The following is a 72,089-nucleotide window of genomic DNA, read 5'->3' as shown; positions in this document are numbered from 1 at the left end:
GCTTTCTTTTGCGCTTGTCACAGAATTGTTCATGTGCTGCATCATAAACAAATGCTCATTTCTGTCATCACCCTGTCTACTAGAAGATGCATAATTCCCTTGTTGCAGTTTTCCATTCATGATGTCATTCTGCTTTTTATAGCAGTCTTTAGCCATATGACCCATTTTACCACAGTAGTAGCATTCAACATTACTGTTTGCATTTTGGCCTCTTTGCCATCCATCATGACCTCTTTGGCTCCCCCTGCCTCTAGACTTACCACGTCCTCCTCCATAGGACTAGTTTTCTTGAGTTTGCTGCATATTCTGATTTCTACCATGGCCACTAGATCGGCCTCCTCTACCTCTGCCTCTACCTCTTCCAGCATTTGAGTAGAAGACAGCTTCTTTTGAAGTTCCTCCTCAAGAAGATGCACCACCATTTCTCTGCTCCTCAGAAATTAGAAGAGCAATCAACTCCTCAAAATCAGGAAATCTTTCACGGACAGAAATGGATGTTCGGAACTGTGCATAATCCTTTCCTAGACCATTCAAGGTCACGGAAACTAAATCATCATCTTCCACTGGCGACCCAATGGAAGCAAGTGCATCTGCGATCTTCTTCACCTTCATGTGGTAGTTATTGATGCTCATACTTTCTCTTTGCACATTGTGCAACTCTTGCTTAAGCTGCATTTTCGTGGCTTGTGTATTTGCGCTATACATTTTTGACAGAGTATCCCATGCCTCCTTTGGCATACTTGCATCCTGAATATGCACAATCATAGAGTCTGAAATACTAATAGACAGCCAGTACATAACTTTTCTGGATCTCTCATGCCATGCTTTAAATGCCTGCATTTGCTGGTTGATTGGGAACATTAGAAAGAACTGGTTCTTCTTCATTTCCTGCAACAAATTCCCAATATCCTTTTTCCATAAGGAAATTTGTCATTCTAAACTTCCATGCTTGGAAGTTGTTCTTGTCAAGCTTTTCAATGACAATCTGTGAAAGAGAATTAGACGCCATTACAGAACACTGCAAAAAATTCTGTCACTGCAAAAAACACAGCTTCAGCCTCACAAGGACAAATCTGCAAAACTGACGAAAGTGGTACTTGACCACACAGTCACTTCCTAGTGACGATTTTGCATCAACAGGAAATAAGGATGATTCTATAACTCCCAATGTATCTGCGCACAGGCATACGATGCAATTTTTACAGTAACTTTTCACCGACCTGTAGAACAGTGGTCGCATAGCATAAAACTGGGCCTTTTCTTGAGTGTGTGCAGAAAACTTCCGCCTCCAAAACAGGCCCTGAAATGGCCTCAAATAAAAAAAACAGGGATACCAAGGGCTAAAGCCCTTTCCGCAGCATATACTACCCTCTTGCCACACCACGAAGGGCGTCTCAATCTGAGACAATGCACTCCTGCACTTTCCAACTATGCTACCTACAGAGACTTGTTCCCAAACCAGAAAAATGAAAGCAATAGTGGTCCTCTTACCAGAACACCGCGAACTTGGCTTGCTTTCTTGAGCTCCTTACCATGAACAAGGCTCTGATACCATGTCAAGATTGTGGGAGAGAAGGAAGGAGTCTCACTTGTAGCTTTCTTGCTTGCACAATGGGAGAATACACACAAAGGTGGAGGCTGAAAACAATTTTCCTCTTCTTAGTTTTTGTGTAAGCCAAAAAAACTCAAGTACATAGAAATAGAAGAACCCTATATATGGGTCTCAAAACAAACTCAACTAACTAAGGTGGCATACTAACTGAGCCACGAACTAGAGTAGATAAGGATAGCTATCATCTAGCTATTATTCATGGACGGTGTACCAACCGCATCTGCAACTAACACGTCGGTGACATAAATGCACAATGGTCACCCTGGCATATCACAAGTGGAGCTCGATATCTCAACAATCATTTCTATAAGAAAAAAGGGGGTGCAAATAGGTCTGCGTCCATGCACATGATGGGGGGGACTCGCCCCCCCCCCCCCCCCATTTTTCCCCTTGGTTATTTTGGATGTCCTTTTCACCCCTCCCCTTTCCCTCCTCATGTTAGCAGACCATTCTTGGGAATTAGAACCACTGCGCTATCAAATTATTGTATTCACAAGGCTAGCATGACTGCTTGTGCATTTTTCCTTATTACACAACTAGCAAATGCACAAATCAGTGTGTTCACCACAAGAAGATCAAGATCAAGTCAAGCAAACTATATCAATAACATCCAAAATAACCCCCTCATGTCACATTTGCATGTATAATTTTAAGGCTTTTCCCCCCTGGCCTTGGTCAATACATGCAATTCACACATTATTCAATCAAACAACCCATCAAATATAGTATATGCTTCCACAATACTTCCACATTTGCCAAAAATGGAAACAAGGCTGCTACCAACAAGTGAATTGGATGACAAACTCTTCTATTGAGCATCAAGATGCAAGCCCCTTACAATATCCAAAGACATGCTTGTGGTCAATTGTCTATTGTTATAAGTAGTAGGAAGAGCAACTACAAGCCTAAAGAGCAACTACAAGTGTCTGGTGATTTGGATTGCCCCCCTCTTCTTGCATCTGTTGATGATACAACTATAGTGCCTTACGTCCATGGACTTGCTCAACATAAGCTAAGAGCATTAGACACCAAGTCACAATATCAATCTTTGGCAATGTATCAAACACATCTTTCATTTCCAAAATGCTTCCACACTTCCAATACATGGTCAAAAGGACATTAAAATAAAAATAGTATGTGTCATGAGATTTTTTAGCTCCAAATGTGTGTGTAATGCTTTTAAAAATTTCAAAGACACTACTCTTATCACTCTCCTTTGTTCAAATGAAACTACTTCTTTCTTCCTTGTCTGCAAGGGAACCACATGCTCAAATAATAATTGCATAAGTCTATTGCCTCAGACTCACTAATTCACATTGGGTTTGTGTATACATTTGCTATGCCTTACATCCTTGACCTTGATCAACATAAGCCGATAGTATTGCATTTCATGACACCAAATCATGATCCAAAAACCCATCAAATATATGCTCTACTTCCAAAATACTTCCATACTTCCTGTATAGACTTATGAGAGTGTTTTTCACAAACATGTCTTTAACAAAGCCCTTCCTTATACAATCAGCATGCAATTCTCTCCCTATATGTAAAATTGACAATTTGACTCATTGCCCCTTCGTATACACAGCTTCCTCATTGTCCAAAACAATGCCACATGCTTGAAGTGAGATGAGAAGTGTCTACTGATTTGAACTCGCCCCTTCCTCTTGAATTTGTCTATACAACTATAGTGCCTACTCTCCCTACACTTGCTCCAAATAAACAACTAGCATTGCATTCCATAGGATCACATTGCCCATCAACAGGTCCCTCAAAGACACTCTTTGCTTCAATAAGGCTTCCATTCTTCCCATACATGCCCAAAACTATTAGAAAACCAAGTCTCCCAGCATTATCATGTAAATCTTTCTTAATATTTAGAAACTCCAATTTTCTTGATTGTCCTTGTACAAGACCATTTTCCTTCTCTATTCAAACAATGACTAAAGAACTGAAAGTAATTGTAAGTGTCTCTTGAGTTATGATCATTCATTTCTCTTGTATTTGTCTATAAAATTGCAAAGCCTTTTCTTATTGCCCTTGCTCAGAATATGGAGAGAGCATTATACTCAATGGCACAACATTGCATTCTAACAATCTATCAAACATATTCTCTACTTCTAGAATGTTTTTGCACTTGCTATACATGTTTAAAAATGCAGTATAAACAAAGACATATGAAGTAAATTCCCTCTTTTGGGCATCACTATGTAAAGCCTTTCCAATTTCAACACACACGACACATTCAATTGGTCCTCACAGATGGAACTTTGAGCCTTCTTTGCAAGAGTACCATATGCTTGAATTGTCATCGAAAAGGTTTGTTGATCAAATCCATCACCTCGCCACACATTTATCTAAATAATAAAAAATCCTTCACTTGTTCATCATCCTCGACATATGCTAATATCCTTGCATTCCATGATAACACATTCTATTCCACTAAATAGTCACAAACACTACCTCAGCTTCCACAAGGCTTCCACATTTGGCATAAACAATCACTTAGTTGCTTCCAATAAAAACATTACCAGAAAGGTTCTTCATCTCTACATCAGCAAATAGATGCTAGGCTTCTTGCAAGTACAAAAGAGTTGAACATGATTTGAACATACTAACATAAGTATATTTGTCTGGCACAACACCATGAACCATAGAGTGATACACTTCTACTGCTTCTCAACCTTGACTATAATATCTCAAGCCAGATATCATGGCTACCCATGAAAAAACTATTCGGCTAGATACGCAATGCCAGGTAGAGAAATCCCTAGCTGACTCCGTAGAGGAAAACACATGCAACACTATGATCAAATATCTTGTATCACATAGTTCCCTCACTTGCTCCACTGGCATGACTGGTGTCATTGCTATAATTGCCTTAGTCCCATTGATCCTATGAAGCAAGAAGCTAAACTATCAGATTCAACTCCTCATGAATTGCATCTCTCCTAAGGATGCTTGGGATATCCTGGTCAAGTACTATGGCACAACTACAAGTGCCAGAAAGATATAGTTGAAGCAAAAGTTCAACAACATGGAGAGAAAGAGCAGATCCATACAGGATTATGTCAGGGAGATCAAGACCATTGCAGATCAGCTGGGATCTGTTGGTTCACATGTTGAAGATGAAGACATGGTTGCTGTGACTTTGAATGGCTTGGGGCCTAAGTATAAGTCTTTTGACACTTCTGTGTCTGTGCGGGCTGAAATTTGCCTGATTTCAATGAGCTAGTTGCATTGCTTATCCATGAGGAGGTTAAACTTGGCTTCATGGCTACAGGGTCAAGCCGTTCTAAAAACAAGAATGCACTTTTTTATTCCAATCAACGTAGCCATGCCAGCCGTGGTAGAGGCTATAGGTCTAGCAAAGGAGGCCTGCAGAATGCATCCAATGGAGGTAACAACCAGCAAGTATCGAATGCAAGAGGTGGTGGAAACTTTAGAAGCAAGGGGAGATCTAGCCCTAGAGACAGAGGCTCCTGGTAGTAGCACCACCCATTTGACAATCCGAATAAGGATAAGGATTATCATTACTATGGGAAATATGGGCATATTGCCAAGGACTACTGGAAGAAGCAGGGCAATCAGAAGGGCAAACAGCATGGATATTTTGCTACATCTAGTCATGCAGATGACACTTCAGGTGATAGATTGTTTGTCATGTAGTATGTAAAAGATAGGGCTGCTAAAAAATCCACTAATGATGTAGTTTGGTATATTGATTCAGGGGCATCAAACCACATGACCCCTCACGGTGATTGGTTCATTGACATGGTGGCTGAAAAACATGGCTATGTATGTACAGGTGATTATATGCAGCATAACATTGAGCATAAAGGCAAAGTGCCTCTTGTGGTTCATGATGGTAGAAAGAAAAATTTACATGATGTACTACATGTTCCATCGATTACGAAGAACTTACTGTCTGTCTGTCGTATGATGGAGTAGAACTTGCAGGTTAGATTCAATAAGCATGGCTGCTTTTTTGAAGAGTTTGGCAATGGATGCAAGTTAATAGCTCGCGGTCACAGGAATGGCAGAATGTTTACTCTTGATGCTACTTTGCCAAAGCTGAATTCAGCTATGTTTGCCCATGGTTCTCGCACTATCAGAGATTTGGAAATTTGGCACAAGAGAGTGGGGCATGTGAACTTGCAAAGGCTGCAAATTACACAGAAAAAATAGCTTGTTACATGTTTACCCAAGTTCCAATACTCAGATATTGGTCATGTATGCGATGCTTGCTAGTTTGATAAGCAGTCAAGGTTGCCATTTGTCAAGAATGTAAGGCAGAGTACACATCCGTTGTAGTTAGTGCACTCTGATGTTTGGGGGCCAGCCCATAATGCATCTATGGGAGGCTCAAAGTATTATGTGATATTTATTGATGAGTACAATGGCTATACTTGGGTTTACATTCTGACAACAAAGGATGAAGTATTTGTTTTTTTTCAACAGTTTAAAAAGAAGGTTGAAAAGGAATTTGAGTGTTATATCTCTTGCTTGAGATCAGATAGCGGTGGGGAGTATGTGTCAAATGAGTTTGAAAATTTTCTAGCTGAAAATGGCATACGCAGGAAGCTTACCTGCAGCTACACTCCTCAGCAGAATGGGGTAGTTGAAAGAAAGAACAGGGTCTTGATGGAAGCTGCTCGTGCCATGATGAATGAGAAGAAAATGCCACTCTATTATTGGGCTGAGGTTGTTATGACATCCATGTATATCTTGAATCGGACTCCCACTGTAGGTATTCATGAGATGACACCATTTGAGAAGCTGTATGGTTATAAGCCGGATGTAAGTCACATGAAAGTCTTTGGCTGTCTTGCTTATGTGCACATTCTAGATGAGAAAAGAAAGAAGCTAGATCCAAAAGCGCATAAGTGTGTTTTCATTGGATATTCATAGGAGAAGAAGGCATACAAATGCTATGATCCCTCTACCAGGGAGACTTTGGTGAGCAGGGATGTTATCTTTGATGAGATGGGCTCTTGATATGTATCACCAGCTACAGTGCCATTGCATATGCCTTCCACTCATGTATCTACAGTTGATTCGCAACAGAGCACTACTATGATAGGTCCTAGTGGTCAGACAGTATCCCCATGGACAGGGAGATTGAGGAGTTCATCATCCACTGACACTAGTATGTCAGTGAGGGGGAGATATGATGTCTTGGACAACAAAGGAAAAGAGAAAGCTACTAAGGATGCATCTAGTATGATGACACCTGGTAGAATGACTTTTGGATATGAGTCTGTTGACACTTTAGACAATGAACTTGGTATTCCGACTGTCTACACACCTAGCACGAGGCAGAGCAGGTACATTCCGCCTCATGAGAGAGGGGAATCGAGCAGTGCACCATAACCTAGATGATCGCAGAGAGTCAGATATCCTATTGATAGGTTAACGTACAGTGGCTACTCTGCAAAGCATTATGCCTACATGATAAAAGTGATTGAGATCAAAGAACCAGATACATATGCTGAAGCAGTGAAAGATGAGCCAATGTCGGAGAGGAACAAGAGTAGTGTGTGTTGAATCTGCAGAAAAGAGTGAGTGAGAGTGACCAAGAGAGGGCTGCTATAAATAGCCCTCTCCTAAATTTGGCCAACCAACTGACAGCCTGCCAAAATTGGCCGACTGCCCTAAAATGGGCCAACTGAAAATGCAACCTAAAAATGGGCCAATGGCCACTCAAAAATGAAATGCACTAACACATAAATGCTGAACAAACTGACAGAGCTCCTTTGTCTTCTGCCATGATCTAACAAGAGCTCACAATTAGGAGATGACAGACTGACATACAAAATAGGGCAGGCTAACAGATAAACATGCAGAATCATCTCATCACTTCCGTTGTTGTTCTGAGTGTCTTGGATTTGGTTTTGCATCTCTTAAAGCACAGGGCCTAGATGCATAGGGTGTTCTATTTGATGTTGTACTTGTCGTTCATTCAAGTCTTGAATTTGTTGTTGGAGGTTTTGAAGGGAGGCCATGATTCTTTCAAGGGTTGCGTCCATGGTGCTCAATAGGGCTAGAAAGTAGTCTTGCCAAACTATTATGCGAGTACTAGACTGTGCTCGAGAGACTAGACTAGATGCAAGATTTGTTACAAGAATTCTTATTACAAGATAATCCCACGTAGGGGCACAAGATACAATGATAACAAGATACAAAAAATCCCATAACTTGAGACTGTAGGTATAGACAACAGGACTCAATAGGATATGAAGGATCCCACAACCCGTGACCATAGGTATGGATACAAGATATCAGAATTACAAAATCTCCTTCAACAGGGATAAACAAGATACAAGACAGTGATAGACAAGATCTCATACTATGAGATTACAAGGTGACTAGACAATGGGAGTATAATGAAAGATAAGTCAAGACTAGATACCAAGACATGGCATATCTTCTAGAAGGTTCTATGATGATGTGGAAAGGGTGGGTTCATATGGTTGGCTTGAGGATATCCTATTAAGGGTGTGTTTGTATGGGGTGTGGATTCATATGGCATAAGCAAGAACTAATCCATACACTTGATCATGGCATGTCCTTGACAGCTTATTCACATGCTCCCACATAGAAGATGACTTGTTAGGGTCACATCCATCTGCACCTTCAAAGACACCCATTTCAAAGTGATCATTTGGTTGTACAATTGATTGAGCTCCAACCATATATCCTCAACCATTGTCAAGTGCTCAATATGGACAATCGTGATGTAGTACATGAGAAGAAGAGAAATGAGCTAACGAGGGCATTCAGTTTGTCCCAATGCGCTTGAGCCTTTGCCAAATTTGCATGATTGTCTGCAAAAAGTTTGGACTTGTCTCTCAATGTAGGACGGTCAATGGCCTCTGTAACAAGCTCTGCCGAATCATAGGACTCCCAAGGTGGCAAGCATCATAATGTGCCAAGTGCGATAGTTCTCGCCATGGAGTTTTTGATTTGATGGAAGAGCCAGTCGGACCGGGCATCTTCCAATCCATAATCTACCTAAACTCTATATCGGCCTTAGAATACATCTTCACCTACTATGCTTGTAAAAAACACAAGCAAGCCCCTTTGACTATAGCTCATCCCACACCTTCTTCACCCACCGAAGGTGATGAAAGGTAAAATTTGCACTTGAAGACTCAAAAAAATAGCCATCCTCCTTTTGAACAGCAAAAATTTGTAGTAGAATCAGCAACATTGCTCCTTTCCTGCATGCCCATGCTAGCCTCAGCCTTGTTCTGATGTGCAACCTTCTTGCTTGCCCTCAAATGCTGAAAACGCAATCTTATGTCATGTTGAAAACTTGTCTTTAGGTCTGCCCATGATCAATTAGTCTTTGTGCTGCCCTCATAGCATGTCACAGTGCAGCGGTGAGAGGCTTATGACTGAGATTGAGAGATAAAGTGAACACGGAGACGAAAGAGAGAGAGAGAAAGAGATAGAAGAACATATATTTGCAATATGAAGAATGCTAAATAAGGAATATAGATATGTACATGGGTGTAGTGCGTATATCAACGTATCTCCACTTCAATGATGCCATCCTATTGTACACCTCGAAGTTTGTGAAGTTACCATGATCTGTGCATGGTCTCAGCCCTGTAATATGTGATCAGATGTATTTGAATGTGTGCTGAACATCTACTACTTATAGCACAAAATATAGGCCAGCCAAAATAGTAGTTGGCCTACCAAATCTCGCCAACCTATGCCAGATTTAGCTAATTGCATAAAAACCTACCAAAAAAGGCAAAAAATTACCATCTTATCACTGTCGAAAATGGCAAGCTACCACATCATCACTGTGATCTAGTCTGCAATAAACGCCAATATCATAATTTTGTAAATTGATGTCCTTGTAAATGAGCAAAGCCAAGTGCTCTTATTTTACGACATGTGACTACTGATGTGGCCTGTCTGACTGCTGTATGTGCAAAACTGTCCTGCATTGCCATGTGGCACTCAGCACACAATCTGTGACAAACTGCTCTTGAATGTCCAGGGGATGACCAGATAATCAAACTATGGTGAATTGAATGCACTTTGATTTAAGTTTCCAAATAACCTGGAGGAAAGAGAAATAGTTGGAAGGTAAAAGGTGACATGCCAAATCTTGTGAGTGAATGAATGGTGCATGGATCTCGCATGACTTGGGTGATAATAATACCAACATGCTGGATCTGGCATGACTGAATGAACGACACATGCATTTGGCCTGACTTGGGTGGTAATAATACTAGCACACTGGAACCTTCAACTATATGGTCTGCATCTAAACTAATACCTTATTATGTTTGACCTTGTGAATAGATTTTGTTCATCTGCTATAATTATGGATCCGGAGTGACTTGGGTGGTAATAATACAACACTGACACCTTCTACTATGTGGTGTGCATCTAATGCCTTATTATATTTGACTTTACGAATAGATTTTGTTCATCTAATTATAATTATAGCAAAAACATAGATTTTATGACTTTAGTGGTTTGAATTTGGATTCTAAGCTGTCATAACTAACACCTACTATTGAATGGCATCAAGAGAGATCTGGTCATCAAGAAACATTTCGATTCAACAAATGGTCTTTGTGCAAGTTATTGTGTGTACTATGCATGATAAATTGAAGCTTTTTGTTGTTAAGGAGTATATGTGCTTCTTATAGAGGCCTTTTGTGTTCTATCTAGACATTCTATCATGCAGAATAACCATTATTATATATTGCTATGTGTTTGATGTAGGGGGTCTAATACATCTACGAGTTCCTCTTTGATGAACTTAGATAATGTTTTGGTATTCCAGGATGATATGAACTGTGGAGAAGATTGTGTGAGGTTTTTATGCAAGTGGCTGCTTGACCATTGCTTAGATTATATGGAGTTCATGGCAAAGATGTTTGATAAGATAGCAATTGACCGACTTTGACTTGTTGCGATTACACCTTTTGTAAGAATTACGTACACTAATGCAATTGAGATCCTTGAAAAGGTGGAATACTGCTACGTTTGTGTGGAGAGATCCACAAATATCTTTTTATGTGGATGCCCATGACTGCTTGTCAAGTGTATGTGACCCTACCTTTGCTTGTTGATAGGTGACGGGTAAGAAGTTTGAAAACAAAGTGAAATGGGGAATGGATCTAGCCTTTGAGCATGAAAGGTACCCATTTCTTGCTACTATAGAATAGCTATTTTTATTATTGGTCATGTTTAATTTCCTAAAGGCAGGATTGTATTTTGCCAGCCTAGTATTTTTTTGTATTTGTGCGTGGTTTATAAGTGCTGTCTATGGAATGGTGTTATGGCTTGGACAATATGATTAATAGTAAGACAGGAGGTAAATATATATGTAAACCTTTTCTACCAAACAATCCTGTTGGAAGCTCCTAGATGCATGCACACACACTTACATATAAGAAAAGGGGAAAAAGGCTAGTGTTTTATTACAAAGACACACTCACACTGGGCACACAAATGTAGAGACATAAATGAAAAAAGTGAATCAAGCCTAATGCTCTTAAACATGGTTTGAAAATTTCTTCTACTGTGCAGCATGAAGATACCAATTTGAAACACCTTGCCTGATCCATGAAAGTGACCAACCATCAACAATATACCAACTTACAAAAAATAATAAGGGTTTTAAGGGCTGAGGCCTCAGTCCTTAGAAGCCTTATAGTGTGGTCTGTCATTAGGAACTTTGAAGAGGTGTTTCAAGACTACAACTATTGTTATCTTGTGGTTGGTGCACCTGTAACGTATGGGTTGTCATACTCGATGGTCCTATTAAGTTCATTTGACTATTGTGTGCCTTTAACATATTTATTTGTAGGTATTTGACTAAGGAAATATACAAGAAACTTGTTATAGTATACAATTATCTCAAGGAGATAAAGCATTTTACATGCATCTCAATGATGATGGATGAACAATGGCTGTAATGGATGTTCTCCTGCCAAAGGTATGTGGTGTAACAATTGTTTAACTCAAAAGAAATAGTGATAGAGAGTGATGAACTAGAAGAACAAATTGGGATGAATTATGATGATCTTATTTCTCGATGGGATTGCATAAAGTGTCTTCATAGATATGGATTCTAGACAGAGGCTATGTACAGTTAACAGGCACTGCAGTGAAGAAGTAATTTCACTATTTATCCTTGAAAGACAAGTCTTCGAACTTGAGCACCTTCTGTGTTTTATAGGTTGAAGATTTAGTTGGTGGCAATCAAAGGGAGGAGAGGCTAGAAGTTCTGGAAAAAAGGTATCCTAAGATTATACATTGCTTGTTTTTCAAAAACTATAGATGTGAATATCATAAAGGACACACAAATGAATGTAGGTACATGCTTTGTGTAAAAAGTTTGAGATAATTGAAAGCTTCCTAGGGTTTCATGACCTTTTGAAGATCTCAAATATCTGAAACTACCACGTGTGCATCTAGATGGTCAATTGAGTTGTGTGGATGCTGCTTGCAAGTTGTCATAATTGGGGCTTCCCAAAGAACCTTATGATTAGTACCTTGATTTGCGCAAGTACAACACTGTGAAGCATGCTGAATTTGGACTTGGTTTTGAGAGGATGATTCTCTTTGCAACAAGGATTGAGAATATCGGAGATTGTATTCTTTTCCCAAAATATCCCAGCAAGGTTGAATTTTAGTTATGATGTCAAAAAGCAAAAGGATTTTCTCTCTTTATTCCACCAAAACGCAGAGTACAGAGTTCTCATGGGAGATATAATCATACAGCCTCCTGGAAAATTAATGGTTAAGTGGTGTGCTCTGATGTCCATGTGACAAGTGGCTTTGCTAAGGGAGTCCACTTCTGAGACATTAGGAATTCCAACACTCGTTTTTAGCTACCTCCTCTTCCTATGACATGGGTTGATTACTCCACCTCCTCTTCCTCCTCCCCAAAGGTTGATTACTTGGGTAATTTCTATATCCAAGAAATTTTATTCTTAAAAGTGTAGCAACACTAACAAGGCCCTAAACGGTATTACAAAATGATAATCAGCTTATTCCAGGCTATGGAATCTGTCCATAAGGAACATCAAAATGTTGAGATATTATGTAGATGATCCATTTATAACCTAGAGATGCGCAAAGGACTAGGTAGCTTTTGTTATTGTTGTGTGCTCCTTGGATTGCTTATAGTACTAGCTATTGATCATTGCCTCTTGTTTGGGTCTATTTTTTATTGTACCTAATGCATATGTCTACTCTTTTTTTGTCTTCTATGGGTATGGGCTTTTGGTCTGTTAGTCTTATGTCCAGACTATAGAACAAAATATCTATGGAGGGACATTTAGACCTTTTCATTTACTATGGGTTTTTAGTCAGTTAGTGTGCAAAGGAATATGTAGCCCAATGGTTTACATCTGAATCTTCTATCCTAACTTTCCCATGATATAAAACTCTTGCTTAGATGCTTATTCTTAGAATGTTTTCCCTTAAACACCCTTGCCAAGCTCCCAAAAATTTAAGCTGAATTTTTTCACAAAGGAATGTTTCAAATGTTGGCATTAGATACACATCTAGGTTTTCAAGGGAGGCCTATCATAGCAACTTGGCTTGACTTAATCACGATTGTGTGCTATAATTGATTGTCTAATAAAAGTTAATGCTCCACTATACCCTGTTAAACTACTAAAGTCCACATAAGGTCAAAGCTCTCTCTCATATTTTCATAAAACTAGTTTGTTGCATTTCATATGAAATGAAGCAGAAACAATCAAAGTACAAATAAAAGAATCTTGAATCTAAAGATAAAATGGAAAGATCAAAGCTTTATACGCATTTGCCTTGGTATGTGAAAGTCTTACAAAAGATGTTGGCATTGACTATGAACACCTCCTCTTCATCTCCTTTGTGCATTTGGTGAAGGACTTAGTACCCCCATTGATAGGCATATGCACATCAAATACATGAAGAGAGTAGTGTACATATTAATTAGGAGGACGATATCGACATGGTTATTCAGTTGGGAATAACCTAGCTTTTCTTAGCCTTCAACACCATGACATACTTGAAAACTTTTTCCGAAACATATCTATACTTGTACAACAGAATGAAAGATTCATATAGATCAAACGGACCTTCGAAGTTGATATATCACACTTTTGTTATGTACCCCTAATAAGATAGGAACAAATGAGTTTACAATACTTCACATCATAATTACGTAGCTCATCAACAACAAGCCAAATTTGAGGTTGCTCAATGGACTACTTTTTGCTATTCTAATTAGCAAATATGGTTAGAATTCATATTGGAATCCATTGCACATACCACAAAAAGGGTGGTACCATTGGATTACAACATCCATGCTTGGATATCTATATGTCGATGGCTTGAGCTAACACATGTTTGAGCTGCTTCAAAAATATAACAAGGCATCTTCTTAAAGCCATGATATTTGTTCATGGCTACCCAATTGTAAAATGTCCCATGTTTTGAATGTGATTCATTTCTCAAGTTGTTAGCCACAACTTTCAAATTGGTTTTTTTGGGTATGTTACCTCTAGCCACATATGATTGACCTTCCTCTTTGAGAAAATGCCTCTCCGTTGAGGTAGTTCTTACTTGGATCTCGGTTACATCCTTTTAACAAAGTAGTTTGTTTTCATCATGTTTAGAGGTGATATAAATCTAATGTTAGTCTTGCCCAAATATATTGTTATGGATCAACATGTAAAAAAGGGGAGGGATTCTACTTACTTAAATGTCTAAGTTTATATTGTTTGTTGACCCCATTTGATCCTTGTTGTATATGAAAATTTGTAGAACTAGTCCATGTACTATCTCCATCTAACATTGTTTCATATGGTAATAGAAAACATGATTACAAGCACCATGATATCTACATTGATCATTAATCATACATTTAGTTTGATCTGGTCACACTTGCTTTCCCACAATGAGATAGGTTTATTGATAGTACCCTATTGTATACATTCTTGCTTGTTACAACTAATAAGTATAACAAAGGGTTCACCACATTCTCAATATCCTCGTTTGTTTCTATTTGCATATGTCAATGAAAGTTTTCATGCAAGCACCATGATATCTAGATCTATGTCATCGCTCTCCCTTGTATGCACCCATCATGACATGATGAACAATGCAACTAATGGTGAGCAAGATACTACAACATTGATCATTAATGATATATTTAGTGTGATCTAGTCACACTTGCTTTCCCACAATGAGACAGAAGGTTTATTAATACTACAATATTGTATACATTCTTACTTGCTACAATTCACAAGCATAACAAAGGGTTCACCACATTGTCAATATCATTTTCTGTTACTATCCGCATATGCCAATAAAAGTTTTCATGTAACTTACATTTCTTACGAGTCATAGCAATCTATGGGTTCATTAGAACTCTCTTCCATGGCTATAAATGCTAGGGTCTTCTGTAGATCCTAGATTACAATTGTAGAGAAATGCTAATCTTGCATTAAGATTTCTAGCTTGAGATATGATAACCTAGTGTTTGCATTAGCTAAGCATGCATATGTATGAGAACATAAGGTTTTGGAATGATATGAAAAGTAATAGTTGGTAACCAAGTTGATTATAACCGTAGATACGATGATATAACTCTTACAACTTAAGGTCCCCCTAGTTGAGATATCTAAGCTTCCTAGTGTTGCAATGTTCATGAGCCAAGAAAAATGGAGGTCTTGCAAATCAAGTCCCAACCATGTGTTGCATCACATACAAGGTTCACACCCAGATGATAAAGCCTCATATGGATATTGTTACCATTGTTTTGTAAGGTCAACATATCCAATTTGAGGTTGGTTTAAGTTGAATTTGGAGTCACCAATGTTGAAAATTGAAGTCTATCGAAGGAATCCTTGGGCCTCAAAGTTGTTGGAGAAGGCCTTTACGAGTGGCAATGCAAAATAAAACCGAGGTGAAGGTTCAATCTTCAAGATTGGAAGATTCACTTAATGATATTATTTTTCTTGAAGACCTACCTTAGCCAAAAGCCTTGCTAAAGTAAATAGGGGTTTTCCTAATATCATGACATTCTCTAGTTAAAGCGTGGGCCTCATTTTAACTCTCGAAAGTTTGAGGTTAGTGTGAGCCTTGCGTGTCTAGCTTCTTCTTCGAGCTATGATGTGGATGTCATTTAAACTTTAATCTTTAAAGGGCCCTTGAATTCAGCTGGGGACTGGGAGAACTAGTTTTTGTAAGAAGTAGTAAATCTTTGGAGGGAGGCACCTTTAAGACTTGCCATCGTGTAAGGTTTCAAAGGGGAAGACCAAGGCTGATTTTGGTCTTCAAGAAGAACACTAAGGGTCTAAAAACTTTGAACACTAAGGGAGAGACTTGCCTTGAGCAGCTGAGCTTGAGCCTTGACATTCAAGGTGACTTTAAGGCTCTAAAGTCACCTTGACATTCAGTGTAGCGCACCTTTACAGGTGTGACTCGTGAGAATAAAATCGTACATGAGAGAGAGAGAGAGCAGGAGGAGGCCGCTTTTTACATAGTAAGAGGAGAGAGTCACATTGAAAACGTCGACCTATCCACAGGCGACCCGGCCATAACGAGTCACGACTAAGCCTGAGAATTAGAAACTGCGAAGACTCTCAAGAAAAGCGCCAACATCAGATGGGATTCAGATCGTCTCTTCCTATTTAATAGACTCTCCTAGCTGTATCTCATATACAGTCGTAACTCGTGACTAAGAAAAACAACATGAGTCGCCTGTCGACGATTCTATCACTGGCTCTCCTTCTCAGTATTATGCTTTCAGCAGCAGCAGCAGTTGCTACTACTCCTCCTCCTCCTCCTACTACAGCATCAAATGCACAGCTCACTCAGCCTCCTCCTCCTGCAAATGCACAGTTCACTCAACCGCCGCCGCCGCCGCCTCCTGCGACGATTCTATCACTGGCTCTCCTTCTCAGTATTATGCTTTCAGCAGCAGCAGCAGTTGCTACTACTCCTCCTCCTCCTCCTACTACAGCATCAAATGCACAGCTCACTCAGCCTCCTCCTCCTGCAAATGCACAGTTCACTCAGCCGCCGCCGCCGCCGCCTCCTGCAGGTGATAATTCATCTTAACCTAAAGCCCATCTACCCCTTTCATATTATAAGCCTTAATCGCATCTTCCCCTTTCAATGATGCCGACGATCAACTCTACTTATTGCCTTGCTCATGGTATTAGTTATCCCAAATGGACCCATCAGCGTTGTGCCCGACCCTGGGAGCCGCCCGGTGAAGTTGCTCGGCGCCTCCTTGCAGTTTATAGTATGACACGCCTTGGACTTCAGTAAGTCCAAATGATCATTTTTGGGCACTAATTAATCCCTCTTCTATGCTTTACAGTTTCAACGACCCCGTAGCTACGTGACTAATGGACCCCCTCCCTCAAACAACAAACGCGAGGTGAGTAGTGGATCCCCTAACACAACAAATTTTCACAACCTACCCCTGCCATAACCCCTAGAGAAGAGTTATGCATCCTTCAAAACCAAGGCCTTTCAATGGGAATTCAATGCCTACCTAGCTTAAATATGGGCACAACTTTCAATTTCAATTTGAAGGACAACCCAAAATTGTAATTTGAAGGACTATACCAAATTTCAAAACCTCAATTTTTTTTTGTCACTCACGAGACTGGAAGTGTAGACTACTACTCCTACTCTAAGTGTATTCTTACTTTGAAGGGCAAAACTTATTTCTACCTTTCTTATGAAGGAAAGATCTCTCATTGAAGGCTAATGCAACCTTCAACTTTGAGCCATGCATGCTTGCACCTATTTGTCCAATCGAGAGCAAAAATGACAATTGCTTTTGACCTTGTTTTCTAAGTAATCAAATGATATTCTATGTTATCATTTGAAACATGGCATCTAGTCACTTGAGATTAAGGAGTGCATTGTACATATTGTCACCAAAATATTCCTATTCTCGTTATTTCCTTTAGATAGGATTTATCTAAACTAATCTCATTATATTGACATACAAAAGTCTATGACTATTCATCGTTTGGTTGAAAAAGGGAATTGAGATTGAATTCTGATTGTGCTTGTGTTATCTTGTGGGCATCACAATCTTGCAAATACTTATTTCCTATTCATCAAAGAATACAAGGTATAACGAAATTGAATGATGAGAAGATAGCTCAACTATAGAAATGCAATTTCACTATTATTATGTAACCTTGTAATTTGTTGTATCTAAAATTGAAAAATGATTCAACTACATATGATCTAATTAAAGAAAAAAAACCAAAGAAATTCCATGATAAATAAGTTGGATACTCTCACCCTTTAATCCTTTTAGCTTGCAAGGTGATAATTTATAAATGATAATCAATTATATAGTGATACATGAACCCTACCCAATTTTAAGGATCTTATATTATGAGTAGGAGGATTTTCCATTTTCTTATTGTGCTACAAATAATTCATAGGTTTGCATGTCTAATAGTAATTGGGTCTAATTAGCATTTAAGTTCAACCCACCAAGGCTCGAGGATTGTGTTTGGTGCAACTGATAATGACTAATTTAGGTGCATTAATGTGAGGCCATGAAGCAACGGTAAACAAGTCCCATGTATGCATAGCTCTTTGCATATTATCACGTTTAGCCTTGAGAAACATTGAAAGTGTCATAATCCAAAGCTTGGTTGACCAACTGCTCCTGTGAAGGAAGAGAAAGGCTAACTACCTCGCCATTAGCTGCCCAGACAACGTCGTCAAAATGAGACGAGTGGCCAAAGCAAAGAACAAAGGAATCAATGAACAAGCCTACCTACTATAGATCGGTGGAGAGGACTCTCATTGATGGTGTTAATAAATTGAGACATTCTATGACCAAATCCCCTACGTTGTATCATTTGACCCAAGAAGCACCATTCCCAATGGTCAAAGGATTTTCCCAAATCCAATTGAATCATCACCATTTCTTCCCAAATCCAATTGAATCATCACCATTTCTTCATTTGGACATTCAAGATATCGTGTAGAATATTCCTTCCTTTGATGAATCTATACTACACAAGGTGGATATGCTCAAGAAGGTATTTATGCAATCTATTAGCTAAGACTTTGGTAAAAACATTGTACATAGTGTCCATCAAGGAAATCGATAACGTCAAAGTTAATATAAGTAACTATACCTTTGATTAGTTGATAATATTTCTTTCCTTTTCTTCTATCAACAAATAGCACAAATTTTGGGCCCTAAATACATAAAAAATCGACAATTAGATAATTAGGTAATTAAATCATTTGATTTGTACTTAGATAATTTAGTAATTATAGCTATAATTGGACTAAGCTTAATGAGCCCTAGCTTAAAAGGACTTTAGCATAGGCAAGCATAGCCAACCACCATAGCTTGGCATAGCCCAAGCTTAGTGAAGCCTAGCCTGAAATGGGTTTCCTTGCCCATGTGATATAGATGAATATACCTAAGCCTAGCATCATTGGGTATAGCATGGCCTACGCTTAGCTTGCATCTATGTTTCACATAGGCTTATCAAGGCCTAGCCTACCACTAGCCTAGCCAAGCTTAGTCTAGAAGATGATGTTGGTAGTTGATAATATGGTAGATAGTTGATGATGAAGCACATCCTATGCTTTGCAAGTCAGGCCTAGCTTGGAAAATTCTAGCTTACACTTATCCTATGCTTATTATTGGATTTGACCTAGCAAATCCTAACCTAGCTTACATTTGGCCTACATTTAATTTGTGCTTATAGTTAGCTTATATATATCCAACTCTTGCATGTAGCTTATGCTCTCTCTCTCTCTCTATCTCTATGTGTGTGTGTGTGTGTGTGTGTGTGTGTGTGTGTGTGTGTGTGTGTGTGTGCGTGTGCGTGTGCGTGTGCGTGTGCGTGTGCGTGTGCGTGTGCGTGTGCGTGTGCGTGTGCGTGTGCGTGTGCGTGTGCGTGTGCGTGTGCGTGTGCGTGTGCGTGTGCGTGTGCGTGTGCGTGTGCGTGTGCGTGCGTGCACTCGCACGCGTGTGTGTGTGTGTGTCTCGTGCAATACTTTCCTATATGTATATAAAGCTACTTGACTTGCACTTATAATTAGCATGTTAATATGTATTTTCTTAAATTAATAAAATAATATGAAAGATCCTATTTAAGAAATGAAATATACTTGTTTTGTGCATTTAATAACTCATCAAAATACACATTCACACAGCTATGTCTCGCATGTATATTCACAACCAAAATCATGTTTCTACTAAGGAAAATCCGTAATCCTAACGCATCAAATAAACCAGCAAACATACCATGGAAATTCCCACAGTAATAGTCAAAAATACCTACATTAATCTTCACATTTATTCTTCCATCCATGCTCCTATTTCTACACACCAAATCGTGTGCACAGAGATGGTAATGTCCATGTTTTGTTGCACAAGAAACCTAACTTACCTCATTGTGATGATGCCCTTCATGCCCTGGAAAAACAATAAATAAAATATAATCATAACAATAATGGGAGCTTTACCTTGTAAGCTTTGTTAGAAGATATGCCCCCTTCATTGCTTTTCATTCAACAAGAGAAAAGCCGATGATAGTGCACAAGAGTTTTAAATTAGAAACATGAGTAAATGAGTGTTTATAATCTCAATAAATTTGGCTATTATTTTTACATATAAATTAGTGTTTAAATTAGCTATTTGAGACTAAGTTACATTGTCCATATAAACTGGATATTTAAAGGTTTTTTGGACACATCGATAAATCCACATTGCCCTCACTACATGTCTCTACTCTGATTTTGTTGTGGGGATGCATGAAAAAAAATTGTTGCAATTCTAACCATGGGAAAAGTAACAAGGTTATCAAAATTGTTTATAATCTATAAAGTGATGTGAGTATCACTAAGAATGAGAAGTCCATAATAAGAATAAAAGTAATTTTTGTATCTTTGAGAATGCTAGAGTGATACAAGTTGCATGATGTTCATGGGGCTTATAAAATCCCTTCCATGGATGAACTCATTTGCAACCACATTGTAACCAGCTTGTGTAAAATGGAATGAATCCCAAAAGAGATACTTAGAACGTTCACTACAAATAGGAAAAAATGATGTACAGAACACAATCCCTTTCCTAGAGCCACCATACCCGCAACAAGCACTCTCCACATCATCGAAGCCTACAATTCAAAAGTCCCCCCTCATAGTCAAAACTTTGAGATAAAATATTATAACAAATTGCATCATTGAGCATAATATAGTAAGTGATTCTCATAACTCAAATTCTTGAAAGGAAGGATATGTTTGGAACTTTACACTTTTATGTGTGGTGAAATTATATGCAATTAGGGGTTTAGTAGAATTTAGTAATATTTTCTTGAAAGTAAGGATATATGAAGATACTTTGCACTACATGTGCAAGGTCAAATTATAAGCAATTAGGGGTTCAATACACTTTAGCAACATTTCAATTGAAAATTTCCTCCTTCCAAAGAACTAGATTATGCATTCTATTCCTCTTATATTGGTCCAATCATTATGAAAACCATATTTAGTAAAATAGGTGCAAGTTTTTGATATTTTTTTCTTACCATAAGTATGATAGTTATCAACAATATAGGTCATAACTCCATACACATCTGCATGAAGGAACTTAGCATCAACAAGTTCATGGTTGAGCTCATCCAAGACTTTCTTGAATTGAATGTTGTAGGATTGAGCTAATGAATTCGCAAGACTCGCACAACCTCCATTTCTGAACACATGAATTGACCTCATGTAAGGCGTGCATCCCAACTTAGGCATGTTTGTCACTATGAATTTGCGTGCTCCAGCATTATACAAGCACTGTATAAAGATGCAAAAAATCTATCATTTCATTAAGAAACATAATCCTCAAAATATGAACATGCACCATTATTACTATCATACCAAATGTTTGAAAGTGTTGCATGCTACTAAGTAAGGTAAAAAGTCTTTTTTCTATGTCAAGTATATTGCAATACAAACCAATAAGGCATAGCTTGGTCTAATGGTTAGAGGAGTTTATAATACCAAAATTTCCATAGTAGAATGGTCAAATATAGAAGTTTTGGATAGATTATGCCACAATATGAGTTTGTTAGCCATAACTTGATTTGACCATTAGAGAAGTCTATGAAACAAAAAAAAAAAGTAAAACAATCAAATATAGAAAACCTACTATTCAGGGGAAAATTTATAAAACTAGATAAAAAGAGTGAAAACTTAAAAATAAGCTAATATTTAGATTAAAAATGCCAATAACAAGCAACATCCAAGCAATACTTGGAACCTACTATAACATTAGAAGGTGTTTGAATATGCATCTATGGTATTAACCTCTCAATCAATTCAAACTCCCTAACATCCTTCATGCAACATTTGCATGGATTGAACCACTTAGCCAGTGTGCATCCACTTAAAAACACCACATAGCGACCATGTTTCTCATTATGATTATCATGCATACATATGTCATCCTCTTGTGTAGCAAGGGTTCTTGTCATTATTCAAAAATAAAATGATGATATCACTAGATCCCAAGCATATTGATCCTAAAACTAGTTTATCAAGTTCATAAATCATTATTTATACTAAGAATACCTAGTCATGTCCTCTCAATGCTCCAAGATATATTCTAATTCATGAGGTAGGAAGTGTGAATAAATAGATTGTAAACATTTCTTCACTTGTAGTTTTCAATTAGCTTCCTTACAATAAAAAATGGATGAACATTCCCATCTACTTCCCTTCTAGTGTCTAAAATAATCTAGGACTACAACGCCTAATATACAAACTAGTTACCATGATGTGAAGTCTAACATCTTGTTAAAAAGCTCTTTGCCAATGATTTTGTGATATAGTGATGGAATTATTCAACTCTTAAAAAGTTCACCTCTAACCTTCCCCCATATGTAAGTTCATCCCTTCCTTGTAAGCTTAGTTGCGTCATACAAGTACAACATACTCTTGAGTATAATTCAAACAAAAACTAAACCACCATGTTAGAAAATCTAAATTTCCCTCGCAACCCTCAATATCCTTAGCTTCATGCAAAAAGAGTAGTATTTCTAATATTTTCAACCATTCAAAATTCTAGGCAATTTAAACAGATGTTCTTTGAGTATATGATGTAAGGAGCTATCAACAAATTAGAAGAAGACATAATGTGTCTCCATCAAACCCCTCAGGTAATTTGAGGCATAATCCAATAATTTACTCATTTGAAAGGGACTTGGTTATGTCACAATGAGAAAGAGGAGTTCAAATGGGATGATATGGCATTGAAGATCATTGTAGGCCAAGCAGGAGAAAGGTAATTAAATAGCTAGAAAACAAGGATAGGTTAAACAACAAGCTTTCATCAAATTAATAGAAAACATAATGGTGACTCAATCATAGCCCTAAGGTAATTTTGGAGGCACTATCTAACAATGTAGTAATTTGAAAGGGGTTTGGTTATGTAGAAGGCAAAAAGGGAGCTAAAATGGGATGTCAAAACATTGAAAGTAATTACAACCCGCGTAAGAGAAAAGCAAGGGTTTGTTTATGTGGAAGGAAAAAAATTATCTAAAATGGGATGAGAAAGCATTGAAAATAATTACAGTGTGGGCATGAGAAAGGATGTTAAACAACTAGAAAACAAACAATCTTAACCAAGCCCAGCTAATTTGAAGGGTGGCATTGATAATATGAGAAACAAAAAGTCTATCCTTAACATTTAATATGAAACTTATGGCTCACATGCAATGGTGCACAAGTGAATTTTTGAGGAGTTGACAGTGAAAGAGAGCATGAGAAAGCCTAATTCTAATCCAACAAGGTGATGGGAACTAGTTGACAAATTAAAAGGATATTGTTGTGACACCTACATAGTGCACTTTGCAAAGCTCTATGGGTGGAAGAGCCCTATAATATGTAGGTGGTAAGCATGATCTTGGAAAAAGTTTGCAAAATCATTAATGAAGAAGAGAATCTAGCTTTGATTAGAAAATTTACAAGGAGGAGGTAGATATATCCATGAAAGGACTAGGAAATTTTTGGGAAATAGACAAATGATGTATGCTCTAGGAAGAGATGTCCCGAAACCCATATGCGTAGTGAGGAGAGTGGAACAACCCAACTTCTATAAAGCATTGTACTTGACTATCACTTTCATAATGATGAATATAATATCATGATGCTTTCCTCTTTTTGTTAGTGTCATTGCCAGTTCAATACACAAGATTGTCTTTATGAGTCCAATATTTCATCTTGGAACCTAATTCACTTGTGTAACAGTTTTCTATTCATTGTCCATGTCAACATAAATTTAGTCTTCATCTTCCAACCTCCATAGCTCCTGCCATGCTCTAGATCTGACATTTTAACATGGTATCAGAGCTAAACTAAGCATGGTCAGCTCGCCACTCTACTTCTCTAGCTCCCTTTCACTTCTTCCTAGCTTGGTATCAGCTCAAGTCTTCATTTCTTACTCCAGCTTCACCTTCACCTTCATTAGAGCTTTCACAGATGTCATGGACAACAGTACCCTATCTACTTACAGGACCTAGATCTCTCTCCACAGTCAATATCTCCACACGATTTCTTTTGGAGATCTTTCCCTCTGCTCAAGATGCACCCTCTCAACACCTCAAAGCATGACATAATTGAGGACATCGGCCGACATTGACATTTTGTTCAGATCTAGCACAAATTTTGCTGAGCAAAAATTCAAGGATCATTCTGATTTGTAGGCGACACAATCTCTACTACCACCATAGGGCTTTGGTGGCCCCCCAAGTGGGCCAACTTCACCCAAGAGGGTTCCCAAAAATACTCTCTCTGTTGATCACAATCTGAGAAACCCTATCTGTCATCTCTATGGGCTACCATAGCCATTAACCTTCAAGGTCATAAAACCTTTCATTTTCCAACTCTTCTCAATCCATTGAAGGCTTTATCACTTTGGTCTTACTGATCTCTTAATTTCTAGCAAAGCATCACACTAAATCCTCAAGCAAGAAGAAAATCAAGCATTTACATCTGACATTGAGCTCCAAGATAGTATCTTTTTAATACTCATGCAGTGTTGTTAAACACTAATCGTCTTGTGTCTCTTGACACATTGACGTACAACTCTTTTGCTGGCTAATGTGCTGCTGATAAAAAATGGCAGAGTTGGAAAAAATAGCAAAGTTCAATGGAGAAGGCTTCCATGCCTGGAAGAAAAAGACCATGTACCACCCCATGAGGAATGACCTCTAGGATCTCTTTGAAGATGATAAAGGTGATGCACATGGTGGGAAAGAACATTCAGAAAGTAGGATCCTTGTAGTAGCTCCACCAAAAATCAAAGAATGGAAGAAGATGAATAACAAGGCACTAGGCATCATTTCCTGGGGACTAAGTGATGATGTGCTACATCATATCTCTCACATCAGAGATGCTAGAACTACTTGGGAGAAACTTGACAGGATCTTTGGTACCCAAGCAAACCCAAGCAAAGAATTCAAAAGTAAAATGACTCATGCATCTTTATAAACTGGATATAAAAGATACTGCTTCCATGAACATACACATTAGCAATTTCAAGAGCCTAAAAGCCTAGCTTGCAACTCTTAAGAAGAATATTGATGAAGATGAAGCAATAGTCGTACTGCTTGCAAGTGTAAATAAGGATCCATATGAGAATCTTGTGTCCACCCTAAGTAATGTTCCAATTCTCTCACTTAAAGATATTGAGCACTCACTACTTGATGGAGAAAGCAAAGTTAAAGCAAGGATACAAAGGAACACATTACCAAAAACAATCTCTTGTACATCAAGGGCACTTATGGAGCAAAAGGCCATGGTCGAGGACTCAGTACCAACAACAATAAGGATCGGATTATATGCCATTACTAGCCATATAACTAGTGAATGTTTCCACAAGAAAGTGGATTTTCTTTGTAAAAACCCTTGCCAAAGATGTAAAGTTTCAAGCTTTAACTTGACTAGGCTACTATGAACTAGTCTCCCAGGCCATGTCAGCATGGGGGGGGGGGGGGGGGGGGCAAAGTTAGTGAGTGTAGGGATGCATCATTTGAGAGGGGTGTTGAGAAATAGAAAAATGATGTATGCTCCAAGAAGAGATGTCCTGAAACCCATATGCATAGTGAGGAGAGTGGAACTACCCAACTTCCATAAAGCATTGTACTTGACTATCACATCCATAATGATGAATGCAATATCATGATGCTTTCCTCTTTTAGTTAGTGTCATTGTTAGTTCAATACACAAGATTGTCTTTATGAGTTCAAGCTTTCATCTTGGAACCTAATTCACTTGTGTAACAGCTGTCTACTCATTATCCATGTAAGCATGAATCTAATCTTCATCTTCCAACCTCCATAGCTCCTGCCATACTCTAGATTTTACATTTTAATAGAAATGAGGAAATCACCTAGCCACAATGGAATAACAATAAAAATGTTAAAGCACTTCTAGGAGTAGCTCCCAATCTTGTAGTTGATCAATCACAATGGTGCTAGGCATAAGGAGGTTTACTTGCAACATGAAAAAAAAGCATCATATACACCATATTGGGGAATATGGAAATTTCCCATAAGTTTGGGATACGTGGTCAAATCTTTGTATTTTTCATAACTTGAACACTATGACTCCAAATCGAGTGCTCTATAGCTCAATACGTTCCATTTTTCAAGCGCTTTCCAATGATAGGTCACATCATATGGTTTTGAGAAACTTATGTGCATATTATCCGGGTGCCGCCTTTTTAGTATTCAAAAATGAGAATTGGGAGATTCCCAAACTCACTAATATCGTATAAGAGGACCCAAAATGGGAACTAGAGGCTAATCTCTCTAATGAGAATGGTCTAAAAAATGTTTGCAAAAGCACAAGCCAACATGTTAGCATAATTCAGAAGTATGTCAATAAATGCCAATGGATTTCATAAAAGGGAGGCGTATTTTGGACAATGTGCTCAATCTCATCATCATAGTGGATTCCACAAATCTTCTAAACAAAAAATTAACTTTCTACAGCTAGACATTGAGAGGTCTTTTTGACTTGGTTAAGTGAAAAATTTTACGACAAGTTATGCTCAGGATGGGGCTTGCAAGGCACGATGACCAATCGACCCTTTCTCTTAGTAAAGCAAGCTGAGGCTATACGTGGAAAAAAGAGCAGCACATCCCTTGTTACCAAGTAAGAGTAGAGAACCAAAATTGGTCACTATAGACCAATCTCTCTAATGAGCAGCATCTATACATTTTTTGCAAAATCACTAGCCAAAAGGTTAGCTCCCATCATTTAGAAGTATGTCAATAAATGCCAATATGCAAAGGGAAGAAGCCTTGTGGACAACGTGCTCAATACCACCATTGAAGTGGATTGGGAAAAATCTTCTAGCCAAGAAATTATCTTTTTTTAGATATGCTAAATGCCCCTGGAATGAAATATTTGCTCACATTATTTTTGCAGTGTTAAAGGAGATCCATAAGCAAGGTATGGTTGCTCACCTACTTGTAATTGAAGCGAAGAAATGATGTGAAGCTTGTATGATGACCAAGCAATAGAGAAAGTCATTTCCACAAGAAAGCAGGAACAGAGCGAAGGCCCCTCTAGAGTTGGTGCATGCTGACTATGTGATAAAATGCCTACAAAAGCATTGGGAGGATAATCTTATTTCATGTTGACTGTCCATGACTACAATAGGAAGATGTGGGTGTACTTCCTTCATAACAAGGCTCAAGTTTTTGGTAAGTTAAAAGAATGGCTAAAAGTTGTTGAGAATGATGTATTCTCTAAGAAGAGATGTCCTCAGACGCATATGCGCAGTGAGGAGAGTGGAACTGCCCAACTTCTATAAAGCATTGTACTTGACTATCACTTTCATAATGATGAATGCAATATCATGATGCTTTCCTCTTTCAGTTAGTGTCATTGTCAATTCAATACACAAGATTGTCTTTATGAGTTCAAGCTTTCATCTTGGATCCTAATTCAGTTGTGTAACAGCTGTCTACTCATTATCCATGTAAGCATGAATCTAGCCTTCATCTTCCAACGTCGATCGCTCCTGCCATGCTCTAGATTTGACATTTTAATAGAAATGAGGAAATCACCTAGACACAATGGAATAACAATAAAAATGCTAAACCACTTCTAGGAGTAGCTTCCAATCTTGTAGTTGATCAATCACAATGGTGTAGCCATAAGGAAGCTTACTTGCAACATGAAAAAAAAGCATCATATCCCTTGTTCCCAAATAGGAAAAGAGAACCCAAAATGGGAACCACAGGCTAATCTTTCTAATGTGCATGGTCCAAAAAAAGTTTGCAAAAGCACAAGCCAACATGTTAGCATAATTCAAAAGTATGTCAATAAATGCCAATGTGATTTCATAAAAGGGTGGTGTATTTTGGAAAATGTGCTCAATCTCATCATCATAGTGGATGCCATAAATCTTCTAAACAAAAAATTAACTTTCTACAACTAGACATTGAGAGGCCTTCTTTACTTTGGTTAAGTAAAATTTTTTATGACAAGTTATGCTCAGGATGGGGCTCGCAAGGCATGATGACCAATCGACCCTTTCTCTTAGTAAAGCAAGCTGAGGCTATACGTGGAAAAAAGAGCAGCACATCCCTTGTTACCAAGTAAGAGTAGAGAACCAAAATTGGTCACTATAGACCAATCTCTCTAATGAGCAGCATCTATACATTTTTTGCAAAATCACTAGCCAAAACAATAGCTCCCATCATTTAGAAGTATGTCAATAAATGCCAATATGCAAAGGGAAGAAGCCTTGTGGACAACGTGCTCAATACCACCATTGAAGTGGATTGGGAAAAATCTTCTAGCCAAGAAATTATCTTTTGTTAGATATGATAAATTCCCCACCCTCATAAGGTGCCACCAATGATCCATGGTGCTCTACGTTGTAAGGCCCCCACTATGAGGAGAACCCATGTGTGAGCATAGACATTAGGTGGGGACCTGACTTGTATGCCAAATAAGGTCGATGTGACTAGATGGCAAAAAGGTGGCCTTTGTGGGTCTAGCCTTTGGGTTAGGTAGAGTAGTTATGTTGGTAGCAACTCGAGGCACAATGCATCAAGTTGCAGGTGTGGGAGTTATCAGGGGCCCCTAGCTGGGGGGTCTCAGGGGCACCAGTGGTCACCCTGCATCGTGTTGTGGGAGTTATCAGGGGCCCCTGTTTTGGGGTCCGGGGGCTGTGAAAATGGCCCTTGTGGCTGGGGGTTCTCAAGGGGGGCCATTTGCTCCCCTAATAGGGGTCAAAGGGTAGTGCCCCCATCTCAACAGTAAAAGGAATATTCCTTGGAATATTCATTGGCCGACTAAGGAAGGCTCATAATATGGTCATATATGTCGACTAGACTACCTTTTGAGGCCATAAAAGGAAGACCTCTCTAAAGCTATTGTCAATCTATATTTCATCAAGTTAGAGTTCTTCTAAGTACCATAAGCTCTTCACCTATCATTTATCTCGATCTTCATCTAAGCCTCATAGTGGAACCACACGAGTGGATAAAGACATCTTTGTAATAGATCCTTTGAAATTAAATCTCTGCTCTTCTCATATTTGTTGTGTGTTCTCTACTGCTTGCTCATATTTTGTCTATTATGCCATGTGATTTCTACATGGTATCAGAGCCAAGGGGGACTTTAAGGAGTGAAGAGTATGCGAAAGGAAAGGGCTTCAATAGTGAAGAGGAGAAATTTTGTCTACTGCATCAAGTAGCAATACTGGTGCATTAGGTGGTGGTAGTGCTATATCAGCAAGCTTTGGAATGAAATATTTGCTCACATTATTTTTGCAGTGTTAAAGGAGATGCATAAGCAAGGTATGGTTTCTCACCTACTTGTAGTAATTGAAGCGAAGAAACCATGTGAAGCTTGTACGATGAGCAAGCAATAGAGAAAGGCATTTCCACAAGAAAGCAAGAATAGAGCGAAGGCCCCTCTAGAGTTGGTGCATGTTGACTATGTGATAAAATGCCTACAAAAGCATTGGGAGGATAATCTTATTTCATGTTGATTGTCCATGACTACAGTAGGAAGATGTGGGCGTACTTCCTTCATAATAAGGTTCAATTTTTTGGTAAGTTTAAAGTTCAATGGCTAAAAGTTGTTGAGAATGAAACTGGGCAAGGTGTCAAGAAGTCCACATAATAGATATTCTTTCTCTCTAGGTTTAGGAATTTTCTCTTCAATTGCTAAGAAGCAACCAACTATGGCATTTGTCTTCTGCCAAAAGCAAAGTACAATGTATTTTTCTTTGCTACATGTGAATAAATATGGTTAAGGAGGATCCTATGGCATATGGGAGTATAGGATGAAGATCCAACAATGCTAAGATGTGACAATCAGATTTGCATCGCCATTGCCAAAATCTAATTTTTCATGCATGTAGTATTAAGAATATTGAGATCCTATATCATTATGCACATGACTTGATTGAGGATGGGATAATAGAGCTGAGGGTGTACTATCCAACGGAGGAGAATGGAGCTGATATCTTCATCAAAGATCTTATGAAGGATCTCCTTTGAATTCATCTTCAGAGACGCACCATTGGGCCAAGAATGTAGTTCACTTGTGGGTGTTAGATATGTTGAATGCCCCACCCTCATAAGGTGCCACTAATGATCCATGTTGCTCTAAGTTGTAAGGCCCCCATTATGAGGTGAAGCCATGTGTGAGCATGAACATTGAGTGGGTCTTGATGACTTGTATGTCAAATGAGTTCTATATCATTGAATGGCAAAAAGGTGACCTTTGTGGATCTAGCCTTCAGGTTAGACACAATAATTATGCTAGTCACAACTCAAGGCACAATGCATCGAGTTGCAAGGTGTGGTAGTTATTAGGGTTCCGTATATTTGGGTCTGGGGGCCACAGAAGCAGCCCCTAGATGGGGGGTCTCAAAGGGGCCAACAACCTCCTAATGAGGGTCCAAGGGTAATACCCTCGACCTGATGATAAAGGGAATATTCATTGGCCAATTATAATATCCCGAAGGGCCGCATGTACTGCCTCAATAAAAACGAAATTGGATAAATGAATTTTATTATTATTATTATTATTCCCCCCAGCCGACTGACGAGCTGGAGGGGGAGGGGAATAGAATGAGTGATTAAGCTCCTTGTTGGAGCTTGGAGTGAGGGAGAGGCATGCGTGATGCCACGTAGGGGAGGGAGGATCCTACTCCCCTACCCTATTTAAATCGAGGGGGACGAAGCTGAGGGAGGACCGTCCACACACTGTGGAGGAGACGTTGCCATCGGGAGGAAGGGCATATGCGAGGAAGGAGCCTGGGGAAAGAGAAGGACGAAGGAGTTGAGACCTTGTGAGTGTTGTGAGGGAGAGAGAGGACATTGACGCGCTGACACCGCCCTGGGGAGTCGTGAGCTGCCGTGCCAGTTCAGTAGCCACCATTCAGGCCGCCGTCCTCCTGCCAGTCATCTCCACGTCGCCGCCTGCAGCCACATGCCACGCTACCTGGCCGACGTGTCATTTGGGGACATAATTTACCCCCTCCCTTCCCCCACGTGTTGAAGCACTGAAGCTTCTAGAAGCTTCTAAGGAGCCCCCTTTCCCCCCAAAAGCAAGACTGAACTTAAAGTTCTTATTCTCCCCCACCCCCCCGGTGTCTTAAAACCCTTCTTAGGCCCCCTTCCTGTGGCCTCTTGAAACCCCCCCTTAAAAATTCTTCTCTAAGGCTCCCTTAGGGCTTTCCCCCCATAAAAGGTTACCCCAAAGGGCCTCTCCTCCCCCGTGTTTTAAATCTCCCTTTAGCCCTTTTTCCTTCCCCCCCTCAAATTTCCCCTTGGAGCTCTATAAGCCCTTTTTCCACCAAAAGATGTTACCTTAAAGTCTCTTCCTTCCCGGATCTTAAATCCCTTTAAGGGCCCCCTTAGGCCATGCAAAAATAACCCATCTAGCTTCCCCATACCCTGTTTTTTTTTCCACACGTAAAGGAAAGGAGAATGTTGAGGGTCGTTTGACACTTCCCTTTCCCACTCAAAAGCCCTCGTAAGGGATTCCACACCTTTTTCATGCGAGTCTTTACAAAGGCCATTAAGCCTTCCCCATGTCTTAACGGGTCTTAGTTGTGAAAGATTCTGAAACACCCCTTTCGAATTCACTACTCTAAGGAGGAAACCTTTTAAAACTGCTTCTGACGGACGGTGCAAGTTATTGAAAAAGGAGCTACGGTGGAATTTCAAAAAGGATTTGTAAGGCTGCTTCCACATCCGAAATACTACAATTGTGCTAAGAAAGTCCAAGGCGTAGCTGTGGGAGGGTCATCTCCCGGTATCCATGTGGATATCTCACCCCAAAACCAGGTTTTTCTTCTTGACTTTAATTCGGTTTTAAGTCGATCATGCAAAGAGAAATTGTTAGGGATAGGATATATTTGTCCGAGTTATTTGTAATGAAGGAGTTTAGCTTATTTGAATGAATGATAATGTATAGAACCTAGTTTCCTTCGAATTGCATCAAGCATTATAAATTACGAGCAAGATTATCCATTTACTATAGTAGTATATTTTATTTAAATCCTAAAGATATAAAAATTATATCTTGCACCATTAGTCTTATTCCTTTCACAACAAATCATTGAAAATGATTAAATTCATGAAATGTTTTTTTCGTTGCTCAAATTACTAGGAAGTTATCATTGTTAGTTGCACATCCTAGCAAAGGAAATGTTTGTTATTTGGCATGAGTTCATCTGCAAGGAAAAAGGAAGTTTAAATTGAACTGCATTGACTGAAAAGTAAGTTGTCACAAAGTAAGCAAAACTGTGACAAGACGATTAATATTACCTTCCAAATAATATCCAATCCAATCTAAACATAGAAATATTCATACCCTAAGCACTTGACTACTTTCCTTGTTGTAGGGTCAAAAAAATTCGTAAAGATAAAGAACTAGGACTGTCCTCGAGATCCTTAAAAAGAAACCCTAGGCCCGACATACGTCAGCTTAAAGGATCTAAAACAGATTATTCCATCGCAGGACTTGCACAGCAAGTACGAAATCATTTAGTCTTGTGATTGATTCACAAGGAGAAAGGGTAAAAACCCTCAACAAGGATGGCAGATCCCTACGCAAGTTATCTTGCAAAATGACGTATTTTTGGATATCCTTCTAAATAAGGAAAGTTGTAAACCACAAACTAGCATATCTAAGGAACTTTAGGGTTGACCAAGTTGGGTTAATAAGATACGCCCTACACCGGAATATAAAGGATCTTGCCAATTTACAAGACACCTTGGGAACGAGTGCTGATACACTCAAAAGGAAAGAACACTTCCTTAGCAGTTTGCCAACCAACACGGTTGATTAATGAAAATGTTTGTGCTTGCTAGAGATTTTAGGGCTCTCTTTGAATTATGAATTACAAATTAAATGAGTACCTATACTTCAGGTTAAAGGCTTGAAGGAAGAGGCAGTTTCAGTTACCCCGGACTACCTGCCTAACCCTAACCAAGGGGGTTGTTCACCGTGCCGGGAACGTGGACCGAACCCGCCGCGAGAGGTCTCTCCGTTGAGCCCTACTTGGAGTAGGAGGACACTTGGGTGCCAGGGGGGCTCTGGCCGTAAATCCCTCGCCTTCCGGGTCCTGCACAAGAGGCTAATGTGACTCGGGATTGGATCTCGAGGCCCGCATACTAGTTTACGGGCGGAAGCTTGGAATAGTGATCCCTAGGGATTACTGGATAGCCTTCGGGCGGATTATGGACAAGCCTACGGGTGGAACTCCTTGTATTTCAAAGATAAAATGATGAAATGTTAAAAAAAGAACTTGCTTGATATTGTTTTTCTATGTCACGTGATAAGATTACATGAAGGAACCAGTGCTTAACATGATTAATTAAAGAAGCTAATTGTTATATGTCAAAATAATGTGTTAGATAAGTACATAACTAAAATAAACCGAGAAAAGTGCGGAGGATGGGCCATGGGCCCGTCCTACGGTTGGGTGGTCCCGATTAGCCGGGAACTTTTCTCAAAAATCTCGAAGAACAGCGGGATGATCATCATCATCAAAATGAATAACGAGAGCGATGACCTAGAGTTACGTCTTACCCGATTTACGCTGTTTTAGGGGAACGGAATGGGACTATGCCTTATGGCAGAGAGGTTGAGCCTTGCATCCCTCTCGTTTCCCATTCTCCTTGAACCAAGTGCAGTGTGAATCCACTTCGGACCTGGCGTTTCTGCGTAAAGTAGTTTGCTCAGGTCTGACGCTAGTTGCTGTTAGCTAATGGCCAATCAGGAAAACCCTAATTCCGGATCCTAAGTGGAAACGGCCAGGATACTTCCACTACGTGGCAGACGCGGGAAGACCTAGATCGCAAAACCCGTAACATTCCATGGGAGTGCTAGGCGGAGTTTTCTAGACATCCTTTCCGATGGATTGCTAAGACGTATCCTGGATGATACTAGTGGACACGTTACACCAATTAGGAAAGGTTCATAAGATGGTCAAATATGCCGACTAGACTACCTTCTTAGACTATAAAAGGAAGACCCCTCTAAAGCCATCATCAATCTATCTTTCACCCAGTCAAAGTGTTCTTTCAACTACCCTAAGCTCTTTGCCTATCATCTATTTGGATTGCCATCAAAACTAACAATGGAAGTGTACGAGTGGAAAGAGCCATCTTTGTATCAATCTGTTTGAAATTAAAGCAAACTCTGTTCTTCTCATATTTGATGCATGTTCTCTACTCCTTGTGCTAAAATTATGTCTGTTGTGCCATGCAATTTCCACATCTTTCTACACCTAAAATTTGAGAAGGATTTTGACAAGGTCAAGTTAGAATTTTTATGGCAAATTATGCTTAGGATGGGATCTAGAGAAACCATAACCAATCTACCCTTCTGCTTAATAGAGCAAGTTGAAGCACACATAGTCTTGAATGTTGCTATCCTTGATCCCATTACAATCAAACGACGAGTGAGATAGGGCTCCCTATCAATCCTCTATTATTTACTTTGGCCACATGCCCCTCTTTCACATGGTGGAATGCTTTATTGAGATGAGAGAATTAGAGGGGATTCAGCAAAGGGGAAGAAGTTGGTTCAACAAGGTCTTGCGAATGATTTTTTGACAATGCTAAACGCAACTGGGGGGACGATATTAAAAAGTCATGCAACTTCAAGAGTTATATAGTCAAGTAGTAGGTTCTTCAATCAACCTCACAAATTCTTCATTCTTGAGTGTCTTAAAATATTATTTGACTCCAACCTACATTGGAGAGGAGTAACAAATAGAGGTGAAATCCTTATATATTTAGGCTACCCTATTGGGATTGATATTAAAGAGTTAGAAAGGATAGAATGGGTCATTGAAAGGCTTTACAAAGAGTTTAGATTCTCGTTCACTACTATTTGGCCTTTACATTTTAAGCTAACATGCTAAAGCATTTCATGAGTTCGAAAACCTATTTTTACTTAAACCTAACTAGCTAGAATCAAGGATACAAGGAGTGGGACTCCATGGTCGGAGTATCCCTATGGGAAAGAAAGGATATCTATAGATATTTTGCCCATATATCTATGGACGACGAAGGAAGAAAGAAGCCTTGGCCTTTTGTCAATTGAAGGTGAAGGAGATTTGTTGAGAGAAAAAGTACTAAGGAGGCGCTAGGAGTAGGAAACACCATGGTTTCAAATGCTTATCGATCTTCTTCAAAGAAATAACATCAACAAAATGAGTACAACTTGGCCGAAGCTTTAAGCTATTGATTTGATTACCACATAGGCCATTGGTGAAATCAAAGTTCAATGCCTTATCAAGGAGCTACTACAATATGGAAAAGAATCTTGAAGGAGTCCAAATGGTGCAACAAAGAGAACAAAATAGGCAAGGCAGAGAATGGATTTTGGGAATGTCAATGTGACCCTCCAATAGTGAAGACACTAGGAATGAGAGTTATGTTTTGGCCAACAAAGGGATCTACAGGTAGCAGAGTGGTTTGAGATTAATGGGGACATAAAAGGCTCCAATGAAGTTTGTATAAAATGGAGCCTCACCAAAACCCTTAGGATAAGATGGGAAGTGGTTTATTCAAACTTGAAAATAAATCACACTTATTCATGTAGGAGTAAGAAAAGTATGCTCTTAATTATATGCTAACTATTTTAGCATGTCCCAATCTCAAAATGTGAGTGTCATAAAAATATTGAGTGCCCAATACATAGCAAAAATGGAAAAAAAAAGGAACCACGTGACACAAGGATGTCTACCATCCATGTCACATTAATAGTATTGACCATGCTGTAAAACAAGAAACTCCCTTGAAACCTAGTCTATCAAATCGAGCCACTTATTTTGTGTATTCCCATTGACCAAGAACTCACCCAAGCCATGTTACCATTTGCATAGCTTGGTCCATTAATTTATTTCCATTAATCAACCACTCAAAAAAGACATCCTATTGACCATACATGTTTATCATGCATAACATGTGAATTCATGTTTCAAATATTCTAAATTTCATCACAATTGCCAAAGGCAAAAGCTTACATAATTGTGATATATAGAAAACTAGATGTGATCAATGTTCACTAAGGCCAAAATGTGTACAAGGATATATGGCACTTTGGCGGCCTTTAATGGGGTGATGATTAGATGGGTATGAGTGTGCTTGGGTAAAAAGATAAAGCATATTAAGGGAATAAATGAGACCCTATAATTAAAAAATGTATTGATCATGGATGTGGTATGATTTTTGCTATTAGGGGATGTGTCCTTATAGGCTTCTACAAGCTTCAATAAGAAAGTAAATGCTTTCATGACTCATAGTGCAAGCCCAAGCTATTCATGATGGAGAGGGGAGAAAAAGTGTGTATGAACCTCATGCTTTGGCTTTTTCATAATCAACCACTCAAGAAAGATATTCTACCAACCATATGCACATTAATCATACATAAAATGTGCAATTTGCATTTACCATATTCTATATTCCATTAGCCATGCCCAAGAAGAAAGGTTGCATAATTGTGATATGTATTAACTGGATGGGATTAATGTTGGCTAAGCCCAAATTGTGTACAAGTATATATGGCACTTTCAAGGTCTTTACTGGGGCAATGATTGAATGGCTATGAGTATGCTTGGGTAAATTAGTGAGATACTGGGGCAATGATTGTGTACAAGTATATATGGCACTTTCGAGGTCTTTACTAGGGCAATGATTGAATGGCTATGAGTATGCTTGGGTAAATTAGTGAGATAAAGCATCTAAATGGTTTAAACAAAACTATAATGAAAAATTTGTTGATCATGGATGTGGTGTGGGTTTTTGCAACTAAGGACTACATCCCTATAGGATTTTGTAAGCTTTAGTAAGAAACCAAATTCTTGTTTCATGATTCACAGTGCAAGCACAACATATTCATGATGAAGAGGGGAGAAAAAGTGTGTATTAACCTCATTCTTTGGTTTTTTCTTTTCTTCGCATAGGGCGGGGGAGGTGTGTGTGTGCGTAGTAGAGGCTTGAGGGGATCCCATTTATCCATGCTTGAATGGACTTCTCCTTGAAATGGGCATAGCCCATATCATGAAAGTATCTATGGGCTCATCATCATGGGAATCTCTATGTGCTTGCAAGCACAACATATTCAAGATGAAGAGGAGACAGAAAGTGTGTATGTTCCTCATGCTTTGACTTTTTCTTTTCTTCTCATAGGGCGGGGGAGGGGGTGTGTGTGTGTAGTAGAGGCATGAGGGGATCCCATTGCCCCATGCTTGAATGGAATTCTCCTTGAAATGGGCATAGCCTATATCATGAAAGTATCTATGGGCTCATCATCATGGGAATGTTTATATGTGCTTGACAAAAATGTTTTATAACACAATAGGGGCTACCCCTAAAAACTTGTTCACATTATGTGTTCTTTGTGAGGTTTCAATCTAGAAGCTCCAAAAACCATGCCAAAATGTATGCAATGTGTACATGTATGAAACCACACTCAAGAAACTATATTCATGTCTCTGGCCTAAGACAATGCTCTTTGATATTCCTATCTTACTTTAGTAAACACATATGATGATTTCAACATTATGAATCTTATCCACAACATGAAAAACACATGTTATCATGGCAATGAGATTGTACTTAAGACTAGATATCAAATGTGAGATTTCATGAATTCTAGATATATTGTTATAGATACTTGGTACTTAAATGAATTATCTTCTAACCTTTAGTTGACTCTTGAATTTGTCTAGAACTTCTTGCTTGAAGGTCTCCCATGGTGGTAGGAACTTTTTCTTTAAGACTTGTAGTGGATTGAGGTAAGTATCCAATATATCATTAGCTCCAAAAGTTACCACAAAGAGGGCCTTAGAAAGAAAAGGTGCCACATTTTCCTCCCCTAGTAAAACCTTCAAGTCAAGCAATGTTGCTTGCTCAAAATAATTAAATTGCACATCCATTGGAAGATCGATCTACAAAATCCATAAACTTTCTTCAGATATGCCTTTATAAAGGAGAAATAAGCAAAGGTATGACTTACTAGGATTCTTTTCATATATGACATTATACCTATGCATATCTACAAAAGATCAACTAGCATAATCATTGTCATTATGCAAGAACCTAAAATGGTAAAACTTGTCAAGCTTCTACATATAGTCTTGGTTTATGCTAAGACCATTTACATAATATAAAAAGGGTTATGTATCACTTTTGTAAACACTTTTCTTTCCCTTATTTTCTTGTCAATAGTTGGATTTCATCGATATTTCTACAAAATAAAATTGAATGAAGGAAAATTAGATGCCCCCAAGGACTAAAGTTCAATTTTCATTTCTCAGTCAAAAAACTTTCATCTAACACAAGTGACTCACAAATATTTTCCCAGTGTCGTTCAAAATTCCACTACCACCAGAGCCATAGTTCACACCATTTAGGATTATTGGTCCCTTAGTTGAAGGTGCCAGAAATGGTTGTGGAAATACAGTACCACCAAATCTTTGACCTACAAAACCAGTTATTGGTTTTTAAATAGATGTTAGAAATGGTTATGGAAATAGAACAGCATCTTCATGGAAATATAATACCACTACATCTCTGACCTACAAAACCAAATGTTCATATTTAATCAAGTGCTAGAAATGGCTATGGAAATACAATACCACCTAATCTATGACCTATAAATCGAGAAAATTCATTCTCAATAAAGTGGAGGTGCTACTATAGCAAACAGAAAGGGAACTTAAAGAATTTTTAAGAATCCTATAATGCATAATTTAGCAATTATCACCATCGATGAGATTAAGTATTTCCTAGTTGGCTAAGTTTTTATTAAAAATCAAGCTTAGCAAGCAAACACCATTAGTTTATGGACAATTATTTTCATGTAAAGGTATTCAAACATTAGTCACCTCACAAAAAGTTAGTGATCCACCATATTAGACTAAGCTCTAGATCTCCTTATGATGCCAAAAAGAAAAAAAGTACCAAGCCTCCATAATGATATACCTAACTAGCCAAACTAAACTAAGGCCTCAATGCACATACTTGTCTAAGTTTTTATTAGTTATTGTGCTTAGATTTTGAAAAGGAGACTTAGGTTTTGCACATTGGAATGGCAAAAATTGGAAAATATTGTGAGGAAGCTTATTTAGAGAGTTGGTGGCTCTCCTAAAATAACAATGGTCTAAGATTGGTGGAACTCAAGTTATGATGCCCAATAATGAGGTAGTTTTGGTATTCGAGACTCTTCAACAAGTCTTTGACTCTAGAATTTGGCAATAAATCAACTATGGGTGGTTAACTTGGCACTTAATTTCAAAATACTAAGTTATCCCCTTGAGGATTCAATGATTTATTGACTAGGAGACCAAAACTTTTAGAGGAGATTAGCCTAAGGTTAAGCACTCTAGTGTGACACATGCACTAATTAATTCATGAGAAGAAACTATTAGTGATATTAGTTAGCAAGGGTATAGGGATAAGAAGGGTGATTTTCCATGATGCAACACATGTGGCTAAAGTTCTACAACCTTTAATGATACTATTCCTCTAATAGCATTTAGTCCTCTCTTATGAGTTAAAGTAGCAATGATTTAGAAGTGAAAATCTCACTAGGTTTTTTGCTTTGAAAAGAGGGATTCCACCATAAATATGTAAGACTATCACATGGATGCAAGAGAGAGTAGTTTTTAAATTCCCATTTTTCTACAAGGGTATCACTTAATCAGGATATTCATAGGTTGAATAGACAAAAGGTTTGTTTCATTCATGATAAATTTATAGATTAGAAGTTTTTAAGTTATGCCTTAAATGCAGACAATACTATGTGTTTACATATAATGAACCCCCCCACCCGCTGACCCCTCCCTAGGTTACAACTAAAGGAAACGAATATTGATATGATTTTTGGAATTGGAGATCACCAAAGTTAAGCTCAAGAAGAGAGGGGTAAATGAACTCAAGAGGAAATCCATGTACAATTTGGGTCACTTCTAGAGGTTAAGTGATATTAAAGATAAAAAAGCACACAAAGATGAGATGTCAAATATGAGATGGTTCTTTACAACCTCCAAGGAATGGAGACATTAACTCCCATAGGATGCAGCAAGTTTGGTCTATAACTTCATCACATATGCTTACCTTTTTTCTTATGGAGCATTTAATTCACAAGAAAGTTGCCTACTAAGGACATGATCAAACAATTCAAAGATGCCTCTTCATTGTGCCTTTATTGTGAAATCACTTCTAGAAATATATTAGAGTTAGAGCATTGTAAAATCAATTTTCTAAAGTAGTGGATAGGTGAACTTACATTCTTGGATAAACGTACAACAAGCACACTAAGGGATAAAGGCATAATAAATTATGGATCTCAAGAGGTATGGGGGCTCATTAGAGCTGCACTAATAATGAGGCATAGTTAGGATATAAGAAATGTGATCAATCTAAGTAAGGGAAAATTCATAAGGAAACTAAAGACTTCATTTCTAATAGTTCTAATTATAAAAATTCTATTGATTTCTTATCTTTCATGAAGCTTCTTGAAGAGAAGGGCCAAACAATAATGTTGTATATGTCTTGATTAATAGGGTTACTTTGGTTTGACAAAGAAGATATGACTTTATTTTGTACTTTTCCTTTCTTTCAAAGGCTACAAATAACACTAATCTAGGTGTTACATAACATCAATGCTTGCACATTTTTAAAAGAGCATATTTTCTAAACCTTAGCTTAAGGGCAATCCAGGTAGAAAACTAGGATCTTTTTGAAAACTTAGACTTGGAAAAAATGCACATTTTTAAAAGAGCATATTTTCTAAACCTTTAGCTTAAGGGCAATCCACGTAGAAAACTAGGATCTTTTGGAAAACTTAGACTTGGAAAAAATTGACCTATACAAGTCATCAAAGTGGTCAATGACATGCACATATCTTGCACATTTTACTTGTATGTTGGAAAATGAGAAACTTCACAAAGTAAACACCGTACCCTCAAAAAACAAGGGTACTACATGAATTGCATGAATTGAATGTGATGTTCCATACAACCATTCTCTCTTCCATGTCATATATATCTCTCTCTTCTTCACATGCCAACTTTTCCAAATTTTCTCCTCTATATAGCCCAATGGCATTGCTTTTGATTATGGGTCAAACATTTCATGACCTACATGAGGCTATTCATCATTGTGTCCATTTATGAGCAGACAAAAGTTCACGTACTTGAACGTGTTTGGGCTCTTAACTACTAGTCAATATTTATAGCTAAGCTACACTACGTTGCCGTGCCGCTATGTGAACATAGTGTGAAAAATTCTAGAATGCATTGTCATTCGACTTTCTTATTGATCTAGAGAGTCAATGCCATATTAATCATTAATGTCAGTGTCCATAGTGTGGATGGTTCAAAAATACTACATTTTTGGACAAGTCCAGCCAATTTTTGTTAATTTAGATATTAGTTCTTGTAAAAATCCAAAAATTGCATACAACTTCTAAAATAGGATGACATGTAAAAAAAAAGCAGATAGATTTCACCCGTTTTTGGGGGATTTTATGCAAAAAGAAGGATTATGAAATCATGTAGGGTGCGATCACAATTTACAGGCTGCAAACAACACTCCAAAAAACTGGGAGAACAAGGAGTGATCTGGGAGTATTCTGGCTAGGTGTGTTGGTATTTTACCCCCCTTTCAGAGCCAATGAAAGCATCAGATTAGTGGTTTGAGCAGTAGAGAGGAAGGTATTGTTTTATGCACATTTATGGTCTATAAGAGATTTATCCTCTCAGAATGCAAAAATAAATTGATAGGCTTCACCTCCGTGAGTATTCTTCTATATCTTCTATTTATTTAAACCCCTTCTCTTCAGTCTACTCCTCTTCCTTCACCCTACTGTCTCCCCCATGGTAGACTTTCGACCTCAAATGCTTCGACAGTGGTGAACACGACATGAAAGTTGGTAGTAGGTGTGTAAAGATGTAGAATTATGCAGGTTCAAGTGGTGGTGATTCTTTACAACAGATGATTGCTTTGTTGTAGCAACAACAACAATAGCAGTTGTTACAACAACAGATGCAAACTCAGCAGAAAGCAAAAAGAATTGATTCCTTAGCTGTGAATGCATTGCAACTAGTGGAATAAGAATTGAAGCAGTTTAAAGGTCAAAATGTATCGTCCTTCATCCGATTATATGAAGAAAGATGTTGTTTCATGGGGTACCGCAATATGCATGGAGTCGGTATTTCTCTGTTTGGCCATGCATTCATTGCATGCTCAGATTGATGAGTTACATAGAAGAGATGCTGATTAGGCACAGTGTTTAAGAAAGCTTTGAGAGAAGGGTTTTTCTTGGAAGATGTAGGATTGGTAACTAAAAAGGCATTTACAAATTGGATTGAAAAGCCCAATAAAGGGTTACCTGCTACAGCTTTGCTTCATGAATTTAAAAGTTGATATGTACAATTGGATGTCGATGAGTAGCAATCATTGGAAAGTCGAAAAATCAATTTGTTTCTAAAGGTTGCAGATCCTATCTTGCAAGAGAAGTTAACTAATAGTTTAGAAGATACCTCTACAGGGTTGAAATCAGATTGGGCTAATGTAACTTAGGCAATGCATATATTGGTAAAGAGAGAGCGAATGAAATTAAGATGGCGTACAAGCACCACGCCTACAAGTGCTTAGAAGGGGGTTGAAATTTCAGCGAAGGTGCCTGTAGCTATGGGGGAACAACCAGTTATAATTGTTGGTTTGGCTCTTAAAGGTGATGTTGTGGATGAATTAATCAAAGGCATGCATGATTTGAGGCTGGATTTGATAGAAATTTATGCAAAGTTGAAAAGTTGGATGTTAAGGTAGAAGAGATGGATCAAGAAATAGCCAGAAGACCATACAAAGAAGGATACAAGAGGAGATGCATTTGGTGTGGCAGTTTACAGCATGAAAAGTGAGATTGTACAGTCTACTATGAAGTAGAAGCAAAAATATTAGTCTTTTGGAAAGATGGTAAAATACATGCAACAGAAACTCGTCTTCCAATAGAGCCAAATTTTAGAAATGGTGGCATGCAGAGAAGAGGTTGGAAGAGATGGCAGCAAGGACAACATTTGTTGCCATAGTTGCAGCCACATATGGGTTCAAAATTGAAAGGACTGATGAAGCTCGTAAAGGAGGTATGACTGAAGCAAAATCTTGTGTTTGGATGTAGGCATTAGACTGCATGGAAAAGGGAAAAATAGCAAAGTTTGAATTGGCTAATGCAAGTCAGATTATACGAGGGAGAAAAGGTTGGATTGCATGAGTGGATTCATTTTCAACCTATGCTTATTTGACTGAGGTTCATAATCAAGAAGCTCTTGTGGAATAAAATAGAAAAAGAGATTATGGATTTGCTAGTCCTTCCTCTTCAAGGCCATCTAAACGTATAACACGAAGTAAAATGGAGCAACAAAAAGAGGCTGCAAAAGTCATACATAAGTATGCTATGGAGGATGCCTCTCAGGAGAGGAAACAAGAAGGGAAGAAAAGGGGCAAACATCTCAGTTACAAGTTACAATTGGATCTTGAGACTACTACAAACCTTAAAAAGGTATTGGAAGACCGCATACTTGGCAATAGAGTGGAATTCACACTTGGTGAAGTTCTTGGAATCACAAAACATGAATTTCATGATGCATTCATTGATATGTTGAAAGGAAAAACACAATTTGATGGTGAAGGTTTGCAAGTATTGATGCAGGCTGACAAAGACATAGAGAAACAACTTCAGAAGGAATACGATGATACATATAATGCTGATTTGGAGCAGGGGCTGATGTTGAAAATGGGTTAAATGGGAGTGTAGATAGCAAGCTTGTGGCTGAAATTGGTCTTATAGGCAGCAGTAAGCACATATAGTTGCTATGTTTAATGGGGATGTCCATCAACATGTACATGAAGAAGAAGATGCTCATTTTATTCCAAGTAGTCATTATTCACAAATGCATTGGGCTCATGCTACAACAGAGACAATTGTTATAGTGGGAGAAAGAGAGACACCTTGCATAGCTCTCTTGGATCATGGTTTTGAAATTAATGTTATGGCATACACATTGTATGAGAATGGAGGTTGGCCGATTGATGTAGATCTAGGATGGCACATGTAGGCACAACAAAACAATTCATCAGGGGATCTTTATGCAACTTGTCCGAATGTACCTGTGACTATTGGAGATGTTCGAGATTAATATCATTTTTTTGTGCAAGATTCATGTAGTTATTCGGTGATTTTGGGGCAACTCTATATTTTGGAATCAATACTAGAAACAAAAGCCTTGAATGATGGTTTTTCATATGCTCAAATTCGAAGTAAAGACAATACAAAGGCGGTACAATTTCTCACTGTTTGTGTGAATCATCCCTACTATCAAAATAGGGTGTGGGATAATCCTATGCCACCTAACGCACGAGAGTTTAAGGGTTTTTAGATAGCACTGTTGTAAGTGGAGGCTATGCCAGTTCCTCTAGGAAGATAATTATGCCTCCAAGAATGGGAAAAACTCTATTTATGTCTGGATTGTAGGAATGGACAGCATGTAGTCTTGACAGTTTTAAGAATATTTTAGCCATGTGCAAGGCTAAAAAGAAATATGTAGGATGGCTTGAAAAAGATCTGAAGGAATATGGTTTGATGGTTGCAAATCTAGAGTAAGTTACTCGTGAGTATATGTGTACATCACGTGGGTTCAAAATAATGTATTTTTAAAATACAATTTCCATACATTTTTTACATATAGAATGGCTGTAATACAAAGGGGTTATTTACAAATTGAATAGAAAAGGGTTATGCTTTATTTATGATAAATTCACAAATGAGGATATTCATAAATAGGCCTTGAACGCACGTGATGTAGAGGATATACATATGGTAACTTCCTTGAGCTGCAAATGAAGGTATTTCAAGACTGTTTTCAGGGCTCGCTGATGTTGATATAGTAGCTGAAATTTTTGCAACAATTAATGTTGAAAACAAGGCAGAAAAAGAGGTTATTTATGTTGACACTTTAGAGATATATGAAGTCATTCAAGAGTTTGATGAGCATGAATGTTATGGGCTGCAATATGGGCTGAAGCAAGGGTGGATACAAAGTACAAAAAAATTGCAAAGAAGATTAAGCATGTGGCTTTGCCTTTACCACCTGAAAGTGTTGGGTTGGCTGAAAAAGCGACTCAACATCCTAGTTTATGGGATCCACATGGAGTAGGACATAAATTTACAGCTGAAACCTTACAAATGTTGAAAATTGGTGATACAAACTTTCTTTTACGTGCAGAAAGAGCTTGTTTCTTGCAGAGGTTGGCCAAGCATGGTAAAGCCTTTTCATTTTAGCCAGATGAAATTGGATGTGTTGATCCAACCATAGTTGCATCTATGGTGATCTTTACAGTACCTCACGTGCCATGGAATTTAAAGCCTATTCCAGTACCTCGGGTATATTTGCCTAAACTGCTGGACTTTTGAACAAGAAGATCAGGATGCGGATTTTGGAGCCTTCTTCCAATCCATATTCGAATCGATGGTTTACTATTCCAAAGAAGAATGGTTCTTTGAGGTTTATATAGGATTTTCAACCACTTAATAAAGTCACCACAAGGAATGTTGGATCAGGCCCGATAGTGTATGAATTTGCAAAAGCATTTACAGGCAAGGAAATTTACTCTATGGGTCATTTATATTCAGGATATGATCAATTCAAGCTTGCATTAGAAAGCTGGGATATCACTGCCATGAAGACACCGCTTGGATTGGTTAGTATGTGTACGCTTCCACAAGGAGCAACAAATTCAGTGGTGCATATGATGAATGCTATGCATAAAGTTTTGAGGGATTGTATTCCTCAGTTAACCTTACCCTTTCTTGATGATGTGCGGATCAAAGGATGTGATATCCATGAGAAGAATGAAGAGCTGAATGAGGAGAGATGTAGAAGATTTGTGGTTGATCATATTGTTGATTATGACACGATTTTGAGCCGCCTTAAAGAAGTGCATTTAAAAGTCAGTTTTTGGAGTGGAGAAAATATTAGTTGTTGGGCACATGTGTGGACCATATGGGAGAAAGCCCTCACCAGTAAAAATTGATGCCATAAGTAGGATGCGAGAGATATGTTTGAAATGTATCCAAGGTAAGAAAATTTTTGGGTGCATGTGTCTTTTACTTTATATGGATTCCACATTTTTCTCATCTAGCTGAAAGTTTATATCAACTCTCTTGAGAAAAGGGCAAAAGTTTTCATGGAGTAAACAACATAAGAAGGCAGTTCAGAAGTTAAAGAGCTTATTGATTTCAGCCACAACACTAAAGAGAGCAAATTATGAGAATGGGAAGCCTATTATTCTCACTATGGATACAAGCCCAAGTGGTATTAGTTGGGCAATGGGTCAAGATGATGCTGATGGGAATAGGTATGCCATTCGGTTTGGAGAAAAGGTCCTCAATGAATGGCAATGATAGTATTCTCAAGTCAAAAGAGAGCTTTGGAGTGTAGTGATAGCCCTTAAGTGTGATAGGGAGTATTTTATGGTTGCTCATGTAGTGGTAGAGATTGATTGTCTACCTCTATTGGGCATAATAGTAAATTGATCAACTTTCGATATTACCATGTTACGGTGGATTGCATATAGAAAGTCACCGAACCTTGATTTTCAACATATTGCTGGCACAGAAAACCCCGTGGTGGCTGACATGCTTTTACAAGCAAGGTTTTAATATGAAGAGGAGCTTATGGAAGATGAAGAGGACAATGTGATAGGTGCTGAAAATGACTTTATGACAGTAGGGAATGAATATGTAACTGTTGTTTCTGCAGGTACAACTATTGTAACAAGGATTTCAGTAGTAAAAAAAGAGCTTACAGCCATGGAGAAGAGATGGGTAGTAGAGAGGAGGCATCATCAATGTTATGCTTTAGTGAGAACACAATTTTTTAAAGAGTTGTATGAGGATGATTGGTTGAAAATAGGTCAACATCTTAGACTCATGACAAAGAAGGCTAAGTGGTCTGAAGTTGAATTCAAAAGGATGAAAATAAAAGCTTATGGGTTTTCCTTGAAAGACGGATATTTATGCAAGCATGCAAAGAAAAAGAGAGGAGTTCTAGTAGGTGTATTGGGAGATAGGGTTTCTAAAAAATAGACAGGTGATGTAGGAGTTTCATGAAAGTTTATGGGCTGGACATAGAGGAGTTTGGGGCATATTTGCCAAGATCAAAGAGAAGTATTGGTGGCAAAACATGTATAAATATGTGGAGCACTATGTGGAATCATGCAATGACTGTCAGATATATTCCATGGTAAAGCATAGAGATGGGTTGCAATTGACCTATTCATTGTCTATGCATTACAAATGGGTAGTTGATTTGGTTACCATGCCTACAGGTTTATGGGATATGAGATATCTTGTGCTTGCATGAGAAAACTCGACAAATCAAGTGGAAGGTCGAGCTCTTAGTACAAAGACTACTCAAGTAGTTGTAGGTTCTTATTGGAAGAAGTATTTTGCACGTATGGTTGTATTGGTAAAGTGGTTGCAGATAGAGGAGAATTGGATGCGGATGAGGCTCATGACTTCTTTTCACGATTGGATATCAAGCTGGCTTTAGCTTGAGCCTACAATCCTGAAGTTAATGTTAAAAGTGAAAGAGGTCATCAGCCAATCATTAAGGACTTAGCAAAGTCATGCAAGGGCAGGATGGAAGAGTGGCCAAGAATGTTACCCTTTGCTTTATGGGCTAATAGGACCACTCATATTGCAGTTACATGGTCTATGCCTGCTGAATTCATGTATGGATCATGCCTATTGAGAAGACTATTACTACTTGGAGTGTTCTACCATGAGAAAAGGGTTTGAATAGAGAAGAGTTGTTGGTCCTACACATTAGACAGTGAAAAAGAAGGCATGACGACATTGAGAAAGCCATGAAAAAGCCGAAGCCTTCAAGGATCAAGAACAAGAAGAGGTTTGACAAGTGACACAGACTTCAACCATGAGCTGTACATAGGAAAGAGACTCAATGCTGGTTTATGATAGCAACTTAGAAAATCAGCATAGTGCCAATCGAAAGGTGACAAAGCGATGGTTTGGTCCATATGTGGTAAGGTTTGTGTTTTACAATGCTACGTATGCATTAAATGAGATGGATGGAATAGCTCTAAGGATTCCATTGGCCAGAAAATGTATCAAGCTCTTTAAATCTAGGGAGTCTTCAATGTATGAGTTGAAGGAGTTGAAACATAAGAATATGGAAGAAGAAGAGGTAGAAGATGAAGACATTGACATGATAGAGCATACTTCTTCTAACACTGTAGATCCATTAGATTTTGGCACATGCTAAAGGATGTGCATGTTAGGAGGTGGATATCGTGCTGCTACATGAACATAGTGTGAAAAACTCTAGAATGCATTATCGTTTAGCTTTCTTGTTGATCTAGAGAGCCAATGCCATCAGTGTCCATAGTGTGGATGATTCAAAAATACTAGATTCTTGGACAAGTTTGGCTAATTTTTGATATTTTAGATATTCTTTTATAAAAATCCAAAAATTGTAGACAACTTCTAAAATAGGATGACATGTAAAAGAAAACAAGTGGCTTTCAACCATATTTGGGGGATTTTATGCAAAAAGAAAGATTGGTGAAATTGTGCAATGCGCGATTGTAGTTTACAGGCAGCAAACAACACTCCGAACAAACTGGGAGAAGAAGAAGGAGTATTCAAGGAATATTCTGGCTAGGTGTGCTAGTATTTTACTCCCCTTTCGGAGCCAACGGAAGCATCAGATTGACGGTCTGAGCAGAAGAGACGAAGCTACTGTTTTATGTACATTTTTGGTCTATAAGAGATTTATCTTCTCAGAATGCAGAAATAAATTGACAAGCTTCACCTCTGTGAGTATTCTTCTACATCTTCTATTTCTTTGGATCCCTTCTCTTCAGTCTACTGCTCTCCTTGAATCTCCCTTCACCCTACTGACACTAATCCCTATGGTAGATTTTCAACCCCAAAGGCGCTAACAATGTGCTCCGTGCCTAGTCTCTTCCCAATGCTTTGCACTGGGGTTGGTGACATGTTACATTTGGGCTTCGTGCCAAACTTTGAAGTATCACTATTACTATTGGTTAATATTAAACAAAAGAATTATTAATTGGAAGAAAAGGACACCCGAAAGGAATTTTCAAAATAGTAATCTTATAATTATATAAAAACATGAGAGGAAAATTATGAGAAATGCTAGTATTGAATCAGCTAAATTAATAAAAATATTATTTGAGCTTAAAAACTAATATTTTTCATTACAAAGAGAAAAATGGCATATATATGAGTAAATAAAACGATGTTAATTAATGTTAATGTGAAAAATATTAATATTAACTAAAACTTGATTAAAAACATAAGTAATTTAAAAAACATAGATAGTAACATGTCGAAATATAAATATAAAAAATACGCATTACTATTTTTACAAAATATTATATTATATTGTGTACTCTATTTATAACGAGAGAGAGAGAGAGAGAGAGAGAGAGAGAGAGAGAGAGAGAGAGACTGATGGTTCGAGTTTATATAGGTTGTTCAGCTTAGGTTGCTGATCGCCTGGAACGGCATGGCACTGACCTCCTCAAATGACAAACAGCGGTTGGCAATTGCACGTGATGCGTGATGCGGGCGGGGTGACTTGAATGGCAGGCAAGGCATGGGTCGGCACCTGGAATGGCAAGCAGGCGCGCGGGTCAATTTGACAGTCGGCAAGCAGCGCGTGGGTCGTTGGGTGGGTGGCGGGCGGCGGCCGTGCAAGGTGTAGTGGGCTACCAACGGGCATGGACAGGTTGACACGTGGGGGCCTGTGCAACAGAGTTGAGAGGGCGGGGGCTGCCACATGGCACCCGCCCCTCGCTCCCTGATAATATAATAGTATAGAGTCTCAACCGAAAAAAGCATACACTACAAACCAGATATGTGATTGGTGGGTGCTGACTTACTGAGGATGTCCACGATGGTGAGGCCATTGGTGAATCGACCAGTCGGGTGACCGGCATCCGGAGTGGGGAAATCGATCCCGTAGGGAAGCCTCTTGGCGGTGGCCAATGATCCCGGCAGGTAGTTGTTGTTACCGGCGTCCACGAGGGAGTCCCCGAACACGAACACCGGCACGTGCCGGTGGCCCGCGACTTCATCAGCAGGAGCAGCAGCATCAAACAAAGAAGAGGAGGAGGAGGAGGAGGAGGAGGCAGCGCAGTAGCTGCAGGAGGAGCTGCAGCTGCACAAGAACAAGAGAAGTAGCGTGAATCTATAGCTCAACATATTTCTGCGGCAACACGCAATGTCGAAGGCGGTAAAATGATAGACAATCCTCTAATATCATGCATAGCAGTATATGTGGCTCGCTGCCTACCAGCCCTTATATTGAGAGTACTTCTATGTCAACAAATGTAGGAAGTGTCTATGTGGCTACTGTACAGACCCACATATACACATCACCCCTCCTGCACCGCCATTTACTGCTGCCTTTTTCCTTTACTCACAACATACAAGGACCCAATGATCAATCCCTAATGGCGCTTCTCCTTTCTTGGCTCGCATCGGGACGTATATTCAATGGCCTCTCCTCTTTATTCTAGATTCGGCCATCAGCGCAGCACTGCATGTGCAGCCTTGTTGCCGACTTCAATTCAGGAACCATGTGGCAATGTGGCATTCGGCCATCAGAATTTGAACGTTAGAATGTCTTTTCTTTGTAAAGGGCGGAAATGGACTTGCCCTTCAAGATTGATGGCTCAAAATGTGGAATAACCTTCATTAGATAAGTATACTTTTCATGGATATTCGTAAGTCGAAGGACTTTTTTGAAAGTTTACATCAATTGTCATATATTGTAGTACAAAAGCAAATGGTCAATCTACATACAACACAATTAAACTTGGATAAAAAAGGCTTATACAATGGTGTGGTGATAAGGTGGTGTACATCTCAAAAAAATTACCCACCATCAACTTCTAGTAAGTGGTCCACATAGCCTTGAAATGTGTGGATATCTTGATTTTTGAGAAAGAAGAGTTTAGTTTAGAAAAGTTAAGAAAAAGTCTCTCTCTCTCTCTCTCTCTCTCTCATGCAAACAAAGAACAATACTCTTGCACATGGTAGTGTGTCCTTGTTATAAGTGTGTGCTACCTAGGAGTGCCTATGGATAGGAGTGTATGTTAACATTGTATGTTGAGCACGGCAGCCCTCACACACCACCATCACCTTTAGACCTTGCCCTTGGCCACATGGTGCTAGTTGGCCTCATGGCCACACGGCACCAAGTTGGCATTATGGCCTATCACCCCAATAACTCACTTTTGAAGACTTACTCTCAAACTTGGACGTGACCTTTAGTACAAAGTCACTTTTGAATTGTTATTACAAGCATTTGTAGTGTTTGCTATTTTGCTCTCTGAGGAGAATAACGACAGCTTATAAAACATGTTGTCACCTTTGGACTACATCCCCTCGAGGAATTCCTTCTCCTTAGTAGAGATCTCCACCCCTTCGTGAGAGGCTATGATCAAAGCTCCATGTGACCATCACATACACATAAACGGTGGCATCTCCTCCATGCCCTTAGGATATCAAATCTGTCAATGGCATGTACTCTGTTGAAATTTCGATCGCCCTTCTTTCCGATCTTTCCCGGCTTGCTCATACCTAGCGAGCCATGTCTCCATGGATGCATGGTGCAATATACTAAAATGATTCACTTTCTCCTCCATTGCAACATCCATCCAATTTTCTACCCCATTTCCAAACAACCACATCTCCGGTCAATCTATCATCATCCTTCAGTAACCATAGCATAATGTTGTTTGAATCCACCATTGGTAGCCATTGTAAAATGTGCACTAACACCTTCGACACCAACCAACCTTCAAACATGCTACCTTCTGGCCGAGCTCATTGTGTTGCACAAAGCCTTTCAGGGTTTTCATGAAGCGCTCCAAGGAGAACATCCATCGCGTATGGATAGGTCTCGCAATGTCCACTTCATCTACATGATGCACCAGGAGGTGGGTTTGTATCATGAGCATGTTGGTGGGTCAAGTACTTCTCAAAGAGACAAACCATCTCCATTGCTCCCTGCCTTGCGAATTCAATAGAGGATGTCTTGATCTCCTTCTGTGAGATCCATTGCACTGAATTTGACAACTTGTAAATTGCCTTGCATATTTCAAGATTGAGGCATTCTCTGATCATGATCAGTAGTACAAACTGCCACAAATGAAGAAGCATTACGAACACTGACTAGACTCCAAATAGCAAAATACACAGGCCACTTACAATCGAGGCAAGTACAAACCTAACATATCTTATGCCAATCATGGGATTTTAGCCCTGATAGTTGGTCGTCTTTGGAAAAAGCAGATATGAGAGAATGCATCATACCTGTCGGAGTGTGGATAGACTTGATAATTTGCTTCACAATGCACTCTTCTTTAGTGGACCAAACCCAAGGAGCGTGAGGTAGTTGCAAGCAACCATCAGTACTTGGCTGTGGACAAAGTGTCTCCATCTTGCCTACCTCCTTCAAATCCATTCATCCCCCTACAGTGTTTCTCTTTCTTGTGATGTGGTCCCATAGTAAGCTACCCATATTCTTGAAAATATGCATGGGATCCAACAAGTGGTTGGTCTGTAAGTGGGTCCAATACGGCAACTTGTAGAAAATCGTGAACCATCACATTCCATTTGGATATGACTCCATGTGGATCATTTTCAACTCGTACCAGCTTTGGAAATTCATTCGTGCTGGAGGTCGTCCAAGAAAACCTTCCCTCAGTTCATGTCCCTTCGGCAAGAAAGAGTCATGTCCTTGATATAACATCTTCTTCATGGTTCGTGACCTTTGAGAGTCTAACTGTGGCCCACACAATGGACATGCATGATAACTTGAGGTAACCAGACCTATCCTAATACCCCTATTTAGTCAACACAAACTTGAATGAGCTATGATAGATATGATGAATGAGAATGGAAGCCTACTTACCTGAGCACTCCTCGAATCCTGGAAAGTCATGCATGGTCCACATGAAAATGGCTTGTATATTGGCAGGATCGTCGACCATCACACTTGCTCATATCTTCCACGATGACCCCCTCCTTCCGCAAAATCTTAAGCTCATCAACTAATGGACAGAGATAGACATCCATATTCTTGACTTTATAGCAGCCAGGAACAAGCAAGCTAAGGATTAGGTGTCCTTTCTTAATAATATGCTAACGAATGGTCGTTTTGTGGATTATTTCATTAGGTGAAGAGGGCCATTTCTATTGAGTTTTAATGTTTTTCTCATAAGGCTAAAAGGGCCATTTATTTATAGTGCAATGTTGCATTTCATTAGGCCAAGAGAGCCATGTGTCTGTTTGGTGCAGATGCGTTTAATGGTTTTCTTTAAAAGTGATTGCATCAGACGCATTTGACAAAGTACCTAAAGGGAGCCTGTTACTGTGGTAAGGTTCTTGTGGCCCAGTCCAAGTGATGTTCTTCCTTTATGAGCACTATTCTTTTGTGCTATATGTGTATGTGCACTTGTGAGGAATTGTTCTTTTGTTGGGGACTAACAATCAAGGCATGAAATCCTAGGGCTAGGTTAGGTATATCTGAGAAAGGTTCAAGCAGTCATTCTACCTCCTATAAAGACATTGTCAGGCATTGAAAGACTTGCTTTAAAAGGTAGTCCTAGTGACCCTCTTCTTCCTACTTGCTAGACAAATGTCTTAGGAGTCCCTACTAGTGTTAGGCAGTTAGAGAATTCTACCAAAATCAAAAGAAGAGAAAATTTTGAATATATTTGAAATAAAAAACTATAGAGGTGTGTAAAAAGGGGTTCTAACCCCCTAAAAAAGAAAAGAAAATAAAGGAAACTCTTAAGAGCAATTGATTTTGCCTTAGGAAGGCTTGGTAGGTTACTAGGGATGAGATATGATGCCTTGTCTTCCTTGGGATAACAACTAGCCAAAATAAAGTAATACTAAGAAAGGTTGGAGAAAAATAAAAGTGAGTGAACAAAAAAGGATTAAGTATCGCCTCATGAGAGCTTGGTAGGTTCTTGGGTACAGAGTCAAGAGACCTAAGGCCGATACCCTGTTCTCCTTGGGTCACTCTATGCTTAGTTCCCTCCTTTTTACACGCCTAAGTATGGAAACCTTGAAAGAAAAGTGTATTAAAAGAAAATATATGATGACCAGGCTATAGGAGTCCTCACCTAGTAGGAGTTCCTAGTCTAGTTGTCCTAAGTTCGGTAGGTAGTTCAAGCAACTGCTAAGATAACTTCTTTGGCAATTCTTTTAGTCAGACGTTCGTGTTGGAACAATTGGTTAGCGACTCACTCTAGATTTCTGCCAAATTATACTAGGCCTATCCCTTGAGGATTTTCATGCCTTGATCTTGTAAAGGGGTAGGGTGAGAGCTGTTCTTATGCTTTGATATGTATTCTATTTTGTGGCAACTTAATGCTTTTCATGGTTGTTGTTTGTGGAGATCAGTTTGTGGGATTCAATGGGCTGAGTCACCCTATCCTATGGTCACCAATGAGAGCGGGTTTTTAGGGCCTGTTTTGAAGTAGAAAAGTAGCCTAGAAGGCATAAAAGATCAAATTTTCATGAAAAATGAAACAGTTGCAAATCAATGACATGGAGTTTTTATGGATGAAGTCTGATGCCAACAACCCAATACAAGTCTCAGTTCATCGATCATAGTCTGTTTGACCTCCCATTTAATCCCCGCAAGGTTTGATATCATAAAGCAACTATGTGATCCAAGAGCCAAAAAATGCATGATGGATGCCAAGTTTATAGATTTTGATGCCATGAAGTCGGCCTTCTAGTCTATTCACGAATTAGAGTTCGTTCGGGCCTCCGTTTGACAAAAAACCCACTTTTGCCAAGTGCAAACATAAGAAAAAAAACTAGTTTTTTTAATTTTAAAGCTTAAGCTTGTTTAAGCTTAAGAGAATTGAAGAGTCACAATTCATGGAACATGGGGGAGGGGAGCATCATTTTTTTTTGCGCCTCCAAAAATGAAAATTTTAAAATTATTTTCTAATTGGTTGAATTAAAGGGAATGCTTCGGGTCATGAGATATTCAATTTCTTCACCATTTATCACTGCATGAATGAGCATAAATGATACATTCTATGAAGAGATCTAATTTTAGTCTTTCTTTCTCCTCTCTGCTCTCTAATCTTGTTGTGTGCTCTTATGGATTAAAGTATGAGAGAATGGGGTGGGCTAAGATGAAAGATGTTGATCATTGTCGAAGAAGTATATATCAAGGTTGGATGGATTGTCAGTGACTATTGGGAAGGTCAAAAGGCCGCCAATGCGAAATACATATGTCATAAGGTACAATTTTATGAGTAAGTCGTGGATTTCATTGTTTTATGATAAATTTTGGTTGAAAATGATTAGAAATTATTGCATTTGGTTGCCAATGTTCTAATTTATCAGAAATATTAAAGAAATCAAGAAAAATATGACATCTAATAATTTTATGCTAAACATGCAAAATCCGCAACATTACAATTTTAAGAAAAATATGTGATTTTTTGGGTTTTATTGTGCGTATAGTGTTCATATGGGTTGAAATATGGTAGACAAATCATTCTTATTAAGATCAATCATTCTAAATCAGTAAATCAAAAAATATTCATATTTATCAATAAATAAATAGTGAATTTTTTTAAAAAATAGTTTTTTTACATCCGAAAAATGAGAAAAAATAAGATTTGTGTTTGTGAATGTATGATAGAGCTAAAGAATGAGGTTTAGCCTTAATTCAATCCTATCTCTATGTTACAGTGGATTTTTATGATTTTCATGAAAGAAAAATCTATGAGAAACCACTTTAAACCTACCAATAAATGTAGAATCTTAAGTTATAGGGAGAAGGGGGTTGTTAAGTGCTTGAAGTACATTGAATTCTGATGTTTTTATGATGCATATCATATAGGATAAGTATGTGTTAAAATTAAAAGGGTTTAGTAGCACGAGAAAGCTCGACAGCCCAAGCAACGAAGCACTCTCGATTTAGAAGAAGAGCATAAAAAGAACTATCTTCGCACCTTCACAATGCGGGTTGTTAATGAATAAACTTGTTTGAGCATGGTAGTCATACACAATTGCATCGCACACACCATATGGTATTATCTTAGATGCATGGCACTTGTTTTATGTATGATGACCTACGTGGAGAGTGTGAGGCACCCTAAGCCGTAGGGCTAGATATTTAATTCCTTGGGGGTTGCTTAGTGAGGATAATCTTTTATCTCCTAGATCGATCGATTGAAAAAGTAGACTATGTTTTGAATGTGTTCTATGTTCACAGTGCATCTTAGGGTCAATCCTTGCATGTAGGAGAGCCGCAGTGGAGCTACGATAATCAGTCAAGGGGGGTTGCTCCCTTTGTCTATACTTACATGATATATAATACCAATATGTTTAGGGACTCCTCTGAGAAGTGTGGGTAAATAATTATTAGTTGAAGTACGAACCATACAAATGCAAAGTTCTTAGACACTCCTAGCTGCAAGGCCATGTGCGGTGGTTTGAGTTGTGTAGTAGAGGCACGACGGCTAGTGCCATAGAGCAAGTGTCAGGCCCATTTTAGGTCCCAACATGTGGCTTGATGATTTACATCTTTATGTTGAAAATCACTAAGTCACTAGTCAGAATTCGCTTGAGGATTGAAGGGGTACAACTTATGATCTTGCAAAATCACTTGAAAATTGCTAATGGTATATGGCTATACCAAAGGCAATATGGCTTGGATATGTTATCTAAGTATGATGTGATGATATACAATGTTAGAAATGAAATTCATACTTGTTAGAGAAAACTAGCTTACAATGGCTGGAGTAGCGATGTGTTGAGACTAGGTTTAAATCTTAGGCCAAACGGAAGAATATTTCCATAATTGGATAGATCAACTAGCTAGTCCAATTATGGAAAAATTTTGGTTAAGCGCACAATGGCATGAATAATACTAGGATGGGTGCCATCCCGAGGAGAGGAGGTACAAAGGCTTCCACCCAGTTTCTAACTTGGTATCAGAGTTCAGGTTGCTAAGCTTGGGTGGCACTAGGACCTCAACCAAAGTGTGGCTTGAGGGGGGTGTTGTAAATGGAATCCACACTTGCTAAAAAAAAAAAGCTCACTATCGGTGTTGGGCGATGTGTTGAGACTATCCATCACCTTAAGGTTTTACGGGCTAGATGGCTAGCCCAATTATGCAAAACTTTTGATTGGATGTACAATGGATTGAACAATACTAGGATAGGCAATCTCTTTGGAAGGGGAGGTACAAGGGTCCCCACCCAGTTTCTAACTTGTGAGAGTCTTTCAGTGCCATTGGAGAAAAATATACAGTTTTTGAGAAGGGGAGGTATAAGGGTTCCCATCCATTTACTAACTTGTAAGCCTCTTTTAGTACCATTGGAGAAAAATATGAAGTTCTCGAGAAGGGAAGGTAGAAGGGTCCCCACCCAATTTCTAACTTCGTATCAGAGCTTAGGTTGCTGAGCTTGGGTGGCACTAGGACCTCAACCAAGGTGTAGTGTGAGGGGGGTGTTGGAAATGCAATCCACACTTGCTAGAGAAAAGTAGCTCACTATTGGTGCAAGGTCATGTATTGAGACTAGGTTTGAGTCCTAGGCCAAATGGAGGAATATTTCTATAATTGGATAGAGATTGAAGGTCATCCATCACCTTAAGGTTTTGGGGGCTAGATGGCTAGCCCAATTATGCAGAACGCATCATTAAGTGTGCAATGGAGTGAGCAATATTTAGGATGGATCATCTCCCAGGAAGGGGATGTACAAGGGTCCATACCTGATTTCTAACTTATAAGCCTTTTTCAGTGCCATTGGATAAAAATATAAAGTTGAGTGTTGATGTTGGAGATGAGATAGAAAACCCTTCTCTATGTAAGAAATGTGTAAATATGGTATTTTAAAAATCCCTTATGTTGAACCCACATGATACATACATATATTTATGACTGAACTCCCTGAGGGGTGTAGTCAGAGATGCATATTGAGATATATGAAGTCCACCTTGCATTATGGATTTTTTATAAGATAGGTAAAAATATACAGAAATTCGATTATAGAAAATGCACATGGGGCTAGTAGGAAGTCTGACACAAAATCTACCATCAGATTCATGTTTTCCCTTGGTAGTGCAATAATTACTTTGAGTAGTAAAAAGAAAACAATTATGGTAACTTTATCAAGTATAAAGTGTAGTATAGACATGCCACTATGGCAACATGTGAGGTGATATGGCTACAAAAGTTATTAGGTAATTTGAATGTGCAAGGAGATGGTCCATATTGTGTCATTCACTATGACAACAGGAGCAATATACAATTAGTTTGCTAGGAATCTAGTGTTCCATGATAGGACAAAATGTATTGACATGCATTACCTTTTGTGAGAGAGAAGATACTTGTAGGAGATTTTGACTTGGTATATATCAACACACAAGATTAGATAGCTAACATTTTCACAAAGGCATTAGATGCAGTTGAGCTTAAGGGGGAGTATTGAGATGGCAAGCTCAATACATGTGGACATTGATGATGAATTGCTTGGTTAGATAGTTATGCACATCTTCATTTAGCATATTGGTGGTCACTATGATCCTCACATGGCCACTAACTTATCACTTATTATATTTTATTTGTTACACCACTTATCAACAGCTAGCATAGTTATAGCACTAGTCGATTAGTATAGTTAGTTATGCATTGTTTGACTTAGTAGTCCACTTTCCTTTATATTGTATCTTATTTACACTTTTTATACATTGTATTTTGCATCAAATATGGAAGAAAAAATGGAAAAAAAATATTTTGGTATCCATCTCTCTTATTGTTCTCTTGAGTGAGATTCTTTTTGTGTATACTATGTGTTCAATGCAATAGCTCATGCAAGTCTAACCACCAAGTGATTCATGACAAAAGAGAGTTAGAACGTGTGGTCAAGAACCAAGGGGTAAAGCCTCTTTCTCTTCTCGTGTACTCTTTCATGTCTCATCCATTCTCTCCTCTTGCCTAACGAAGACCGTAGAGGGTGTGGGAGCCTAAGAAGTGGATCTTAGATTATGGGATCATGAGAGTCCTCTTTGTGCATAGAGATTTTCCTTATGCATCCACTATAATTGAGTGTGGATTTAAGTGCAAGAGACTATTTAAGAGGTAGTCATTGACATAGTGGTTTAACCTCTTGAATGAATAAGAGGATATCCAAAATGTCGATGTTGAGCATGTGGTGCCCAATATTTTGTTTCATTGTCATGACTGAGGATACATTAACTACAAAGTCATTTGCATGGTTCATGAATGCCAAATAAGAGTGATACATGTGCCAACTCCAAAATGTTGTTTCACGAGTGGGGATTAGAGATAATCCTCTCACACAACCCAAAAATGTGACAACAAGGAGTGCGGGTATAGTGTATAACTTTGTCTCGTGGGTGCTCAATTTGACTAAAAACTGGCTATTCAAGATCACACACCAGGAAACCCAATCCAATCTTTCTAACTACGATGCCTCTTGTAGCCTCATTTGCACTAAAAAACACTCAATGTATAGCACCTTCAACCACAAAGAACAAAGAAAAAAAGAAAAAACTTGAGTTTGAAAATAATAACCTCATTCAATTAGTCATACCTCATTGAATTTTAAATTGTAATGATACATCACACAATTGACATCATGCCTAAAGTTGTTTGAAACAAGTTTCCTCTTGCTCCAAAAACTTTGTGTTTGACCCTCCTCTCCTCTCCAAGGTAAGAAAGAAAATCCCATATGAGAAGGGCCCTTAGTTCCTCACTCTCCCTCCTTTTATAGGGCTTTTCTCCTTCTCTTACTTGTGTCATGCTTTTTAAAAACTTTAAACTTTCCTTTACTTTTTTTAATAAAAAGATTTCAATTTTTCTTCATGTTTTGCTTCAATGAAAAGCACCAAGCTTTCATGCTTTTATTTTTAATACAGCTTGAATGAGTAGGCCACCACCCTTAATCATTCCTCACCTGAACCACCATAGGACCACTGCTTGATCGAACCTACTACGCTTTATGTAAAATGTGCAGTTCACCTCTAGTGGCTCATTTTGAGAAGCTCCTATCCTCAATGCTTGCTTGAAATTTTATGATGTCTTCCTTCGTATAATCACCTAGCACACTTACATCCAAAATCGATATCCCTTACTTCCTATCTACAATCTCTAGGTTTCAACCAAATAATGCCACTTTCTTCACTCTTGTTGCCATATGTTGCCCCTATATATTGTGTTGTAGTCTATATTATTTTTAATAAGCCTCTTTTTTCTCTTACTCACAAGCCACGGCCTCTCATTTGGAATTCTAATTTTTTCTTTTCATATAATCTTCACCACTTTCCTCATTATTTTTGCCATTAGAACCTCTCTTGCAGTGGCCATCCAACCTCTGTATCAAGATCAAGAACTTTCAAAACAATCTCTTGAAGAAAATCAAACACACTATGGCTACCCATGCCCTATTTTAAATGGTAAGCATTCGTTGCTTTGGCCCCCTTCCTTAATGTGATTTCATATGTTCTATTACACAGAAATTGTAAAAAAAGCTCCAATTCTTTTGAAATCAAAATAGGAGTTGCCATTGAAAATATTCCAACTTCTTCATCATAGCTTACATAATCTTCTTGATTCTAGCAGCAAGAAACCATGTATTAAGTTTATTCCTTGTGGTTTTCTCAACAAATGCTTACAAGCTCCAACATGAATTGAGATTTCAATTCTCACTCTTCTTCCTCTCAAAAATGACCAACTCCTTTATTATGACATCGTAGTTGAACAACCACCATTTGAATATGTAGACCATAGCATTACCTAGCTTTCTCTTCCTGTTTACACATTGTATGATTATTGATAGCTTACAAGATTGTAGCCTCTAGCCTTTCTTTTGGTCATGACCTCTACTCCCTTGAAGTATCAATAATATTCATAACGAAATCTTTTTGTCCAATCATCTAGGCATGTTGAATCCAAGCATAAATCTTGGGACTTGAAAGATAATAAATCTTCTCCTTGTAAAACTCCAGCATTCTTCGTGTCTTTCTAAGAGTATTGTTTGTTTAGTCATACTTGCTTTTAGTACGATGCAAAGTGATCACCTTTTCCATAAAACATGCTTTGAGAATATACCTGGTTCTCAATCACTCATGAGTTTTAAAAGAGTGCAAAGTTGAAATCCATCCCATGCAATTATGCAAACAATGGCCCTAGGGGGGTTCACTATAGATGTTATATGGTATCACATGAGTGTAAGGGAGGGGGATTTTGGAAGGGGACACTTAAGTGTATACATTAGAGGTGGACCCCTCTTAATTTCCTATATTGAACTTAAATTTAAGGAGGGGATAGAGGAAAAAAAGAAGGGGGAGGGGGATGCATTTGATCACCTCTCTCCATAGATTGGTGATATGACCATTTTCATACTTTTAATTACTTAGGATAATTCCAACTTTTAAAAAGAAATTTAGTATATGTTCTATGAAGACTTACATTTAAGAAAGGGGATACATAAAAAGTCATACATGTTTATATCTTATAAGCTTGAATAGGGGGATCTATTAGTCTTACAAGCTTCATAAAAAGGGATTTTTTTAGAAAGTCTTTGCACGCAGGTGACATGTTTTCTTTACTATGAGTGAACCCCCCATGACAATGCCACACACAAAAATATGGATAAACTAAAAAATATAGTACCTAGCATATCTACAAGTGCACGTGTGCTATGCAAGATGCAAACATGATTTCTTGATATAATTATGATCCTTAACCTTAGCTCTCATCATTTAGCAAAGAAAAATGTTGTACTCTACTCCACCCTCCCAAAATCTCACATTCTCTTAAGAAAATAGTGGTTCTCATGATGTTGACCAGGAAAACAACCCGTCTCACAACTATAGGCATCCTACATGACCCTCAAACTTACCCAACCACCTTTCCCACTTATCTAGCAGTTCCTATTTTGGTAACGAATATCCCAACTCTCATGCATACAAATAACTATGTGTACACAATGAAGGTGCTCTCTCAAGTGTGTGTGCATCTAAAATTTACTGCATATTGCTACAACAAGCATCATACTATGCTAGTGCTCAATGATAGTGTAAAACATGCATCAATGCAACCCTTGGCATAGAAGTAATTGATAATATCACGAGATGACCGTTGAGTGTAGTGTACTGAACAAGTGCAACACGAAGTGCTTGTGAACCCATAATCTCTTTGTAGTGCAAGAGTATTGGCAAGAAAATATACATGTTTCAAGATGTCCAAAAGCTATCAACAAACTCTAGCTCCAACCTATCCAAGAAAACATCAATCTCAACCAAGGCTATCAAGTTTTCACGCTCCAAAAATCCAAATAAAATGACAAAAACACTTCTTGATCTAGACAAACCCAAAAATTCAGCTACAAAACAATAAAACAAACAATCTCATAATCCTCAGTATCAAAGAAAAACACATCATCCACCAAAATCTTCAAATCCCACCCATCCACCCTAGGAGAAAACATGCTACTTCTAGCAAAGTTTCAACCCTTTCTTTGTAGCTTAATTCTAAATAATCCATAGATTGATCTATACAATCATGAACAAGTTCTTCAAAAGATGCTATGCAAGGGTCAACCACCTTAAAATCCATATCAAACACAACATCAAAAAGAGTTTAACTTTGAACTCATAACACTACAAGAACCAAATACATCAACACATGGGGACACTTCAAGATACCCAACCACACTTCTTAACTCATCAACAATACATGACTCCAGTGAGTCTTTTACACACAAAGAATAGTAAATAGCTTCCACAATATCCTTACAAATAATCTAATAGGAAACCTCACAAGAAACTAAAGAAGCTTCCATGTTGAAAACATCTCCACAATGCAACAAATTTGGGTCATAAACCTCAGCCAAATACTTTTTAACTCCTAAATCCTCAACTACTACCTCACAAACACCTGATATGGTTGAGTATGGTAGTGAGTTTTTAGTTGATCAAGAGAGTTTTGAGGTTATGGATTTTGACTCTTATTGTGATGGTGTTGTAGTTACTGACGTTGGTGAGTCTTGTGAGTTAGTTGACGATAGTTTGAGTAGCCTTGGAGAGGCTTCTATTTGTGCAATTGTTGATGTTGTTTTGAGTAGACCTAACCTCATGTTTCTTAATATTTGTGCAAATGATTGTATGGTTGATTTAGGCAGAAATGAAGAAGTGAAAACTTCATCTAAAAGTTGTGTAGTTTCTTAAAGTTCTCCTAGAGTCTCGAATGATGATTATGATGATTTTGATTGGGGTTTTGAGGAACTTGAGAGTGACATTGATACGAATGTAAGAGGAAATTTGAGTAAGGCTTTGAAAAGAATTTGAAATTTGATAGAGAAGAGGTTTAAAAATAGGAAAACGAATCCTTAACTTCATCATTAAATCTTTCAATTTTCTAAGCCCTCCCCCTCATGGTCTTCTAAAAACCTCAAAAAATCCTCCTCAATGCTCTCTTCATCTTTCAAATACTCAAGTCCATCTATGCCCTCACTCATGGCTTGTGTTTTTGACTAGGGTATCTATGAAGCCCATTATTTTCAAAGTCACACTAGTCTCATGGCTTATGTGTTTGATTAAGGTCACTATTAAGCCCACTATTTTTAAAGCCTACAATATACAATATCTAGTCAAGCATGTACAAAGCCATCTATAGTAGTATGCCACATGAATGTTGATAATGAAATTAACTTAAACAAGATTTTGTATTTCTTGGTTTATAATAACAATAATAATATTGTTATTTTTCATCAAGGATTATCCATAATGCTAACACACTATTCACTACAAACTTGGCGAGTACAACATTGATGTACTAATAGATTTGGCAACATTTTTGTTTATAGTTGGACAACAATTTTACTACATTAAGTTTCAATTTTGACATTACTAATAACTAGCACTAATCACAATGGCTTGAATATCTAATTATGATGTTAACATTAATCTTTATATTAATAACACTACTAGTTAACTAACCTCATTAGTATTGCCAACTAGTAGTGATATTAACTAGTGCTACTAATATTGTTTTGGTACCATAGCTATTTCATGCAATGTTCTAACCACACTATAGTAATATTTAGCCATGTGGTGCTAGTTAATAGTGTTACTAACTAGGTACTAATGCTAGTTAACTATCATTGGCATATAGTGTTGCCAGCCAACCAAGAACTCTATTAGCTAGCATTGTTAACCCGTGCATAAAATGACAACAAAAATTTGTTTGACACCGCTAAGTACCAAATTCTCTAATTTTTCGATGTATATAGAAAGCATGCTAGGTGGTATCTGTTGTTGAGATGGCAAGCTCAACACATGCGAACATTGATGATGGACCGACTAGCTAAATGGGTCTGCATGTCTACACTTAGCACATTAGTGGTCATTATCATCTTCACATGGCCACTGATCAATTATTACTTATTATATTTAGTTTGTTGCACCTACCTACAGCTAGCATAGTTATAGTGCCAATTGATTAGTATAGTCAGATTATGCATTGTTTGACTTAATAGGCCACTTTTCTTTATGTTGTATCTTATTTGAACTTTGTGTACATTGTATTGTGTGTGGAAAAAGAAGAAAAAACTAGCAAGACAATTTTTTGACTTCCATCTCTCTTCTTATGTTCTTGAGTGAGCTTCATCTTATGTGTGTAGTGTGTGTTTGGTGTAGCAGCTCAAGCAAGTCCCCCCACCACATGATTCTCGAGTGAGCTTCATCTTATGTGTGTGGTGTATGTTTGGAATAGCAACTCAAGAAAGTCCCCCCACCATGTGATTCTTGACATGGTATTAGAGCAGTGCTATTGAGAGAGATTGGTTTTGAAGGCTAAAGTGAAGGAGAAGAAGCAAGGATTTGAGTAAGTAAGCAATATGTTAGAAGCTCTCATATTCTTCTACTCTCTCTCTTTTGGATAGTTCCTATGGAAGCATCGAAAGCAGCGAAAAATGAAAATCTCAAATTATTGTGAGATTTGGTGTATGAGCAAAGCATTGTATATTCTGTAAATAAGCCCTTTAAAACTTCTACTATTTTTTTGGGATCTGAGACCATCTTGGGCCTCATTTTAGACATGCAACATTGTGGACATTAGTTTCAATGCATACTACAATTTGGCTATGCCGGTCGAAAGTGGGTGCATAGGTTACAAATTTCAAATCTATAAGTTTTAAGGTGCTTGCCAGGAAGCAAACATAAGTTTTATCTACAAACTGGTTGCAGATTACATGTACTGCTAAGCAATCAATGAAAAAGACTGCTTGGTGAATTATCGTGCACTTATTGTGAGAGGTTCCAGAAGACTTGCTTGCTATTGTGTATCATTTTTGTGATAATGGCAAAGAACAATGGAAAGCCCATGATTGAGAAGTTGGACAAGTACAACTATCCATCATGGAAGTTTTGTGTGATGAACTTACTTATTGGAAAAGGCCTTTATAAGTTCATTTTAGGTAAAGAAAATGAGCCAGAGCTGAGCAATCCTATGATTTTTTATGAATTAAAGGCGTGGAAAAAATGGAATGCAAAGGAAAAAAAGATGATGCATTGACTATCTACAGCAGTCATTGATAATACAATGCTTGGGCATATAAAATATGAAGAAACCTCACATGCAGCTTGGACAATTTTTGAGAACTTGTTTTCAGTAAACACAAAGACATGGAAGATTCAAATCAAGCAAGAGTTGAATACTTTGAAGAAAGGGAAAATTCCTGTCAATGAGTATGTTTTGAAGGTGAGGAGTGTTGCAAATGCTTTGCCAGTGATTGATGTAATGCCTAATGATGATGATTTGGAATTGTCTACTTTGGGCAGCCTTAATAATAAGAAGGCTTGAAAATCATTTGTCACTTTTATATATATACAAAGGTCATTTCCAATTTTTTATGAGTTGATTTCTCTCATGACCACCGAAGAGATGAGCATATAAGGGAAATCATTTGAAAGAAGCTGTGAACATGTCCAAGATTTTCACTCAAGTTCAGAAAGGAAACATTACAGATCCTCTTTGAGAGACCATGGTATGGGACGTGCTGGTGATAAACAACAAAACAAGTTAAATCATTAATTCAATGAAATACATGTTTCAGGAGATCATGGAAACTTAAGATGTAGGGGGAGCTCTAAAGGAAGAGGTGGATGGTAGAACATAGATTCTAGCAATTTTGGTATTATTTGTCATTATTATGGAAAAATAGGTCATATTATAGCCCATTATTATGCTAAGAAGGATGATATCTGCAATGATAAGTTGTAGCAAGGAAATCATGCATTTTCTTTACAATAGAATGAAAATAAAAATGAGTGTCAGCTTGTTATGTAGCATATGATGAATGCTATTATAGGAAAGGGGACACATGATGATGTATGGTATGTTGATTCACGTGCATCTAACCATATAACCAACCATTGTGAATGGTTTGGAGAGATGTAGGATTTACAAAATCTAGGTTATGTGCAGACATGTGATGATTCATGCCACCCAATTTCACACATTGAAAAGATGATGGCCAAACAAAGAGTCTGTCGAATGTATCACATGTGCCATTAATCACAAAGAATTTAGTGTCTATTGGCAAAATGATAGAGCAAGGGTTGCATGTTCAATTTAATGCAAAAGGTTATTTTGTAGAAGACTTTAATGATAAGTGCAAGTTGGTCATAAATAGAAGTAGAGTTGGTCGCATATTCACCTTAGATGTTGGAATTCTTGCTATGAACGCTACCATGTATACTAAATGCAAATGAGTGGTTACAGACATTGAAATATGGCATAAATGTATTGGATATATCAATGTGCAATGGCTAAAATTAATACAATCCAAAGGATTGGTTACAAGGTTTCCTGATTTTAGAGTTGCAAAATTTCATAAAGTGTGTGAAGCATGTTAGTTTACTAAGCATGCAAGACAACATTTTTCGTATGACAGAGATGTGAGAATAAACATAGTAGATGTTGTGCATACAGATGTTTGGGGGCCTATATAAAACATATCTCTTAGTGGCAGCAAATATTTAGCTACGTTTATTGATGATTGTTCAAGGAAGCTATGGGCATATTTTATGAAGGAAAAGAGTGATGTATTTGAGCACTTTAAAACTTTTAAGGCTGTTATGTTGAAACAAAAATAGGCTTGAAAGTTAAGTGCTTGAGATCAAATGGAGTGGGAAAGTACCTCTCTAATGAGTTTAACGACTTTTTGAGGTCTTATGGGATAAAAAGACAGTTTACTTGTAGGTATACCCCACAGCAAAATGGGGTTGTAGAAAGAAAAAATATGCATATTGCAGAAGTTGCATGGGCATTGATGACTGAAAAGAATATGGAAAAATATTTTTGGTCTAAACTTGTTCATATTTTTTTCTATATTATGAACCAAACTCCCACAACCATCATAGTTTATGGAATGACCCCCCCCTCAAGAAAGGTGCTCGATGTGTCACACTTGAAAGTGTTTGGCTGTATTGCATATATCCATGTGCTAGATGACCTACAAAAGAATCTTTATCGAAATGCTAAAAATATAATTTTATTGGATACGCATTAGAACACAAAAGGTACATTGTTATAACCCTGTCACGTGTGAGTTCAGAGTGAGCAGGGATGTTATTTTTAATGAGATGAGCACTTGGTATGCATCTAGTGGTGATACATTGGATGATAATGATGATGATGATAGTTAAGTGTAGAAAGAAAAGCAAGAACCACGGAGTCTTAGTGAACCAAAAACACCATCTAGTACTACATCTGTAGTTAGCCCTTGGTTTGTGAGACTAAGGAGTAGCCCCATATCTTCAGGTGCATCTACAAGTGTTGCAGGTAAAGACAAAGTGAAGAAACATTTTCGGATGGTAATGATGCATCTACTAGTCATTTGGGATTTGATGGAGATTCTCATGGTTCAGAGAGTTTGGATGATGAGCTTGGTATTCCTTCAGTCAAGACACTAGGTGTATAGAGAACACATGCTAACATAAAGGCTCCGCTAAGTGACCTAGTGATACGTAGGTTTAGTGTTGGGAATAAAGGTGCATGTGCCTCAGTGTGTTCCCAAGTTATTGGCGCATGATCATTGGACAACACAAGAGAATTCTTCAATTGCTTTGTTGGCATTTGGGTTGGTTGAACAATCCTAGGCTTGTTTAGAGTCCACATTGGTGCTCCCTTGTGCCCTCCCTACTCTTTAGTATATGCCATGATCTACTTTAGTCAACATGAGCTGAGAACTTTGTGCCTACTATATTTAGATGATCCTCCAGGTTATCACTTGTAGCTCCCACTCATTACTTACAACCTATGAAAGCTTCTAGCATTGGTGAGTACTCTTGGGCATTGAGTCTTGGGCTTCTGACATTATATGCATTAACTTTTAGCTTTTGTACTTCAATTCTCTACTGTATACAATAGTTATCAGGGGCAGTACACTTCTTTGTGTTTGGAGCTCATATAATGATGCCATTGATGCCCATATACACTTGATGAGAGGATGTTATGGTAATGTTTTGTTGTGCTTTTGGGACTGATCTAAGCCTACATTTTGCATAGTCTTATACAGAGATATCACTACTGAAAATAGAAAAGCATGTGGTTACTCACACAGAGACAGCCATTAATTCATGTCACAAGCTTCATTGATGCTTATCATGGACATGGCTATGATGCTAGATGTTATGGCAAGGGACTTTGAGCTTCATGTTGGACTGACATATGTCAATTTATGCAGAGATTTCTATTGCTAGTCATTGCTTCTAGCTGTCACTTACTTGGACAACTCTATGTACTGAAGCACTTATGCCAATTGGGGATTACATTGGAATGGTGCGATCAATGTATTTTCCGTCTTTGAGGTATGCTGATTTTGAATAGTGTGATAAATGTATTTATGGTAAACATGCTCGAATGTCACATAAAAAATCTCTCTCTCTAATGTCTTCACCCTTAGAGTTAGTACATTCACATGTATGATGACAGGATTATCTCTAGGGGAAGAAGTATTTCATTACCTTTGTTGACAATGCAACACACAAAGTATAGGTTTATCCAATCCGTCGCAAAGACGAGGCCTTGGATAAACGTAAAAAATTCTTGGCAGTTGCTAAAAATTAGATTAGCAAGACATTAAAGTGCATTCGCTTTGACAATGGTCAGGAATATGTGTCCAAAGCCTTTTAGGACTTTTGTGATAGAAAAGGGATTAAAATGGAACTCACTGCTCCTCATAATCTACCCCAAAATGGTGTTGCAGAGCGTATGAACAGGACCATTCAAGACAAGGTCCATACAATGTTGTCACATGCTGCTTTACCTCATGGATTTTAGGTAGAGGATGTTATGGCATCCGTATACTTGATTAATCGATCACTAAATAGGTCTTGGGGGGGGGTGGGGTGAGTCCCTCAAGAAGTGTGGTCAGGCAAGCCACCTTCGTATGTTCACTTGAGAGTGTCTGGCTGTGAGGCATTTGTGCACATTTGCAACAAAGAATGTGGCAAACTTGAGTCGAAGTCGTGTAAATGTATTTTCCTAGGATATGGTGATGAAGGTGAGATGGGGTATCGATTATGGGATCTCGAGAAAAGAAAAGTATTAGACAACAATCAGGTTATCTTTTGGGAAGATCTCATGCACAAACAGCCTGAAAAGACAGAGGAGGTCAGAAGGGCTATATTTCGGAAGGATGTACCAATAGGATAGCAAAGAATGCCTGTTAGAAAATAGCAAATACTTGCTATAAATGTTCTTGACAATGCAAGTAATGATGTTGAAAATGATCAACAAGATCTTGCCCATGATGGACTACAAATTCAGCAAGAACATGTTCCTTTGGAACAACTAGAACCGGTTGTACAACACGTTGAACCTACAGAACAACAAGTCGTTAATGCAGATTTGTAGGCTGAACAATCATCACATCTTAACCATTGGATCCATAGGTCGATCGAAGTACAAAGACATCAAAATAGGTTTGTTCCTAGTGTTAAGTATGTGATTTATTATGTCATGTTGACAGATTGTGGTGAGCCATCATGCTTCTAGGAAAAAATGGACAAAAAAGATAGTAAGAAATGGCATAAAGAAATGCTATCAAAGATGAAATCTCTCATGAAAAATGGCACTTGGGATTTAATGCATTTGCCTAAAGGGAAAAAAGTGCTACCATGCAAATACAAAATGAAAGTCACTTCTAGTTCTTGCCAAAGTACAAGGTGCGCATGGTTGCTAAAGGGTACAAGCAAGAACATGGAATTGATTTTGATGAAGTCTTTTCTCCTGTAGTCAAAATGACTACTTTGCGACCTTGGTTGCATCTGAAGACATGTAACTCATACAGATGGATGTAAAAACCTCTTTTTTATATGGTGATCTGCATGAGGAGATCTATATGCAGTAGCCTAAGGGTTTTACTACAAAGGGAAAAGAGCACATGTTATGTAAACTCAAGAAGAGTTTGTATGGGCTGAAACAGGCACCACAAGAATGGTATCATAAATTTGATACATGTATGCAATCTCAAGGATTTCATCATTCTCAAGTTGATCATTGTTTATACACCAAGAAGGTAGCAGATGGTAACCTTATTCTCTTGGTTTTGTATGTGGATTACATGCTAATAAGGATGTTCATGCCTTGGACTCCTTGAAGTAGAGTTTACACAATATCTTTGATATGAAGGATCTTGGTGAGGGCAATCACATTCTTGGCATGTGTATACTCAGAGATAGATCAAATGGTGTTCCTTATCAGTCACAACAGGAGTATGTCACTAAGATTTTGTAGCATTTCAATATGAAGGGGGGGAGCCATTAGTGTACCATTGCCTCCATGTGTGAAACTTAGTGCAGATGATAACCCTACATCTGATGATGGAAAGACTAAAATGACCAAGATACCTTATGCTTCAGCTATTGGTATCTTGATGTATGCTATGGTTGCTACGCGTCCTGACATTGCATTTGTGGTGGGAGTGGTTAGCAGATACATGGCATATCCTGGCAAAAAGCATTGGAAAGCAGTGAAGGGTATCATGAGATACCTTAAGGGCACGAAGGATTTGTGTATTTGCTTTTGTAAGCACAAGCCATCTATTGTTGGGTTCACGGATACAGACTATGTTGGCCATCTTGACTGCAGAAGTCATCTGTTGTTGGGTTCACGGATGCAGGCTATGCTGGCCATCCTGGCTGCAGGAAGTCTACTTTAGGATGTGTTTAGGTTCACATGTGGAGCAATCTCTTGGATATCTAGGCTAGAAAAGTGTGTTGCATTGTCTTCTACAAAGGCAGAGTATGTGACTGCCACTGAGGCATGCAAAGAGGCTTTATGGCTTTCACGTTTAGTGAGAGAGCTTGGTATTACAAAGGTTCCTATTGTCCATTGTGAAAGTCAGAATGTTATCATGCTAGCACGGAAACTTGTCTTTCACGCAAAGACAAAGCACATACAAGTGAAGTATCGCTTTGTTAAGGATGTACTTGACAGCAAGAGCATTGAGCTTGTCAAGGTACATACGAATGATAACCCTACAGACCTTCTCATGAAGGGTCTTCCAACAGAGCAATTTTCTCATTGCTGATAGATGATGGGGATTGGATAGTATAAGTGTATTTCAACTTTGTACATACATAGACTTAGCTTATTCTTTTCTCTACCTTCAAGCACATTGCCTTTAAGTGGGAGGTTTTTGGGAATGAAGGCTCACTATGTCTTTTACAATGTTTGGGTGTGAACGCACCCTCACACTCTTGTACTTTATATATTATCTAAACCTAAAAAGTGGTACACTCA

The 72,089-nt window shown here is 38.3% G+C and overlaps 2 protein-coding genes across 5 annotated transcripts; one reads left to right on the top strand and one right to left on the bottom strand.

Annotated features, from left to right (window-relative positions):
• Window positions 1-16,243: 16,243 nt before the first annotated feature.
• On the top strand, window positions 16,244-17,333 carry LOC148041129 (uncharacterized). Of its 2 annotated transcripts, none has more exons than XM_087687520.1 (3): window positions 16,244-16,694; window positions 16,816-16,898; window positions 16,977-17,333. In XM_087687520.1, exons 1-3 carry the CDS (start codon window positions 16,343-16,345, stop codon window positions 17,088-17,090), a joined length of 549 nt encoding a protein of 182 aa, XP_087543646.1. In that variant the 5' UTR covers window positions 16,244-16,342; the 3' UTR covers window positions 17,091-17,333. The 2 variants fall into 2 exon arrangements, with proteins under 2 accessions (XP_087543646.1, XP_087543655.1); XM_087687529.1 differs by having other exon boundaries at window positions 16,250-16,694; window positions 16,816-16,865; window positions 16,977-17,329.
• A 3,163-nt stretch (window positions 17,334-20,496) lies between these two features.
• LOC148041128 (GDSL esterase/lipase At4g16230-like) lies at window positions 20,497-50,534 on the bottom strand. 3 transcript variants are annotated; one of them, XM_087676941.1, is made up of 5 exons: window positions 50,143-50,534; window positions 38,499-38,629; window positions 37,851-38,096; window positions 21,187-21,463; window positions 20,498-20,775 (listed from the first exon to the last, which is right to left on the bottom strand). In XM_087676941.1, the coding sequence occupies exons 1-5, from the start codon at window positions 50,462-50,464 to the stop codon at window positions 20,555-20,557; spliced, it is 1,197 nt and encodes a 398-aa protein (XP_087533067.1). In that variant the 5' UTR covers window positions 50,465-50,534; the 3' UTR covers window positions 20,498-20,554. The 3 variants fall into 3 exon arrangements, with proteins under 3 accessions (XP_087533087.1, XP_087533067.1, XP_087533077.1); XM_087676951.1 differs by having other exon boundaries at window positions 21,187-21,442; XM_087676961.1 differs by lacking the exon at window positions 37,851-38,096 and having other exon boundaries at window positions 20,497-20,775; window positions 21,187-21,442.
• Window positions 50,535-72,089: the final 21,555 nt, after the last annotated feature.

The sequence above is a fragment of the Lygodium microphyllum genome, chromosome 1 (genome assembly GCF_053477565.2).
Source record: "Lygodium microphyllum isolate KBCC chromosome 1, Lygodium_microphyllum_v1.1.10, whole genome shotgun sequence".
Lineage (NCBI taxonomy): Eukaryota > Viridiplantae > Streptophyta > Polypodiopsida > Schizaeales > Lygodiaceae > Lygodium > Lygodium microphyllum.
Note: the sequence above shows the minus strand (reverse complement) of the source record. Positions and strands in the feature narration are given on the sequence as shown.

Bases quoted from the DNA above. Each gene is read 5' to 3' on its own strand.
- LOC148041129 (XM_087687520.1), top strand. From the start codon at position 16,343: ATGAGTCGCCTGTCGACGATTCTATCACTGGCTCTCCTTCTCAGTATT. The intron at 16,695-16,815 runs GTGATAATTCAT...TCATGGTATTAG, and splicing joins GCCGCCGCCGCCTCCTGCAG to TTATCCCAAATGGACCCATC. The intron at 16,899-16,976 runs GTATGACACGCC...TATGCTTTACAG, and splicing joins GCGCCTCCTTGCAGTTTATA to TTTCAACGACCCCGTAGCTA.
- LOC148041128 (XM_087676941.1), bottom strand. From the start codon at position 50,464: ATGTTGAGCTATAGATTCACGCTACTTCTCTTGTTCTTGTGCAGCTGC. The intron at 38,630-50,142 runs GTAAGTCAGCAC...CTGGTTTTGTAG, and splicing joins CACCATCGTGGACATCCTCA to GTCAAAGATTTGGTGGTACT. The intron at 20,776-21,186 runs GTAAGAAAAAAA...TTTGAATTGTAG, and splicing joins TGATAACTATCATACTTATG to GCTTCGATGATGTGGAGAGT.